Source organism: Arachis stenosperma, chromosome 9, assembly GCF_014773155.1.
Source record: "Arachis stenosperma cultivar V10309 chromosome 9, arast.V10309.gnm1.PFL2, whole genome shotgun sequence".
NCBI lineage: Eukaryota > Viridiplantae > Streptophyta > Magnoliopsida > Fabales > Fabaceae > Arachis > Arachis stenosperma.
Window position 1 is genome coordinate 2,048,753 of NC_080385.1, and position 60,480 is coordinate 2,109,232.

General features: G+C 29.6%; 7 protein-coding genes and 1 non-coding gene across 8 annotated transcripts; 2 read left to right on the forward strand and 6 right to left on the reverse strand.

Annotated features, from left to right (window-relative positions):
• Window positions 1-1,817: 1,817 nt before the first annotated feature.
• On the forward strand, window positions 1,818-1,921 carry LOC130952343 (small nucleolar RNA R71). Its single transcript, XR_009074524.1, has one exon. It is a non-coding gene; the product is annotated as a small nucleolar RNA R71 (small nucleolar RNA).
• Window positions 1,922-15,740: 13,819 nt separating this feature from the next.
• LOC130951038 (F-box/kelch-repeat protein At1g80440) lies at window positions 15,741-17,223 on the forward strand. Its single transcript, XM_057879651.1, has one exon. It carries the CDS (start codon window positions 16,021-16,023, stop codon window positions 17,098-17,100), a length of 1,080 nt encoding a protein of 359 aa, XP_057735634.1. The 5' UTR covers window positions 15,741-16,020; the 3' UTR covers window positions 17,101-17,223.
• Window positions 17,224-27,762: 10,539 nt separating this feature from the next.
• On the reverse strand, window positions 27,763-32,026 carry LOC130951855 (WAT1-related protein At1g68170-like). The gene is made up of 7 exons (XM_057880597.1): window positions 31,833-32,026; window positions 31,545-31,607; window positions 31,282-31,398; window positions 30,508-30,748; window positions 29,597-29,755; window positions 29,314-29,465; window positions 27,763-28,191 (listed from the first exon to the last, which is right to left on the reverse strand). Exons 1-7 carry the CDS (start codon window positions 32,024-32,026, stop codon window positions 27,891-27,893), a joined length of 1,227 nt encoding a protein of 408 aa, XP_057736580.1. The 3' UTR covers window positions 27,763-27,890.
• Window positions 32,027-33,077: 1,051 nt separating this feature from the next.
• On the reverse strand, window positions 33,078-36,627 carry LOC130951935 (uncharacterized). Its single transcript, XM_057880693.1, has 5 exons — window positions 36,324-36,627; window positions 35,099-36,144; window positions 33,855-34,681; window positions 33,718-33,774; window positions 33,078-33,512 (listed from the first exon to the last, which is right to left on the reverse strand). The coding sequence occupies exons 2-5, from the start codon at window positions 36,060-36,062 to the stop codon at window positions 33,264-33,266; spliced, it is 2,097 nt and encodes a 698-aa protein (XP_057736676.1). The 5' UTR covers window positions 36,063-36,144; window positions 36,324-36,627; the 3' UTR covers window positions 33,078-33,263.
• A 3,675-nt stretch (window positions 36,628-40,302) lies between these two features.
• LOC130948338 (putative FBD-associated F-box protein At5g56700) lies at window positions 40,303-41,707 on the reverse strand. The gene is made up of 2 exons (XM_057877061.1): window positions 40,655-41,707; window positions 40,303-40,563 (listed from the first exon to the last, which is right to left on the reverse strand). The coding sequence occupies exons 1-2, from the start codon at window positions 41,705-41,707 to the stop codon at window positions 40,303-40,305; spliced, it is 1,314 nt and encodes a 437-aa protein (XP_057733044.1).
• A 4,038-nt stretch (window positions 41,708-45,745) lies between these two features.
• LOC130948339 (FBD-associated F-box protein At4g10400-like) lies at window positions 45,746-47,148 on the reverse strand. The gene is made up of 2 exons (XM_057877062.1): window positions 46,096-47,148; window positions 45,746-46,003 (listed from the first exon to the last, which is right to left on the reverse strand). Exons 1-2 carry the CDS (start codon window positions 47,146-47,148, stop codon window positions 45,746-45,748), a joined length of 1,311 nt encoding a protein of 436 aa, XP_057733045.1.
• A 4,276-nt stretch (window positions 47,149-51,424) lies between these two features.
• On the reverse strand, window positions 51,425-52,829 carry LOC130948340 (FBD-associated F-box protein At4g10400-like). The gene is made up of 2 exons (XM_057877063.1): window positions 51,780-52,829; window positions 51,425-51,688 (listed from the first exon to the last, which is right to left on the reverse strand). The coding sequence occupies exons 1-2, from the start codon at window positions 52,827-52,829 to the stop codon at window positions 51,425-51,427; spliced, it is 1,314 nt and encodes a 437-aa protein (XP_057733046.1).
• Window positions 52,830-56,359: 3,530 nt separating this feature from the next.
• Window positions 56,360-57,773, reverse strand: LOC130948343 (FBD-associated F-box protein At2g26860-like). Its single transcript, XM_057877065.1, has 2 exons — window positions 56,718-57,773; window positions 56,360-56,626 (listed from the first exon to the last, which is right to left on the reverse strand). The coding sequence occupies exons 1-2, from the start codon at window positions 57,771-57,773 to the stop codon at window positions 56,360-56,362; spliced, it is 1,323 nt and encodes a 440-aa protein (XP_057733048.1).
• Window positions 57,774-60,480: the final 2,707 nt, after the last annotated feature.

Consider the following 60,480-nt stretch of genomic DNA (forward strand, 5'->3'; position numbering starts at 1 on the left):
GGTGTGCTGTTTTTCTTCCTGTTTTTCATTCTGTTTTTGCTTTTTCAATGGATTTTGTGACTTCTTATGATCATCAACCTACAAAAGACATAAAATAACAAAGAGAAATATATAAAATATAATCATTGGGTTGCCTCCCAACAAGCGCTTCTTTAATGTCAGTAGCTTGACAGAGGGCTCTCATGGAGCCTCACAGATACTCAGAGCAATGTTGGAACCTCCCAACACCAAACTTAGAGTTTGACTGTGGGGGCTCTGTTTGTCTCTGATTTGAGAAAAGCTCTTCATGCTTCTTCTCCATGGTGACAGAGGGATATCCTTGAGCCTTAAACACATAGGATTCTTCATTCACTTGAATGATCAGTTCACCTCCATCAACATCAATCACAGCCTTTGCTGTGGCTAGGAAGGGTCTGCCAAGGATGATGGTTTCATCCATGCACTTCCCAGTCTCTAGGACTATGAAATCAGTAGGGATGTAATGGTCTTCAACTTTTACCAAAACATTCTCTACAAGTCCATGAGCTTGTTTTCTTGAGTTGTCTGCCATCTCTAGTGAGATTCTTGCAGCTTGTACCTCAAAGATCCCTAGCTTCTCCATTACAGAGAGAGGCATGAGGTTCACACTTGACCCTAAGTCACACAAAGCCTTTTTGAAGGTCATGGTGCCTATGGTGCAAGGTATTGAAAACTTCCCAGGATCTTGTCTCTTTTGAGGTAATTTCTGCCTAGACAAGTCATCCAGTTTTTTGGTGAGCAAAGGGGAGTCATCCTCCCAAGTCTCATTTCCAAATAACTTGTCATTTAGCTTCATGATTGCTCCAAGATATTTAGCAACTTGCTCTTCAGTGACATACTCATCCTCTTCAGAGGAAGAATACTCATCAGAGCTCATGAATGGCAGAAGTAAGTCCAATGGAATCTCTATGGTCTCATTTTGAGCCTCAGATTCCCATGGTTCCTCATTGGGGAACTCAGAGGAGGTTGATGCACGCCCATTGAGGCCTTCCTCAGTGGCGTCCACCTCCTCTCTTTCCTCTCCAAATTCGGCCATGGTTATGGCTTTGCACTCTCCTTTTGGATTTTCTTCTGTATTGCTTAGAAGAGTACTTGGAGGGAGTTCAGTAATTTTCTTGCTCAGCTGTCCCACTTGTGCCTCCAAATTCCTGATGGAGGACCTTGTTTCAGTCATGAAACTTTGAGTGGTTTTGATTAGATCAGAGACCATGGTTGCTAAGTCAGAGGGGTTCTGCTTAGAATTCTCTGTCTGTTGCTGAGAAGATGATGGAAAAGGCTTGCCATTGCTAAACCTGTTTCTTCCACCATTATTGTTATTGAAACCTTGTTGAGGTTTCTCTTGATTCTTCCATGAGAAATTTGGGTGATTTCTCCATGAAGAATTATAGGTGTTTCCATAGGGTTCTCCTAGGTAATTCACCTCTTCCATTGAAGGGTTCTCAGGATCATAGGCTTCTTCCTCAGATGAAGCATCCTTAGTACTGCCTGGTGCATTTTGCATTCCAGACAGACTTTGAGAAATCAAATTGACTTGTTGAGTCAATATCTTGTTCTGAGCCAGTATGGCATTCAGAGCATCAATCTCAAGAACTCCTTTCTTCTGACTTGTCCCATTGTTCACAGGATTCCTTTCAGAAGTGTACATGAATTGGTTATTTGCAACCATTTCAATTAGCTCTTGAGCTTCTGTAGGCGTCTTCTTCAGATGAAGAGATCCTCCAGCAGAGCTATCCAAAGACATCTTGGATAGTTCAGAGAGACCATCATAGAAAATACCTATGATGCTCCATTCAGAAAGCATGTCAGATGGACATTTTCTGATCAATTGTTTGTATCTTTCCCAAGCTTCATAGAGGGATTCTCCATCCTTCTGTCTGAAGGTTTGGACTTCCACTCTAAGCTTACTCCATTTTTGAGGTGGAAAGAACTTTGCCAAGAAGGCATTGACTAGCTTTTCCCAAGAGTCCAGGCTATCTTTAGGTTGAGAGTCCAACCATATTCTAGCTCTGTCTCTTACAGCAAAAGGGAATAGCATCAGTCTGTAGACCTCAGGGTCAACCCCATTAGTCTTGACTGTGTCACAGATTTGCAAGAACTCAGCTAAAAACTGATGAGGATCTTCCATTGGAAGTCCATGAAACTTGCAATTCTGTTGCATTAGAGAAACTAATTGAGGCTTAAGCTCAAAGTTGTTTGCTCCAATGGCAGGGATAGAGATGCTTCTCCCATAGAAATTGGGAGTAGGTGCAGTAAAGTCACCCAGCACCTTCCTTGCATTGTTTGCATTGTTGTTGTTTTCTGCTGCCATAGGTTCTTCTTCTTTGAAGAATTCGGTCAGGTCCTCTAAAGAGAGTTGTGCTTTGGCTTCTCTTAGCTTTCTCTTCAAGGTCCTCTCAGGTTCAGGATCAGCTTCAACAAGAATGCCTTTGTCTTTGTTCCTGCTCATATGAAAGAGAAGAGAACAAGAAAATATGGAATCCTCTATGTCACAGTATAGAGATTCCTTGAGGTGTCAGAGGAAAAGAAAAATAGAAGAAAGAAGAAGGAGAATTCGAACTTGATTAGATAAAGTTTGACTTGTGCATTAAGAAGGAGTAGTACTCCATAAATAGAAGGATGTGGGAGGAAGGAAGAGAATTTTCGAAAATTAATTAAAAAGATGTCAAAAACATTTTGAAAAATTGATTGATAATTTTCGAAAATTCAAAGTGAAAAGAAATCAAGTGATTTTTGAAAAAGATTTTGAAATTAGAAGTTAGAAAGATTTGATTGAAAACTTATTTTAAAAAAGATGTGATTAAAAGGACATGATTGAAAAGATTTTATTAGAAAACAATTTTAAAAGATATGTTTTGAAAACAATTTTTAAAAGATTTGATTTTGAAAATTAATGACTTGCCTAACAAGAAAAGATATGATTCAAACATTAAACCTTTCTCAACAGAAAAGGCAACAAATTTGAGATGTTCAATCAAATCATTAATTGTTAGTAAGTATCTTTGAAAAAGGAAAGAAATTGATTTTGAAAACATTTGATTGAAAAGATATGATTTGAAAAAGATTTGATTTTGAAAAACTTTGAAAAAATTTGATTTGAAAAACAAAATCTTCCCCCTTGCACCATCCTGGCGTTAAACGCCCAGAATGGTATACATTCTGGCGTTTAACGCCCAAAATGCTACCTCTTTGGGCGTTAAACGCCCAACCAGGTACCCTGGCTGGCGTTTAAACGCCAGTCTGTCTTCTTCACTGGGCATTTTTGAATGCTCAGCTTTTTCTGTGTAATTCCTCTGCAGTATGTTCTGAATCTTCAATTCTTTGTATTATTGACTTGAAAGGACACAAATTAAAAATATTTTTGGATTTTTAATAATCAAAATGCAACAAGAATCAAATAACAATGCATGCAAGACACTAAACTTAGCAGTTTGTATACTACTGACACTAATAAGAATGCAAATGAGACACATAAACACTCAAGTCAAGAGAATTCAAAGATCAGAGTAAGAAATCATCAAGAATTACTTGAAGATCCTTAAGACACATGAATGAATGCATGCAATTGACACCAAACTTAAGATGAGACACTAGACTTAAGCAAGAAACATCAAATATTTTTGGTTTTTATGATTTTGTGAAATTTTTTTGTGCTTTTCGAAAATTAAGTGGAAAAAGATATCAAAATTCTTAATGAGAATTCCAGGAATCAGTGCAATGCTAGTCTAAGACTCCGGTCCAGGAATTAGACATGGCTTCACAGCCAGCCAAGCTTTCAAAGAAAGCTTCGGTCCAAAACACTAGACATGGCCAAAAGCCAGCCAAGCCTTAGCAGATCACTGCTCCAAAAGCAAGATTGATAAAAATCAACAAGCTTCTGTGATGATAAGTTGAAACCTCGGTCCAATGAGATTAGACATGGCTTCTCAGCCAGCCAGATTTCAACAAATCACCATGAAACTCTAGAATTCATCTTCAAGAATTTCGAAAAAAAGATAAAATAAAATAAATACCTAATCTAAGCAACAAGATGAACCGTCAGTTGTCCATACACAAACAATCCCCGGCAACGGCGCCAAAAACTTGGTGCACGAAATTGTGAACACTACTTTGTCCATATTCGAATAATCCCCGGTAATGGCTCCAAAGACTTGGTGCTCAATACCATGGCATAAACACAACTTCGCACAACTAACCAGCAAGTGCACTGGGTCATCCAAGTAATACCTTACGTGAGTAAGGGTCGATCCCACGGAGATTGTTGCTATGAAGCAAGCTATGGTCACCTTGTAAATCTCAGTCAGGCAGACTCAATTGGGTATAGATGATGAATAAAGCATAAAGATAAAGATAGAGGTACTTATGTATATCATTGGTGAGAGCTTCAGATAAGCGTATGAAGATGCCTTCCCTTCCGTCTCTCTGCTTTCTTACTGTCTTCATCCAATCCTTCTTACTCCTTTCCATGGCAAGCTCGTGTAGGGTTTCACCGTTGTCAATGGCTACCTCCCATCCTCTTAGTGAAAGCGATTGCATATGCTCTGTCACAGCATAGCGGAATTCAGCTGTCGGTTCTCGGTCAGGCCGGAATAAAATCCATTGATTCTTTTGCGTCTGTCACTAACGCCCCGCCTGCTAGGAGTTTGAAGCACGTCACAGTCATTCAATCATTGAATCCTACTCAGAATACCACAGACAAGGTTAGACCTTCCGGATTCTCTTGAATGCCGCCATCAGTTCTCACCTATACCACGAAGATTCCGGTTAAAGAATCCAAGAGATATTCACTAAGCCTCAGATGCTTGTAGAACAAGAGTGGTTGTCAGTCACTTTGTTCATGAGTGAGAATGATGATGAGTGTCACGGATCATCACCTTCATCAAGTTGAAGAACAAGTGATATCTTGGACAAAGAACAAGCGGAATTGAATAGAAGAACAATAGTAATTGCATTAATACTCGAGGTACAGCAGAGCTCCACACCTTAATCTATGGTGTGTAGAAACTCCACCGTTGAAAATACATAAGAACAAGGTCTAGGCATGGTCGAATGGCCAGCCTCCCAAATGATCTAAGATAGCATAAAACTCAAAGATATCTACCAAGATGTCTCTCAAATACAAAAAGGTCCTACTTATAGAAAACTAGTAGCCTAAGGTGTACAAAGGTGAGTAAATGACATAAAAATCCACTTCCGGGCCCACTTGGTGTGTGCTTGGGCTGAGCAGTGAAGCATTTTCGTGTAGAGACTCTTCTTGGAGTTAAACGCCAGCTTTTATGCCAGTTTGGGCGTTTAACTCCCAATTAGGTGCCAGTTCCGGCGTTTAACGCTGGAATTTCTTGAGGTGACTTTGGGCGCCGGTTTGGGCCATCAAATCTTGGGCAAAGTATGGACTATCATATATTGCTGGAAAGCCCAGGATGTCTACTTTCCAACGCCGTTGAGAGCGCGCCAATTGGGCTTCTGTAGCTCCAGAAAATCCACTTCGAGTGCAGGGAGGTCAGAATCCAACAGCATCTGCAGTCCTTTTGAGTCTCTGGATCAGATTTTTGCTCAGATCCCTCAATTTCAGCCAGAAAATACCTGAAATCACAGAAAAACACACAAACTCATAGTAAAGTCCAGAAAAGTGAATTTTAATTAAAAACTAATAAAAATATACTAAAAACTAACTAGATCATACTAAAAACATACTAAAAACAATACCAAAAAGTGTATAAATTATCCGCTCATCACCGACCTGGGCTAATCCATATCTATCTCTCCTGAACAGCCTAGTCATCACTAGGGATCCCGACAAAGTAATCACCGAACGGCCCTCTGCCATCTCCACCGCCACCCTCACTGGTATCATCACCGTTACCAAAACCATACCAGTAGCCACTGAGTTATCCTCTACCACCACCTGCATGCTCACCTCCCCTAGTCCACCTCCCATTCCACCCACATCTCTTCCATCATCCCCACCATTAGCCCCATCATGAACCCCTCCGCCACTGTCCTCGTCACCACCATCATCATTGTCATGTCCACCCATCCCTGCTCATCCAGCACGACCCCTACCTACTCTATGGCCCTGCCTCATGCGATCAACTCCAACAATCGAATCGTCGAGCCACCTTCAGTCCTGCTGACTCGTCCGTGTCCCCACAAGACATCTCTGCTCAACTCGACGCCTATCTGGATCATTATTCACCAGGTCCATGTCAGGAACTCGTCCTGGACCTTTCTGGGTCGCCTCGATCGGAATAGGAACTATCCTGGGGTCACCGAGGAATAGCTCGGGAGACAAGAATCTCCGGCCATGCTGGTTCTACTAATCCAAAAACTCATGTGACAATCCTAGGTTTGGAACAACATCAAACCGAAGGACATGATCCACCCGACTGGTCCAAATGGAGGTGCCAAAACTGTAAGATGTATGGGAACCACCTATCGCCACCTCTGTCATCATTCGCCATTAGAAAGTCAATGTTGATTGCGGGCCGTGATAGAGGCTGTACTCCACCAAATTGGGGGTAGAACTCGATATACCTGGTGCCACTCTATGACAGCAAAATATATCAACGTTGTCATGCTCCTCCACAATGCCATATGTCGAGGCTCAAGTATCTCTGGGTGTACCACCTGAACTACGTCGTGAGAGCTATATGGCATCCAAGTGAACTGTGCACAGAGATAGTATTTCATGTCATCATTAGATAAGTAGTATTGTAAACATGACATTAGATACTAACTATCTAGGTTTGATAAAATACTCACATTCGCAGTCTGTAGGAGATCTATCATGAGCCTCCAATGAGCAACTCGAGGTCCCTTCTTGGTCGTTCTTGGGTTGTGTCCTGACCATCTTCAACCCAAACACACGGTATCAATAAATGAAAATAACTCCAAAAAATAAAATAGCAAGACAGCACATAAATAGAACATCAGCTTGAAGCTAAAGGTATCATATCCGGCGGGCCTGAAACTAGAAAACTGCAGAAGATCCATAACTGAAGCAGTTGCAATGAACCGGCTAACCTGACAACGTTTCTGTTCGCTACGCGGCACATGCACCAGTATAACCATGACAGAGTAGCTGATTCCCAACTGTACCCACCCATGTCCTCAAGCCTGGCTACGTTTGGCAGCCATCGAATGTGCAGGTGAGTACCGGACTTGTCGCCAAATAACTGAGTCTCTAAAGGCATCATGATATAGGCTCGTGCATACTTCCTAACAGTAGTGTCATCGACGTTATCAGGAATCACTCCGAATATGTCCTGCATCCAACTGCATCACACTGTAAACTTGTTGATGCAGTTCGCAGGAGGCATTACACCCAGTAGCTCCTGGAACCACACTCAAGCTGGGCGACTACCCTGGATGTATCGCTCAAACTCCGTCAGGCATCCACTGACGTATTGTTCATCAATCAGGAGCCCTAACTGGTATGCCACGTCCTGCAGTGTAATCATACACTCTCCGAATGGCATATGAAACGTGTGCGTCTCCGGACGTCATCTGTCCACGAATGCACTCACCAACGGCTCGTCCAACCTAAACCAGGCCTCGTTCAACCTTACAAGATGGTATAAACCGACCATTTGCAAGTATGGAACAATCCTCTCATTTAGTCGCACGCCCTGCTGTCATCTCATGCTACCGATACATCGGTGAGGCTGCATAAATAACATAACAAATGGTCTCTTACGACCACATCAAAACATATCTACATAACAATATCAACTAATGCATATCTTAATCCAAATAATGCCATAAAGACAACCAAATAATTTAACGGGTACGAACACAAAATAAATTTATGTATTCATCAAACTGGGCCTAAATAAAAAAAAGTTTAATAATAATAAAACATTCTTTTTTACCGCCTAATTCACAACATCGATTCTCATGACTAGACTTACTCAAACTAAGTTTCACTACACATTATCTTCACTACTCATATATTTTCTACTTGTTTGTAACGACTATCCAAATTAGAACTTTCTCGGTTAAACCTCTATAGATTATTAAGCCACTAATATAACCACTCTATCTAGTTTAACAATTCTAATAACGACCATCATTAAAGCAAACAAAAAAACATTAACATAAATTATTTAATATTATTTTTGAAAAAAAGATGTATATATTAACCTCTTCATTGATGATACCAACATGTCGACAACTTCGTCTAAACAATAAAGACGGTCCAGATTATGCCCCATTACGTTATTTTTTTCAAATATTTGAGTATTTAGGTTGAGAATTTGGTGGAAAAGGCTTATGGAATGTGGTTCGAATGACTCCAATTCGAACTATATTTATAGAGATTCTCATAGTAAATCTAATTAGGCTCATTCGAATTACAATGGGCACGAAATCATGTATAAATCGAAAAGGCTGCTTCGAATTACCATAGACTTTCCAACTGCATAAATCGAAACGGTGGGCATAAATTTACTAGGATACCATGTCTTGTATAAATCCAAACGGTATTATTAGATTTACTAGCATATATAAATCGAAATAGCTCCGTTAGATTTACTAGGAACCCATATAAATAGAACAACCCTGTTTCAATTTATGTATAAACCTAAATCTATCCTGTCCGTTTTAATTTATATAAAATTGTTATTGGACGATTCATATTACATTTTTTATTTTGGGTTATATGCGTAATATTAAATGAGTGTTGGTTTAATTATGTGAATTATCCTAAATAATTAATTATCTATTTTAATTTTTTATATTGAAGAGTGATATGATAGTCTTGAACTTTTACTATTTTTTTAAAGAATTTTGCAATTTAGTATAATTTTGGATAACATTATTTAAATAATATTTTTTTAAAATCATATTTGAAAAAAAAAATCCAAACCCCAACCACATTGAATTGATCTAATTTTAATTAAAATTAATATATATGTCTATTGGTGGAGTTCATTCTTTCTTCAACATGTTCCTCTTCATTTAAAATTTTCAAACTACACATACTAGTGTATTCCCCTCCAAAACATTTAATTAAAAAAAAATAAAAAAAGAGTGTTTATCATATGCTACGAACTTGTTCTTTATAAATTTAGAAACGAAATTTATTTTTCATCCAATTTTATTCTTTACAAACAAATTTTTTTAATAAAAATTACTAGAATATATTAAAAAAGAGTAAAATACTAATTTAGTTTCTAATAAAATTTAAATAGAACAATTTAATTCTCAATAAATTTTAATACCTAAACAGTTCTTAATATTTTATTTTATTAGACAAATTAATTTTTATGCCGGATTTTACTAAAAAAATTAGACAAATTAATCAATGTTGTTAATTAATAGAAACATAAATAATTTTTAAAAATTTTAAAATTCTCAAATTAATTTCTTCATATGGATGAATAATTTAATATGAAATATAATTTTATTAACAAAATAAAAATTTAAAGAATAATTTTATAATTAAAATTTGTTGAGCATTAAATTGTTTGGCTCAAAATTATATATTAGTTTATAGAAAGATTTCGGTGAGTTGTTTTGTAGTTTTCATAATGTTTTCGTAATGAGCCGCGTCCGGATGTGAAACTACTTTTCTTAACTTTTTCTTTTTTTGAAGTATATGATTGAAGTTATAGTCTTGGATTAGATATACATGAATTAAACTATAATTAAAAAAGTTGTTAAATAAAATAAAAATAAGTATATTTTAACACCAATAATTTAGGAATTTAGTAACCATTGATTATTATTAGTAGTAGTTTTTTTTTTTTATATGAGAACGCGTCACCACCTTTGACTTTTTTCCTTTACTCAAATTATATGGACTTTGGCCAAATTGTATCAATAATACTATGATATACAGATACCGATATAAATATAAGACATAAATACGACACAAAACACGAAATACGTCGACATAAAATTTTTAAAATTTTATAAGATATGATGAGAATATATATATATATATATATATATATATATATAAAATATAAAATATTTTTTAGATAAATTATAATAATATTTTATTATTAAAATATAAATTAATTTTTGAATTATTTTTAATATTTTATTTTAATTATATAAAATATTTAAAATATTTTATATTTTAATAAATAATAATATATATTATTTTTAATTTATTTTAAAAATACATATTAAAAATAAGAATGAACACTCTTATTTTATATGTAATAGTATTTAAGTGTATCCAAACGTATTTCGAAATTTTTTTTTTTATTTTTTTATTAAAATATAGTTGAACACATACATCAGACATGTATGTTGAACAAGTGTCAATGAATAAATGTGTCTAATACACATACACGACAACTTAACGAAGTGTCCATATTTCATAGGATAATAATAAATAAGTAATTGCTATGATATTTAAAAGGTGATGTTTAAATTATAAAAAAATAAAAAATTAATATTTAATTTAAAAATATAAAAATAAATAAATTTAAATATTTAAAATTTATTATAAAAAATAAATTAAGAAAATTAGACACTAAGGTCCAGTTTGGGTAAATAACTTAAATAAGTTCTTTTGAAAAAGGAGCTTAAAACATAAGGACTTTTATTAAAAGCAGTTTATAAATAAGTTATTTTGTGTTTGGTTTTTTAGTTATAAAAGTACTTATTTTAAAGTTGTATCGTTTGGATAAATAACGCAAAAGATAAATTTTTTTATAAAAGAGAATGAATATTAAAATAACCATGATAACAAATATTTTTTAATATTGAATGTTGATTTTACATAACCTAATCACTAATATTGTGTATGATATGGTAGGTAAAAATAAAAAATAAATATAAAATGTGTGTTAATGTATATTTTATTGTTGTTTTTTCTTGTTATAATTAACTATGAAAATAACAATAAGTTATAAAATTACATATGAAAAAAATAAAATTAAAACTGAAATTTCATACCACACTTGAATACAAATTTAATAATAAAAAATAGTGATAAAATGATAAAAAAATAATTAGAAAGAATATATGCAGTAAGTTGTTCAGATGTAATATTGCCTGAAAATGTGGTGAAGGATCAATACTTCCATCAGATGTTTCATTACGTAAAAATAGTGAGACTTGGAACATTGCGTGAGAATAATGGTGGAAGGCCAGTGCTTCTAGCAGACCTTGTGTGAAGATGGTGATGAAGGGTCAGTATTTTTCAGAATTAAGAAGGAAAGTAAATTTTTTTTGTTTTAAAATTAATTTTTTTAAGTAAGTGGTAGAATGACTTCTCGAAAAACAAGAAGTCATATATTTCTACTTCTTTTTTTTTTTTGGTGACTATATTTCTACTTCTTTAAAAAGTTGTAAATTAACTTTTTGAAAAATTAAATTTTTTTTTAAAATAGTGCCAAACACATAAATTGTGACTTTTTATAATCCAAAAGTTAAAAAGTAGCTTTTATTACTTCCCAAACTAACTCTAAATGATAATGTTCTTATTCTTCGTAACTATGAATCTGCAACTTGGCATGTGATGCAAAATTTAAAGTCTATATATTTATTTATTTATTATTTTGTTTAATTTTGTGGGAAGTCAATTGTAATTTTTTATTATTACACGCATGTTTTGATGCGTAAAGTATTAGAAGTTGTGTATAATCATTGGAAGATAAGCTACGTAAGTCAAAATCATTATGTAGAGGATTTATAATATTATTATGATTCATAATATTAATAAAATTTAATTAGCTAAGCATTAATTAAAGAGGTAAATTCGTAGTTATTTAGTTCTTCTACAATTAGGCAATATTTCGAACAATGTATCTTTACATATAGAATATTATATTCTTCTAATTTCAAATTGATGATTGATGAATGTAACTTATATTGAATTTTTTTCCTTCAAGATAAAAATTTTATTAGAAGAACAAGAATAAGAATAATTGGTTTCTATTGGAGCATTTTCACTTTTTCAGTATACCACTGTCCCTCTCTAACCAAACTATACTATCTTTATTAATTTCTTTTTCCCTCATTTTTCCATTTTATTTATTATACACTTAGGAAAAAAATATATTTTGTTTATAAAATTTATTAAAAATTTTAAAAATATCTTTAAATTTTATTTTATTTTAATTTTATCTCTACAATTTTTTATTTGTATCTAAATTTTTAAAGAGTTTAAAACTGATTTAATAATAATACATGACAATTATGTCTGATTTACTTGTTTTAAAAGTTGTTATTTTTGCTGAATTAGTTTTAAATTTTTTAAAAATTTAATCTTAAAAAATATATTTAATACAATTCAAAATTTTTTAAAATAAAATTAAACCAAAATAACAAATATTTTAAAATTTTTTAATAAATTTTAAAAACAAAAAATATATTTTACTTTTTATATAGTAGAATCTTTACATTATTTTTTAGATGGCAAAACATATATCAACTATTTATTTCTTTCTTTACGTCAATTTTATTTTCACTTAATTAAGGGCCATCATAGTTCAAAATGATAATTTTCTCCAAAATTTTAAATATAATAATAATAATAATAATAATAAAATAATAATAATAATAATAAATATTTCTTATCCATAAAAATATCGTCGTCAAGGTAAAAGAGATGCATATATAGATCATTAATGGTAATGTGTACGTGTATGGATGACATTTTGTGGTGGGGAATAAATGAATAATCATAAAACCCTAATACACAAAAAACTTCCTGGTATTTATAAAAAAAATATTGATATTTTTAGATAGCGTTTGCTTTTTAAGTATTGAGACAAAAATTAGAAAATTGAAACTCAATATTATATTTGTTGGTGTAAAGATTGATACTAAAATTTTAATATTTAAATACTTCTAAAAACTGAGGATATATAAAACTGATATTTTTAGGAGTGGAGACTAAAATTTTAACATATAATTTTTTTCTAAAATATCCTTATCCTAAATTATTAGTTTCAAGTTTACCTTCGTTTAGTTTTTCAACAACCACTTCTACCTATCGCCGCCGATGCGAGGACCATCATCTCTCACCTCCCAACTCCATCCTATCTCTCATTCCTACTACCTCACTCTTCTTTGCATCCATCGTTACCAATAACAATAATATCAACACAATATCAAAACCAAAATAATAATACCAACAACAATAATATCAAATATATCTCAAAATTAAAATAGAGAGAGAAGAGAAGAAAATAGAAGAAAGAAGGAGGAGACAACAACACAGAAAGAAGAATCGTCGATAAGTGCTGGGTGACGATGACGAAATACAAGAGACAGAGGCGTGGGTGTTGGGCGACGACGACAGAATGCAAAAAAGAGTGTGCCGCCGCGATGGAGAATGACAGTGTGTGTGGGGGGGGAGGGGGAGTAAAATCGATGATGAATAATGGAATAAGGGGTATAATTATTGTTAACGGAGGCAAAAGTCATTGAAATCGGCGATAAATAGTAGAATCTATAGTGAAGCGAAGAAAAAGGAGAAATAAGCGGTGTGATTATTGAGATTTGGTGAAAAGGAGAACGACTGAAAACTAGGTAAGGTTCTTTTTAATTTTTTTAATTAGTGAGAGTATTTTAGTAATTTTATTTATTTAAGTCTTTTTATTTATTTTAAACTAAATAAAATATTAAGACATAACTCAATTTTATATACTTTTATATTAAATATAATATTAAGACTTATTTCAGTCTCTATCTTTTAATTTCAGTATCTCAACTTCAGTCTTTTAGGTAGCGTTTGTTTTAAGGTACTGGGACAGAGATTGAAAGACTGAAACTTAGTATCATATTTGTTGGTTCTGAGACCGATACTAAAATTTCTATCTTTGTCTTTTAAATTTTTCAAAATTTCAGTACCTCCAAAAAGTGGAGACACAGGGAACTGAAAATTTTAGAGACTGAGACTAAAACATTAATAACATTTTATACCTAAAATATACTCATTTCAATTAATTAATTTCAATTTTACTCTTTGTACAAATTAAATTAGAGTTTTATTCTTGTTTCAATTTCTATCTCCCACTTTGCACCAAACAAAATACTAAAAATTTATTTTAATCTCCATCTCTAAATCTTTGTCTCTTAGTCTCAATCTTTCAATCTCTATCTCTATACCAAACGCTACTTTAGTCTTGGTCTCTTTTTTAAATACTACTTTAATTTGAAAACTGAAAAGGTTCTAGAAGGTTTAGCAAAAAGAGGTGGTGCTTAGAACTTAGAAGAAGAGGGTGATGATCTTTGAAGAGTGTGGGAGCCACACGATTATGAAAATCACCGTTGAAATTGGGACCCATTGCCATCACATCAGAGCCAATTAGGTGTTGGCAAAACGACACATGGAATCTTGAATTTCTAACGCTCCTTCACGTCCCAATCCCATTCAAGGATAGATCATACATCTATGATCATCGATCCATGCCCATATGTGGTCGATAAAATATGTCAATACAATATTTTATATAAAATATATTCACTCAACATAACTTGGAAATTAATTTGATTTTAATAATAATAAAAAAAAGACAATAATTTTTCCTTTGCGTGTAGAATAAGATGATCTTCGAAAAAAAAATAAAAAAATAAAAAACGGAACAAATGATCTTTTGGATAAGTCCAACGTAAATAATTAAGCGCAACAATGAAACTCATACGATCATATCCCATGGCTATCCAATCACTGTGTGAGATTCCACAATTTAAATTTTGCCATATTAATTAGTTGATAATGTCTTGTATGGAGTATCTTCAGTTTCAATTATCATCATTTTCATATATAACTATTTTATTGAGGTGGTAAAACAGAATTACCTTTTATATTCAAAAAAAAAAGAAAAAGTAAAACTCAGCTCATTGATTAAATTTAATTTTGTACCGCACTTTTAATACTACATATAAGAAACTTACAATTTTAGCTTAGATTTTATCGCACACTCTTAATAGTTAATTAATTGCACAGATGTACATGTACAGCTTCTAGATCATATATAACTGAATTAGGCAAATGATAAATAGTCCCAAACAACAATCTGGACTGTCCAAATCGGAAACAATCTAGATGCAAAAGAAATTAAGAAAACAGTAAAGGGTCAAGCTCATAAATTATGTTTTTATAATTATATTTTATATTTACAAAAATCTATTTATTTTAGTCTGCAAATTTATTTATAATTATTCTATTAAAAAATACAAATTAAATTTTCTCAAACGGTCAATATAATTTTTTTTATATAAACAATTAATAGTATATTATCATATCAATAAAATTAACATTTTTAAATATACTACTAAATTATCTAAATACATATCTAATTGAATAATCGTATAATTTTTTTATATTTTCTGTATATAAAATTAAACTCAATAAAAAGATATAAAATATTATATATACAAAGATATTGTACATAATTAATTGATCATATTTATTAATAATTATATTAGGTGTGTATTAAAATATAAAATATATTAAAAATAAATTATATTTATATACAAAATATATAATAATTAATTTTAATATATAAATATTATTTTTGATTTATTACGCATTTAAACCAGATATCTAAACTTTTCTTATAAAACAGCTAGCATGGGATAGACAATTCATAGTTCTCAATAATAATTCCTTTCTCCTTCATACTTACTTGTCTCTTTCAAACTGTTTTGGCTTGGTCCTCAAATCCTTCTAGAACACTTCTTAGCTTTTTCCACTCAAAGCTTATCAATAACCACGTCCATGCCATGTGCGACCCTCTATAAATCCCAAAGGCTCATCCCTCTCTTTAATCACTCAACGTCACAACCAAAGAAAAAAAATCTCAACTTTAAAAAACTATTTCAATCCCATTCACTTCACAGAACACAACCCTCTTCTTCTTCTTCTCTCTCTTATCATTTCGTCCTTCACAAGTGAATCACAAACTTTTCTTCCTTCAACCAAGTTCCAATCTTGAACTTAAATATCCTCTCTTTCCACGGTTTCAGTTAATGGGTATTCGCTAATTCATCCAAAAACTTCATCAACTCGTTTTCTTCCCACCTTTTGATTCAATCATGGAACTTATTTCCGGTTTGCCCGAAGACTTGGCCCGAGACTGTTTGATTCGGGTCTCATACCAACAATTCCCAACGGTGGCATCGGTTTGCAAAAACTGGAAAGAGGAGGTTGAGTCGCCGGAGTTTCACCGCCAACGCCGGCGCACCGGCATCTCACAGAAGCTCATCGTGATGGTTCAAGCACGATGTGACCCGGATAATGAACCCGGATCCGGTTCATCAAAGCGATTATATAACCCAGTTTACCGTCTCAGCGTGTTCGAACCGGTAACCGGTAACTGGAGCGAGTTGCCTCCTCCACCGGAGTTTGAATCCGGGCTACCCATGTTTTGTCGGGTCGCTAGCGTTGGGTCGGAGCTTATCCTATTGGGCGGGTTAGACCCAAATACATGGAAGGCTTCTGATTCCGTTTTGATTTATAACTTCATTACCGCGAAGTGGCGCTGGGGAACTCACATGCCTGGTGGGTCCCGCATGCTCTTTGCATGCGTATCAGACTCGCGGCGAATGGTATTCGTCGCCGGTGGACACGACGACGAGAAAAATGCACTGCGATCCGCGCTGGCGTATGACGTGGCAGAGGATAAGTGGATATCCCTGCCCGACATGGCAGCAGAGCGCGACGAGTGCACGGCCTTGTTCCGCCACGGGCGACTGGCTGTCGTCGGTGGTTATCGGACGGAAACGCAGGGTCTGTTTGAAAGGAGCGCGGAGGTTTTTGACGTTGCCACGTGGCAGTGGGGTCCAGTAATGGAGGAGTTTTTGGATTGCGCCACGTGTCCGAGAAACTCGACGGACGGTGGTGATGTGGACGGGAGAGTGATCATGTGTTGCGGCGAGGAGATAAAATCGAGGCAGGGTGGCACGTGGCAGAAGATGGGGAAGGTGCCGGTGGAGATACGGAACGTGGCGTATGTTGGAGCGTTGGATGGATGTGCCGTGTTGATTGGATCCAACGGTCACGGAGAGGCGCATGAAAGTTTCGTGTTTGATTTGAAGAGTTGTAATTGGAGAAAGGTTGAAACCCCAGAAAAATTCAGGGGCCATGTCCAAACAGGTTGTGTTTTGGAGATTTAAGAGATTTTACTTTTTGCTTTTTGTCTTCTTTTTCTTTTCTATATTTACAGAAAATATATATAGTGTATAGATGCTTTCCTATGTGAATATGAGAGAGAATTTTGTTTTTTTTTTTCTTTTTAATTTGCCCTTTTTTATTGGATGAATCGGTTTATAGATTAGTGTTACGAATTTGGCATAATTTTGAGTGTTCTTTTTATCTCTGATTGGATTTCACTTTCAGTGGAGACAAGTCACTTTTTCAGTTTTTCTTGTCTCGTTAAATCTCCTTTTTCTTTATTTGGGTTTCTGCCAAAGCCACTAGGATCATTTTTCTACTAAGTGGGAGCCAGTTCTAGCCCAATTTCAATTTTATTGTTTTCAACTCAACCTGAATCAATCAACATTTTGTTATGTTAATAATTAATTACTACTAAGTTCTAACTTCTAAGTTCCTCCCTGTAAGTTACTAAATATTGATATTAAACTGTTATCATTATTGATATTATTTTTATTAACACTGATCGCTGTGCAACAAAAACGAATGTCCTAGCTTTAGTCTCTGTCGAATTGAGCAATCAAATTAAAGTAGTTTTCGAATTTGTTAATGGATACCTTTCATTCAAGTAACTTAGAGCATATGTTAACCAATGAATGATCCACATTAACGTGCAAATCAAGTTATTCCCTACAAAGGGTGTGAACTTTTTAAAAATTAAGAGTATATATCCATTTTAGTTCTCAAAGAATTTTAAATCAGACATTTTAGTCTCCAACTAAAATTAATTACTCGATTGGTTCATAATAATTAATTCCGTCAGTTACTTAGGTCCTTGGTTCCGTCAACTCTAACGGAAGACAAAATGGTCTCTGAAAATTCTAACATGGGACAAAATGATCACTGACAACTCTAACAAGGGACAAAATGATCTTTGATCCCCTTATTCGAAAACGACACTATTTTTTTCCAACTTTTATCATATATCGCATAACCCTAAAATTCATACTCTCTTTCTTCACCTTCACAGTCTTTTTTTCCATCTTTTCCTTCCTCCTCTTTAGCTCCAAGATTAAGTCATGGTGTAATTGTCACACGTGTCGCACCTACCTCAATATGTCATGGACCACACACTTCCTAAATCTTTGTGACTGTTATATCCACCTCCTCTGCACTTCACCCACCAAAAACATCCACTTCTACGTCTTTGATAACATCACCTCCAACCCTGACAATGTCCACGACATTTTCAAGACCAAGTTCCACAATTACTCCAAGGGCACGCCTTTGTCCACTCTCCGGTAAGCAATATAGATTGTTGGACATTAGGACATCATGAGAAGATTCTCCTTCGACATCATATGCAAATTCTCATTTAAAATAGACACCGGGTGCTTCATTCTTTCTTTCTCAGAGTCCAAGTTGGCAAACAGCTTCGACCTCGCATTCAAACTATTACAACAGGCAATGTCGCCGTTGCCACTCATATGAAAACTGAAGCGATTAATGAATATTGGTTCGGAGAAGAAGCTGAAGGAAGCGATCGGAGTGGTGGACAATGTAGTCATGGAGATGTTAGGGCAGAGGAGGAGGGAGATGGCAACGACGACGACGAGTCTTAACAAATCAAGCTTGCTGTCTAGATTCATAGGATACATCGAAGACGACAACTAGTTGAGAGACATAGACATTAGTTTCCTGAGTATGAATTAGTTGATAACAAGTTGAGGATTTTTTTCTTGTGAACATTAAATTTATAGAGTGTGCATTGTGTAGTTTGAAGTTACAGTGTTAGACTGTTAGTGTTATGTGAGATATGATGAAAATTGGGAGAGAATAGTGTCGTTTGCGAACAGAAGAGATCAAAAACTATTTTGTCCCCTGTTAGAGTTGTCAGGGACTATTTTATCTTCCGTTAGAATTAACGGAGTAAAAAACCTAAGTGATTCACAGAATTAATTATTAGAGACCAATTGAATAATTAATTTTAGTTAAAGATTAAAGTGTCTAATATAAAATTTTTTGAAGACCAAAATAAATATATACTCAAAAATTAATGTCACTTGCGCTTTGTTATCGTATTGAACAAGTTTTACTTAAATAGGAATTAAATACATGATCATAATTAATAATAATGCAACGTTTTTTCCGCAACTTGGATTTCATAGTCATGGCATGTGCAAAGACAAATATGAGAGTCATGTATGTCTAGAATTTACAATGACACATTTGTCAAGATGAAGCCGCTTCTACGTTCTAGACAAAATTCTTTTATTTGGAAGCATCCATGAGAATCGTATTGTAATATTATATTTTGCTGAAATTAATGAATGGTCATAGATTTTCGGTATAATATCATTATTTTTTGTTGGATGGTTCAGCATCTATCTCAAATTAATATAGTGACTAATCTTTTATTGACTTTTAAGCATCTCTATGGATAGAATAATTGGTTTAGAGTTTATAATTTATTTATGGCTCAAGGTGAGAATCAATCTCTCGATATTTCATTAAGGGAAAATGTGTTTTTTTTTTTGGGTGGTTGTGCTATTTTTGTTTAATCACACTCCTGGGTTATTAGAGAATCTTTTTTTTTCGGTATGGTGGAATTTTCTAACTCAGAATAGAAAGTGGAGCCCAATTACTATAAAATTGGACATACACGATAGAAGAAATTGGACATGAACATTTGAATTTTGAGTTAAGAGATAAAGAAACCAAAATTGTAGACTTCATCTATCTATTCTATTATATAAAAATCGGACGTCTGCACTTAATGATAAAACTGACGTGGCATGCTCCGGAGAGTGTTTCCCGATTTAATTATTTAAACTCATTCAATACAATTTATTACCATGACTTAATTATATCAGCTAATTGATTTGATTAGATATTTAAATATTAATATAATTTATTATAATATATATTACTTAATTAATTTTACTACATTAATTATAATTTGTTATATTAGTTAATTAATTTATTCATTTATAAAGTCTGAAATAAAATAAATAATTTATTGTTTATTCTAATTGAATTCATTAAATTTAATTATACATTATATACGAATTAATAATAATTTGTAAATCACTTTATATTATATATGTATTAACAAAATATTATATATGTCTTAATGTGTTAATTAAATATTATATACGCACAGAAAAATAAATACAAAGATGATTTATATAATATTGATAATATTATATTAGCACGATAATTTTTTTGTTTTGATCGGTAATTCTTTTGTTTTGATATCATATAGTATTGATAATGATAATATTATTATATAGTATTATATAAACTTTCTAATATTAGTATAGAAAATTAGAAAATTATTTCTTATTGCAATCATTCTTAGTAGAATAGTGTGTCCCTTATATAGTATTGATAATTGTTGCTTAATTTAAAGTAATTGTATGTTGGTATATTAAATTTATTTTTTAATAATGACCTAAATAGATAAATCTAATTGAATTGAATGATTATATAAAATATTTTATATTATTAATATACTAAAATTAAATTCATTTTTTGGTACAGAATTTTATAGGTAAATTTTATATAAGATTAAGTTATTTTTTATTTTTTAATTTGTTTTATCTGTGTTACTTTATTTAATTTTAAGTAGCGTCATATTTACAATTACCGTCAGTATGATATTTTATAAAATATGAAAATTAATTTTTTTATAATTTAAATATCATTGTTTGAGTTAATTTTAATTTAACTTTTTTAAATTAATGTTATCTTTCATTTAGATCTTAATTAATTTAAAATACAAAATTACTAATATATTTACTGTCTCTTTAAATAATAATAACTTTAATTTATTTACTGTCTTTTTTTCATTTTATATTTTGTTTAGCAGAGATAATATATGGATTAGGATGGAGTTAAAAAATACTTTATGTGATGCATGTTTGGCACTGATAAATTCATATGAAATAGATGAGAAGAAAACAGAAAGCTAAAAAATACTAAGTTGAATAGTGTAAACAGATTCATTGAATCCAAGTTTTTGTGGGTTCTCATGTCTCATCTCATTTTTCGAAGTTCAAACACATTTTAAATGTATAAATTTTAATTATATTTGTTTTGTCTCTCTTCAATAAATACTACAATCTCTTTCTATTTTTGCTATAGGCTTGTCTTTTATTTAAAAAACACACAAAAAAATGTAAAAAGAAAAATCAAAGAAATTAAAACTGTTATTATATTTTAAAAAATTAAATGCTCTTTTAATTAAATATCTATGTAATTCTTATCTAGATATATAAATTGTATTTTAATATATTGAGTGGTAAATATAAAAAATATATAATAGATAAGTTAAAATAACGAATAATGAGATATCTATCTATTCTATTCATTCTATTATATAAAAATCGAATTTTTGCACTTAATGATAAAGTTGACGTGGCATGTTTCTTAAAATGTTTTCTGATTTATTTCTTTTAACTCATTATTTTATAGTCTTCTATAAATAATCTTTTTATCACTTTGGATATTTTAACTCTTTTTTATTTTTTTTCTCTTTACATGTAATTTTGTTGTGCATTAACTTTGTTTATTTAATGATGAAATATACTCAAATTAATTATATCATATAATAGTTTGTTTTCTCCTATGTATTTTGATTTATATAGTTACTATTGATCTTACTGTTTTCGATCTTGCTGTTTTTGTTTCTTGAATTGTTCTTTATTTTTTTTATAACTTGATAATTTAAAAAAAAAAGCAAAGAACAGAAAAAAATGGACAAAGACAAAGGTTAGAAGTCTAAAGCAAGAACATCATTCCTCAGCATTATTATTATTAATATGAACTTTATTATTTCTTTTCTAACATTCTTTAATACGAGCTTCATTTCTTTTTATTAATTATTATTAATACTTTTATTCTTTTCTTCTCTAATTATAAATCTCCTTATAATAATTTTTTGATCGGATATTTTTTTGTACTAATAAATTTTTTTCTCTATTTTTTGTCAAAAATAATTTATATTAGAAAAAAAGATAAAAATAAATTTTAAGATTCAAATTTAAATAAGATGTGCAAAGAATAACTATTGAATTCATTTGGTCGATTTAAACACTTTGTATTATTGTCATTGAAAATTTCAAATACTATTATAAAATTCTAGATTTTTTTATTTTATTGTTCTTAAATTATATATTATCCATGTATTTGAAGAGTTTCATCTTTTTGAAAATAAAGTGTGACATTATATACTTTTTAGATACAATAAATGAATAATAAGGTTAAAGTGAGTAACAAAATTGATTATAAATAAGATACAAATTTTTAGAATTTCTAGCACAATTAACAAATTTTTAGTTTCAAAATAATTATTTACTCTATTTTTTATCTTTTATTTGATTTTTTATAATTTTTCTTGATTTTTTTAATTAATTATGATTGTAATAACTCATCATAAATTTGTATTTTGTAAAAAAAAATTATCAATCATAAAACACAGAAGATTTAACCAAAAAATTTAAAAAATCTTGATTAATCACAAAATAAAAAATTATGAATGGTGCTTTAATTATGTTATAAAATACAAATTGGGACAATTTAAAATTAGTTTTTTACCGTTAATGTTAACTTCAATCATAATAAGGTAAAAAGTAAAAATTGTATATAATAATTTAATTTTATTATTTATACTACCAAAATTATTCTTTAATGTATTATATCCTATTTATTTTTATTCATTGATAATCTTTAGTTTTCTATTTTTAATAAAAATTTGAATTGATTAAATAGATTATTTTTATTAGTAATATAATTATTGTGATATTTACTTTGTTCAGTAATATTTTTTAATTTATTTAATCTGATTAATCATCTCTTTCTTATTTTATGCTAATTTAATTAATTAAAGTTAATAAATTTCAGTTATTTTAATTCTTGCAACTTTTTATTATAATAATGTATTTCTATTAATGTATTAATATAATTTTAATATTTATATGCCACTAATAATAATAATATATAATATGTCTAATTGTAAAAAATTTACTATTTTTTATACTATTAGATTAGATATATTTATATTCAATTTATTTGATTATTTAATTAAAATTAATTATATTAAAACATTATATTAATATTGTGGTAGACTAATTATATTATTATTCATTAATTATATTAAAAGATTAAGATTATGATAGATTATCATTATTTTATTATTTTTATTTTTTTATATTAATTCAGATGTTTAGCTTCTTTTTATTATTATTTTTTATTCTCTTATTCTATGTGTTTATTCTCATAAATCTTGCTAAAATAAAGTACTGTATATCTTATTTTTATTCTTCTTTTATATACATATAAAATTTATTATATTATTTCTCTTCCATCTAATAATTTTGTTTCTCTTCTATTTATATTTCTTTCCTTCAATACTTTATTGGTTCTTATTTTTCTAAATTTTATTTTAATTTATGTATTTGTTCTTACTATATCCAATTTTTTTTTATTTATGTGTAATATACATTCTTATATATGTTATAGAAATATGATTTGATTCCATTAACTTACCAATTTTTTTTGAAAAATCTAAAGCTAAAGCACAAAATTATATTTATAGATATTTTACTTTAATTTTTTAACTAAAAAAATATAATATTTTTTGTCATATTAGTTGGAATTCAAAGTTAAATATGAATATTAATTTTTAAAATAGAATAAATATATTTTAAATTTTTTGCATCTAAAAATAATATTCTATCAATGTTAGAATTATTTAGATGGATAAGTAATAGTGAATATAGAATTATTTAGGATGAATAGAACTAAGTACATCTTTTTATTGAAAATACGAATTTAAAAACATTATATTCAATTCTCAATAGTTAACCTCTCATTGAACCATTTTATTTTCAAAAGATTTTTGAAAAAATGAAATAGTTTTAGATGTATAAATTTTATAAAAATTTAATTAATTTAAGATATTTATTATCGTTGATTAAAAAAGTAAATTGAAATGACAATTTAATATTTCTATACTCTTAAAATATTATTTATTTATTTTTCATGCATTCTTTATCATCCAATGATCACATTAATATAATTTAATTCAATAAAATTATTTATTATCATTTGATTGAATAAAATTTTTATTTTAGTTGAAAATTTTAGGATTTATCAATCTCAAGATCATCCATGTTAAATCATTAAAAAATATAACTAAGAGCACGGAAACGTCTCTTCATTCGAGAGTATGATTGAGATCAGAGAGCTTGGCTCTTGTGGTTCTTTGATCTTCGTCAACCAAAATTTTCTGTATTTTTTATAGGGTTGAATCACAATTTTACTGTGAGAAAAGAACTATGAAGGCGAGTTTGATGTGTTGGAGACCAAAATTCTAAAGTCATTATTTATATTTGAGTGTGACACTCATTAAACCCTAAAACTCAAATAAAATAGTATCTATGATTTTAATCTCATTTATCCAAATCAAAAGTAATAATAACTTATTTAATTTAACATTTATGACAATAAATGAGATCACTATTATATAAGTCATTTAATGTGAAATTACTTAATTTACGATTATAATTAATATATGTATTATTCATAAATATATTAAGAAATAATAATTTTCTAACGATCTTCTAGCTACTTGGGTTATAAATATATTTTTTCCTGAGATAACCTCTTATAAATTTTACGTGTAAATCTGAATGTTATTTCTCTTATTACTTTAATAATCTGGTCTATCTCATATATTAGTTATGAAATTACCGAAACTTTTATCACATTAGTGTCACAACACAATTACGATGATCCCATACTAAAATACTAAATCACATAGATCAAATTTGGATGAGAAAATTCAGAAATTACATTAAAAAATGATCTCATGCATGTCTATTTTTAACTTGAATAAAAATTCTATTTTATTCAGTGACAGACTCAGATAAAACTGCAACGGCAATATCCGGGCATAGCGAAGGTGACTAAGTGATAAGTTTGTAGAAGAAGAAGAGAAGAACTTAACAGACTTATAATGAGAGAGAGAGACAGAGAGAGAGAGAGAGAGAGATAGAGGGAAATTTACCTAGAAAAAAGAAACTTGGCAGGAGAATGGTGGCGACGGGCTTAACAACGACGGTAACGGGATGAGCAGCGATGATGACATAAGCTGTGAACAATGACGGACCCAGAAAAATTTAGTAATGGGGACAAAAATATAACAAAATTTAGGTATAGATATTTTTTTGCTTCCCACGATATTCAACAAGTTAAGGACTAATCCGTCATGAATTTGAATTCCATTTAAGAATCTACAATTGGCCGGCAACGAGTTGTTATACATACGAGACAAAATTCGAACCCTCAATACTTATTTAAGCAGACGACTAAGTTGATCACTTGATCAATCTAAATTGGTTTAGATATATTCAAAATTTAAAATTAGAACTATCTAATACATATTGATAAGAACTATAAATATACACACAATCATTATTATAATATTTAAAATAATAAAAATATAATTTCATACACATAGTATAATATTTAAAATAACAAAAAAATATTTATAAAGACTTTTTTATTTTTAACATGATTAAATATTATTTTTTATATATTTTTTTTAAACAATTATTTACTTATTTGTCAAATCTACTTATTATAATTTTTATAGTATAAATAAATTTTTTAACCAAAATAATTATAGTATATTAATATATAGATAATATATTTTTTTATCTTAAACAATTTTTAAAAAATCACTAATAATTTAAGTTGTATTTAATTAGAAAACTAAGTTTTAATTTAATTATTAATTAATTAACTAATATAATATAATTAATTATCACTAATTTTTTAGTGTATTTATTTATTTTTCATACTAAATCAAATTTAACAATATAATTATTATTATGTGTTAAGTTTAACAAAATATTTTTTAACATAAAATACAAAAGAACTATTTATATTTTATTTTGAGACAAATATAATATAATAAGTGGTATATATGTATATAAGTATTACTTTTTTTTTTAATTTGTGGGGGCAAATGCCCCCTCTATATTAAACGTGGGTCCATCTCTGGCTGTGAAGAAAGATGGGAGTTGTGAATAGGTAAGCAACGATGGACTCAGCAACAACATGACAGGAGTTATGTGGTTTTTTTTGTGAAGAAGTCGAGAAGAAGAAGATTTTAGGTGAGGATGATTGAGTTTATCTTGCATGGCTATAAAGTATAGACCGAAGCTATGAATCATGTGTAATGTGAGGCAAATTCTAATTCCTAAAAAGTGTTTATATGTATATATTCGGGGCGAGTACACTCTAAACCCGTCCATACCCTGTCTTGAGCAAAATCTGCCTCGACTCGGGTCAAGTTATTACCCTTTTCATCCGGGTATGGACGGGTCGGGTACCTGCGTATTCAAAAACTCCAGCTAAGTCTAACCATGTATTGATACTCTATTTATTAAGGGTTTATCGCTAGCCAATGGATTGCTATATACACAAGGCGAGATTCTAACTCCTAATAGTTGTTTAAGCGGACGAGACAGATGATCACTTAACAAACTCAAATTGATTAAGACAAATACTAATTATTTTTAATATTTTAATATTAAAAATTTTGAGAGTTTTATTTTAATTATAACTTTATAAAATATTTATAATAATAATTACTATATATATTATTTAATTTTTTTAATAAAATTTTTAATATAATTTTATGTATTATCCCGTACAAGGTACGGGAACATACACTAGTTGTTTATAAAAAAAAAAAACCGAGTTTATGTTACTGTTAGAATAATATAATTACGATAAATTAGTATTATTTAGTATATCTGAATATTTATTATAGGAGATTACGTTTTTATTATTTCGATTCTCTTAGTACCTATAAATATCTTTTTATATTGTATCATTCTATACAATTTGAATAGACAACTTGAACACACTCAATAATATACAAATCTTTTTTGCAGTTTAGTCTCTTATTTTTAACCGTTACAAAGGTAATAGATTATAACCACAATTTCTTCTGGTTTTTTAGTCCCATTTCAATATTAAAAAAAATTTATAACCACAAATTCTTAAATACAGATGTGTTTTGTGACGGATTAATTATTTATCTGTCAAATTAAAAAGTGTCGTAAAAAGATATTAAAAAATACTGATGGAATGAGAACATATTAAAAATTTTTTCACAAATACTACACGAACAATTCTTTCATGTACAATTTGATACCATAATAATAATAATAATAATAATAATAATAATAATAATAATAATAATAATAATAATAATAATTTTTTATGTATAATAATATAGTTTAAGATGGTTTTGAAATACACTAAATTACACAAATAACACAACTCTAAAATAATTATATAGGTAGTTATACACATTAGTTGTTCATGTAGTATTTACGAAACATTTTACTTTTTCCTTTTGATAAATGAAAATCAAATAAAAACAAACTAAATAATAATAATAAAAAGCCAAAAAGTATAATTTGCCAATACATTTATCATTATTCCTTATGTATGTTGAGAGTTTTCTACACCTTTGATATGAAAAAAGTTTTTATACTTCGAACCAGCTATCCCATTTAGTTAGGGAAAATTTTTAGAAGTATTAGAAAAATGGAATAAGAAAAAAGTTGGAAACAAAATTAAAATAACCTCTAAAAACTCCCTCACATTATGTGGCAAATTACAATTAAAATCTCAATCAACAGAGATGTTAATCAACATTTTACACTGCCATTCTTTGAAACGAAAAATAAATAAAAAAATGAAAGAAGAAGAAGAAAGAGATGAATGAGAACTAGGTACTAGGTTTTGAGTCCTCATTGTTCAATGGGGTTACCTTTCCTTCATTTCCTTTGTTACTTGAACAATCTTTAACTCCATTTTGTTGTTGTCCTTCTCTTGATAACTTCATGTCAATTCCATTATTATTAATATTATTATCACTATGATTATTTGTTGTGATAATAATCTTCAATGTTTGGCCATTGCTTGAGACTACTTTTGTAAGCTTCTCCTTTGCCATGTTCTCATATTCTTTGCCTTTACCCCACAAGACAGTGTATAGCCCCAACACTACTAATATTGAGCCTATTATGCTATACGTTATTAAGGAGGGAAAAAAAAAAAAAAAACAAGACAAGAAAAGAAAAAAAGGGAATCATTTAGTACATTATTGTGCTAATGATTGGACATGACAAATAAAAAATAGATGGAAATAAAATTTATCTTTAGTTGGAAATTTATAGTGTTTATAACTTTATATATTGATGGGGCAAATCATTTAATACCGTCCATTCAATTATATTATATTTTAAATTTAATTTTATACAATAACATCATCTAATTATATATATATATATATATAATTTTTTTAAGAAAAATAAATTTAAAAATTATTTATTTTGTTTACTAGATAAAATACGATTGGATTGTAAAATTTTTTTACTCATTCCAATGCATGAAAATTAAATCTTCACATATTAATATGGTCATCTAATTAAATTTATATACTTGTAAAAACTTTTATGTTCCGATAAAGTACTAAATTTGTCTCTTATACGTTTGGGTGTAATTCTATTTTGGTTATTAAAGTTTAAAATGTCTTATTTGAATCCAAAAAAATTTTGTTTAGTTTCAATGTAATCCCACCGTGAGATCAAAATTAAATAATTAATAAAATATCTTACATGACCGTGGATACATCAATACATTTATTTATCATTTTTCTTAGTTTTATAAAAATTATTTCATTTAAATTGTAAGAAAAATGATAAATAAATATATTGATGCATTTACGGTTGATTTTATACCACTTGAGCTTGTACTTATTTTTCAAATTATCGACCTTATTCTTGTACTGTTGTTATGTAGGATATTTCGTTAATTATTTAACTTTGATTTTACGGTGGAACTGTATTGAAGCTAAATAAAACTTTTTTGGATTCAAATAAAACACTTTAAATTTTAAAGACCAATTTAGTACTTTATCCTTTATGTTGTGAGTGACTAATGTATAGTAATATATTTATGTATATTTGTAAAAACAAAATTTTCTATATCGATAATGCATATAATTAAATATTTTGAATTAAATAAACTTCTTAAATTGATAAAACAAAATATTTAACTAGAAGAGAAGATGAGGGTAGTATATATATCATATCATGATAAATATTTTTGTATTTAATAATTAAGAGCAAATTAAATAAGATGTGTACCTTCCCACATAGAGTCTTTCATCCAAAATTAAAGAGGCTGCAATGGTAACTATGACAAGAGAAAGAGGGTTGAAAGTAGAAGCATAAAGTGGACCTCTTAATCTCACACACCATGAAATCAGAACCAAAGCTATTCCAGATGCCACTATTCCCTGATACACAAATTCATATATATTAAATAAACAATTTAATATTATTAACCCTTAATTATCTAAAAAAATAAATTAAACATGTTAATTAGTAACAACCCATGAATAAAGTTTTGTTATTTCAACAACTATACCGTATAAGCTACACTGAGGAGTTTGATATTCCAACCAAGCTTCCATTGATTCCAATTTCTTTCCATGCAAAGTGCAAATATGATTACTTGAATACATGCCATTGCTGACACCAATGCTGCACTTGAATATTGCCAGGGGAATTTTTCACTCATCTTAGCCTATAATAAAAATAAAAATAATATCACAGTGTATGCACAAATATCTTATCCTTGATTGAAAATTAAACTGGAATAAACAAAAAAGTTTGAAAATCAGACCAATAACTTTAAAGATTTAGTTGAGATTATATCAAATTTAATTTTATAATAGGATAAAGTATTAAATTAGCCCCTTACCCTTGGGCGTAATCCTGTTTTAGTCCTTAAAGTTTAAAGTGTCTTAATTGAATGCAAAAAAGTTTCATTTAACTTCAGTTTAGTCTCACCATGAGGTCAAAGATAAATAATTAACCAAATGTCCTACATTACAGCAGTATAAGAACAAGGTCGATAATTTGGAGAATAAGTACAAGCTCTAGAGGCACAAAATCAACCGTGGATGCATCAATACATGTATTTAACATTTTTTTTAGTTTTATAGAAAATATTTCATTTTAGTTATAAGAAAAATGATAAATAAATGTATTGGTGCATCCACGGTTGATTTTGTGTCTCTGGAGCTTGTATTTATTTTCCAGATTATCGACCTTGTTCTTATATTGTTGTTATGTAGACCTAACGGTGAGACTAAATTGAAGCTAAATAAAACTTTTTTAGATTCAAATAGGACACTTTAAACTTTAAGGATCAAAATAAAATTACGCCCAAACGCAGAGACTAATTTAATACTTTACCATTTTATAATACATATGATGAACAACGTTTATATTATGAAAATTAGAGTATACATGAGTGAAGAAATTAAAGAAAACCTGAAGGATCAACCACATAGAATAGCATAAACAATTTCCAAAACCAAAAGCAGAGCCCAAAACTTGATTAGTAGGAGAAATGTGTGATTGGTTGTGCTTGATCATATTGACATGATGTGTAGGCCAAATGTGAATCTCTTTGGTCTTATAGAATGTGATGATCATGACTCCACCAATCCCCATTAGAGTGCCAATAACCTTAGCCTTCCCTGTTAATGTTCTAATCTTCAACCTTTCTAATCTGACAAAATTAATTAAAGCAGTAGTTGCATGAAAAACTTAGTTATAGAATAGACCTACATTGGGAATCAATTCTAGAAAGATTTTTATAATTAAAATATATATATATATATATATATATATATATATATATATATATATATAAAGATGATTTATTCTCACATAGTAAATTGAATCATTATTAGGTATAAGCATGGTTTCACTATTTAAGATTTCACTAAAAAAAAAATGAAAAACTAAATTTTTAATGCACAAAAATTTAATTAATTTATTCATTTTCATAAATCATGTACTTATTTAATAAAAAAATATAAATTTCATGCACTCGTACTCTCAGTGTAAATCAATTTTACACGTATATTCAATTATGTAATGTCATATTAATAAAAATAACTATTTTTTACATTTACGTTGTGAATGAACATGAATGGATGCAAAATTGCAAATGGACAACCGAGTAAACGTTTATACTTTTAGTGCATCAAAATTAAATTCGAACTCGAAAAAAGTGATTATTGAAAATTATGGACTTACCCAAAACAGAGGGCTAGGATGAAGGTCACACCAGGAATAAGGTTGGTCATGGTTGAAGCATATGTTGCTGATGCAAATGCCACTGCCCTCACATATAGATTTTGTTGTAAAGTTACCCTAGATTTTGTTTTATGGAGTCATCAAAATAAATTCTTCTTTTAATAATATTTTTCTAATTTTTTCCTGGCATTTTTGAAATTCTCCTTTTTTTTAAAGTTAAATACTATATAAAAACAAAATTAAGATCACTAGTACCAACTTACCCAAATAATCCACAAAGGAATGATTGAAAGAGAACATCTGGTGTAATTTTTGGCTTGCTCTTCCTGTTTCATTGCATTTTTTTCATGGCATCAATATAAATATAATAAAAAAGAATTTTATGTTTGTGTAGTCATTTTATTATATGTCACTATATATACATAGTGAGAATGTGAGAGTTTGTAACGTGAATTACACACTTTCATTCATGTGATAGATAATACTACAAAGTTTTAATTATTTATTCATAATTAAAAATAAAAAAAGAAGAAGAAAAGATATATAATCACCTTTCCATGAAGAATGCAAGAGGAACAACAAAAGATGTTGCAAATAGGGTTCTATAGGCAATGAGGACACTCATGTTCATACCATCTTCTACAACCAATTTGTATAAAACACTAAGACCAGCATAAGCAACTTGAACAATTATCATCCCAATTGCAGGCTTAAGCCCATTTATAACATTACTAATATTTCCCATTATTATTGCTAATAATGTTAGATGTGAATTATGTACTTTATAAAGTCATTATTATGAGCATGATGATGTGCATAAGAATATATATTATTATTATTTTGATCAGTGTTAATAGTTTCAATTTGTTCTTTGAATTGCTTGTTGATCTTCTGCAGTGACAATAAGACAACCTCTCTTGAAACTATATAGGAGTCACAGAATATTCTGAATTTGCAACAATAATATGTATTAGAAAATTTGGATTGAGATTCCTTTGGCAATGACTATGGACAAGTATCTATATATTATATAGGAAAATTATTCTCCTCTTTTTTTTTTTATTAACAGTTAAATATCTATTACAGATTAACATCTTTTAAGATTCATACTATAGTATATTCAATATTCTAATATTTTATAAAATATGACATAAACTTATCATGTACTGCTGTAAATATTTTACTGTATGAAAGGTTGATTATTTTATTATGAAAAATTTGATTATTTTAGACAACTAATGATTATTTTATTAAAAATTATATAAAATATAAATAAATATACACAAATATACAGTGACTAATTTCTCGTGTTCATATAACATTTTTGTTTTGCAATATCGACTATGATATCTCATTTTTTTGGACTTTGTTAGATAGACAATGACTTTTGTGAACAATATGAACAATAGGCTTTAAAATTGGCCCAATAAAGTAAAAATACATTGCACCCCAAATTACCCACCTAAATCGTAATATTAGGATAACCATATGCACATCTAGTGAATTGAATATCCGATATATTCATTGTTCATATCGTTTAGTATTTTCATTGTCTACCTGTACTTTTCCCATTTTTTTTTTCCTTACAATAAGAGACAATTGAATGTTGGGGAATGTCAATGTGATTTTTCATTTTAGTTGAATGCATGATATAGTATTTTAAACGGTCAAATAAAATAAATTCCCTCTTTTTGTCACATACATTTTTCTATTTGTAAATCTTACACTATCTATCTTCTTTTAAAACATTAATAAGCTACAATTCAATCCTCTTGTTTCATATAAAGTAGTCTAAGTTGGAACATAAATGAACTTTTCTTTGTATAAAGGCATAACAAATGTAACATACAATGAATTTCCTGAAAAAAAATTGTACAGAATATTAACAGTTTTGGTAGAAAATATTCACATCACTATGTAAAATTGTAAATATTTGAATGAAAGAATATATGATGATGATAGAACAAAAAGAAGCTAAGGAATTATTTGGTCCTCCTCATGCACCTCACAAGAACCTCTACAAATTTTGTATACATGTGGTGTTTAAGGTACATCCTCTGCACTTTCCTTCTTCCATTTCTTCCCATTCGTTCCCTCGCCGGCCGGTTTTCGAGTAAAAACCGGAGATTCTGTGCGAGGAAACGAATCCCGGGTCGTCCAATGGGGTGAAGAAGACCTGTCACATTATGCTCAACAATCTCTTGAGTCCCCCCTGCATTTGTTCCAAGCACCTACTCCACAAAGATTAAATGGAAATGAACCATTAACATTCATTTGAACCATATATATATAGACATCAAATTTTGAAGATTAGTAGCATAGTTAGTGCCAATTAGTATTCTTTTATATTCATTGAAATTTCTCTACTTTTATCTCAAATTGAGAGTAATATATACCATGTTTATTCTTGAGTTATTATCATGAATTCAAACATACCGGAAGTCCAAATGCCATTGCTTCTATGGTTACCCTTCCAAATGTTTCTCCTAATCCCTGTTCATAATTTTAGAGACTAGTTAATTTTCAAAGACATTAGTAATTTATTCAAATTCAATTAGTTGAACAACATTTACCTGAGAATTTATGACATAAACATCTGCAGCAGAGTAAAGCGAGGCGACACGTGTCGTGGCCGGAGTCCACAATACAGACTTTGACAAGTTTGAATGCTGTGATAAGAAATGCAGAATACCCTTAACATAGTCCACCTTGTTACTCTTAGATCCAACAGAACCAATGAGAATCTTGAGAGATTGTTCCCTTGATGCATTTTTGTTGGACAAAATAGTATGTTCATGCAACCTGTTCATAGAAGTGTTTGAGATATCATTGAATGCTACACTGCTATTCTTCCTCAACAGCAGCAATAATCTTCCAATATGATGTGTTCTAGCAAGAGAAGATAGGTAGTCTCCAATATCAGAAGAACTTCTCATTTCTTTATTATCATCTTGCAATGATGGTTCATGTTCCACTATTGAGCTTGCTGATTTAAGAAGCAAAAACTGTCCCTTCCCAGTGTTGATGCTACTCAGAGTTATCACAAGCATGTCATTATCATTCAGCCCCATTTCTCTTCGGACCGAATCTCTCAACAATTTTCGTCTTTCGGCCATTTTCTCGGCGCTGAAGGATGGAGTGTTTGGCACGGAAGCAATGCCAGCTACAAAGGCCAGTTCATCATTAACTGACAGTGGAATAATTGCAGGCTGTGATCTTAGTTTCACTCTCTCTTCTTCACACCATTTTTGCCATTGCTTAGATTGTGATTTGGATAAGAAGGCCAACATGTTAACTCTGTGCAAGACTTGCTTCGAACGATCGAAATACTCTCGCCGATTTTCCATAATCCACCAAGCAACTTGGCTTGCAGCAGCAGGAAAATGATCAATATATTGTTCTGTTTAGACATGAATAGAAAAAAGAAAACACATTGTTACCTCATTCTGGCAAAATTTCTAGTTCTAGTATTTTCCATAATTAAAAGGCTAGAAGTTTATGTTAATATAGTAAGATATTAAGAGTAAATACACTGCAAATTTGAAATGTCTTCTTTGCTATCTTAACTCTCACACTATTCAATAAGTATGCAAAAAACTGAAGCTGCTATAAATTGAAAGTATAACCCTCCTACTTTAGAACAAAAAACTAATTCGTGCCCCACTAAATAGGGTCGGCTACAGATAGAAGTACCAAATGATGCATACTAAACATACCCTCTTACCCAAAAAAGTATAAATAATGTTAGTTCTTCACTTATTTACAAACAATAACATCAAGTTTTCAACACAAGGAAACTTTACCAATCTGTTCATACCAATCCATGATGCACAGACAGCTGATCCAGCAATGACAAGATCAGCATTCCTTGCTGCCCTGAAGCTTAATTGGGCTTTGTCTTCGAGCACCTTGATTCGCCTCCGAGTGAGCTCTTGCATCAAACCACCCTTCTTGCTAAGCACAACAGCTGAAACAGCAGCACCACCACAATTCAAAAGTTCTGTTCCCAACTCCATCATTGAGAGTGGTGCTCCAGTCATAGATAGTTCATGGAATATCAAAACAAACCTCTTCGAACGAACGAGGCGCGCGAATTCCCCCTTCCTGTTGCAGCTTCCAAGATAATGCTTCTCAGGATTCCATTGCAGAATTCTATCCTCAATTGAACCAAATGGACCAACAAGAAATCCATAGGTACTATTAGTCTTGGGAATTTCTGGATCTTGCTCCTCTATACCAATTCCCTCGCCTCTCGATTTTCGCTTCCTCTTACTCCGGTGTCTGATCTTCCTCTTTGAGCTAGTTTTGGGAACAGATTGAACAAGATTTTCTTTCTTGGACAAAGAAGCTACATGCATTGTTTCACCAACCCCCAATTTGTTTCCAACAATTTCATCATCAAAAGACATTATAATTCTCTCATCAACAATCAAATCTTGATGCTGATTCTGTTGAGAATCAGGGTTTGTATCAAGTGACCTGCTTCCAAACCCTAAGAACTCATCTTCTTTATCTCCATTTTCCCACCTAGACTGAACAAAAAATGCAACATAAGCCCAAAGGGTAATCATTAACAGCCACAACAGAATCCGGTTGCTCTGAAACCATTGTGCACTGCGGCTGCCGCCACCGCCACCGCCACCACCAACCTTGCCTTCTCTTCTTGTTGTTAATCTCCTGAATGAAGGAGAATTTGGTGGCATGGATTTCAAATTTGATGAACACTGACAATTCAATTTTGCTTGAATTTCTCCCATGTTCTTGCACTGCTCCATTAACATCAGAACAGCCTCAAAGAAGCTTGAAATATGAAACCCCACATGAAAATTTATGATGATTCTTCTCAATATTGCTTCTTTTCACCTAAACATATGTAACAAACAAGTTTGACCAACGAAAAAATTCACTGAAAGAGAGAAAAAGAGACTAGGGTCTATTACAGTTCAGGTCTTGATGATGCATATGCAAAGAAACGTTGAAAAAGAGTGTGTTCATATTAATTCTTGAAGCGCAAGGAAAAGACTAAAAGAGCATTGAATTACATGGATTGTGGCTTGTTCTGAAGGATTAGCATCCAGTGATTTTGACTTTTTGAGGGGTCAACCATTGTTCTTGAATTTGGGTCCTTGATGATCACTGCAAAAACATTCTTTCAACAAGAACTAGAAGTAGTTGAATGAAAGTTGGTCAACGAATATCGTTCTGTTTTATTTTGTTTGAAGCAAACATTATTGAGATTAAGAGCTTTCAACAACCTTCATGTGCAAGCTGGGATGCCACATCAGAGTCTTGTGTTGAAAGCCTTCTATTAATTATCATCATTTTTATTCAATCATTTTAATATAAAAAAGAAAGAAATAAATATAAATTAGCATGAAAAGATAGAGGTGAATAGATTTGATGTCCAAGATATTTATGTGATTTAATTTAGTAAATTTTATAACTGAAAAAGAAGATAATGTCATCTCCATCCATTTCTTGCAATCCACAAAATGAGTAACTTCGTTTAGATATTCTTTTTGATATATGGTTTTAATTTTTAAATGGCTATTCGTAAAATATGTCCACACATCTTTCTACGTTTTGAAAAATCAGTAAAATAGATAATAGTTAAAGAGGAGTGCTACACATACAAGTCATTTGATTTATAAGTCATACAAATTAGGAGAAACTTAAAAAAAGCACGCTGGCCTATATACAATTTTTATGGCGTGCTTCTCGTTCCTCCTTCTTCTCCTCCTCTTCCTTCTTTTTCTTTTTCTTCTTCTCCTGCTCTTCTTCTTTCTCCTCCATGAAAACGAGTTTCTTATCAAATTTGTTCGATCTATGCGTTCTCTCTTTACCTTTTCATTCATTATTTTATCTGCGTTTATCATTGGTATTCTTGCTTTGTTTTTTTTTTATTTTCATGGTTTCTGAAATCAAACTTTAAAATCGTTTTGAAAATAATAGAACTTCAGAAATACACCCAAACGATTACAGAAATACAACCAACCGATTATAGAAAATACAAACAAATATCCTTACACATAGCAATTATATAAGAAAATTAACTTTAGTAATTGTTTTATGGCTCCTAATCCTATATATAATATAATACATTTTTAATTAACATAGAAGAAAATAAAAAAGAGAAAAGTTCCATTCACCACTCAATGGAGAAAGAAACATAAACTAACTATAACTATATTTGTCACCCCCATTAGGAGTATTTCTTAAGTACATTTCAACAATGTTATAAAAATAGTCATGCTCTGATTATTAAGTGTCATATCATAGTTTAAGGAATTTGTTTTAAAAAAGAAAGTCAAATTCTGTTCAACTAACTAACCCATAATTTGCAAATTATAAATCAAACACGCCCAATCACAATCTACATATAATATTAGATGACAACAAAATCAAACTAAGCATTCTCATGGAGCAGGTTTCCATAATATTCTTTATTCTGGTAATAATACACAATAATAAGATACTCAGAAGTTATAGTTTTATACACACAACCATTCCGTAAATATATATATTTTTTCGTTTCTTACTTAATATAAAAAAAAGTAAAGTGACAACTAAATTACTGCTTATTATTATAAAAGACCTAATTTATATTTGTTTTTTCAAAGACTAATTATAATTAGTCTGAAGTCGAAATTCTCGAAAAGCTAATTGTACTTTAATCTATTTTGTTATATTAAAAGTGAATTTTGATTAGGAACATCATATTTTTGTCCCCCAAATTAAACAAATGCACCCTAACTATGTTCATAATAATTCTCACCACACAATTTATGAATATATTTTGTAGAGAGAACTGAGAAGTAACTGAAATAGTCAGAATTCTGTTTAGTTAGTTAAATCAGTTACATCCACCTCAGAATCTGTTACTTCTGAGTTTGTAACAGAATATTTTCTTAGTGTTTTGTTTCAATTATCATTGGTGACTATATATAAAGTAGTAATCTTTACTGCAATATCACTTCAGTACATGAACGAAATCATAGAGGTCATTCAGAAATTCATAGAACACCCTGTATTTTCTTGATTCCCCTTGAATTATCACATAGTGTTTGATTGTTTGTTCATTTTCTACTTAAAAATTTCCCTTAAAATGAACGTATAATGTTGAACAATTTGACCCCCCAGATCAGCATTCTTGAATTTCAAGGTACAAGTTGAAACACCACCATCCTTTAGCTTCAGTTGCTCTATTGATGCAACTGGAAAAGGTAACATCTTTCTTGTCCATGTTTGTGAGCTTGGAACCAAGATAAGGATGCGAATTCTGGATTAACCGTAGTCTCAGCAAAAGGCATTTTGATTAGCAGAAAAATCTGTGAAGACATTTTAGGAATAAAAATAACAGTAATTGTGGCTTCCATTTTGTGTAAAAAGATACTTTTCCTTTTTCGAGTGCCATTATTATAACTAATCTTTAACAAATCAAATTGGATACTTACTATCAAAGCATGTGTGGGGTTCATTCAAGATGTCCCGTTTGATACTGTGATCAAGTATACTGAGAAAAGGAAAAGAAGGAACTTAAAAAACATTGGAGTACCCTGTCTTGTTCTTATTAAGAAAAACAACAAAGTTTAATAAAATTTGTGATTTCTTTTCCGATGAAGTAGAGAATAGACTCGTTGGCCGTTATTGGAGGGAGATGAGATAGAATGATGGTGGTAGTGGTAAATAGGAGGTGACAATAGCGGTGGTGATCACGGTGATAAATGGTAGTTGAGGTTAAGATTGAGGTGGTGAATTTAGGATTGAGTCTCGCTAGAGAGCAAATAAGTATCTATACAATATGTTAATGAGCTGTTTAATTGGCCCAATATGAAATAAAAATAAAATTTACCTACATTTATTCTAATTTTAAAAGTAACCACCACCACATAATTCTTTTCATTATACACATTGTACATTATATATATTAATTCTTCATGCTTTCTCTTTAGGATTAGGTTAAATTAAAGAGTAATTTAAAATTTTAAATAATTATTTAGAATTTGGACAGTCATATTTGTAAAAATTCAACTTTTTTTAGGAACATAAAGTTAATTTTATTTTTTCGTGAATAAATTTGTTAATATTCTAAAATTTTATAAATAAAAATGGTAGTTTATTCATTTATTTCATCAGGATCTTTTTTTTTTTATCACAAATAAACATAAAAAAGATTCAATACATATATATAGAATTATAGATTATAAAAATGTTAGGCAGACAATCACTTTGCACAATCAAATATAATTAAGTACTTAAAAAAAAAATTCACCCACGCGCATCTCTTTTTGATTATCTTTTTCGTTTACTTTTTTGCTTCTCCATTCCCCTACAAAATTTTTTGAATTGTACAGTAAATTTAGCTATGTAAAATTTTTTTATAATATATCAATAAATTTATATGTTATGTAAAAATTTTTATATTATGTACAAAATTTTTTAAATTATATCAATAAATTTATATATTATGTATAAAAAAATTTGTGCTACGTCAATATGAAGTGTACAAAAGAAGAAACGCGTGATGCATATATACTGCTGGTTTTTATTAAATTTATATTAATTTAGTTAGATTTAATTATAAAATATTTGTCTCTGTAAGATGTTGGTATAGATTATATAATTTGGAGGAGAGAACTAGAGGTATTTTATGTTTGTTACATAAATAAAATAGATAAAGATACATAAGATAAAATCAACGAAGTAAAAGATTTGTCGGGATCTATCAACACTTCCACATTTGGGAGCTTCATTCACCTGAATGGTGTAAATTTAAAATGGTATCCTCGTTGCTAAAATTATCATGTTCTATAATGAATCATAATAGTATCAAGTATATATATGATAAATATCTGAAGAGACATCTGTGTTGAAATACAAAAAGAAAAAAATCATCAAAATTTAAGTTTCCTTTATCACTCGGGGGAATCTCCTCAAACTAGTACAACTTGTTTCAGATATGAAAAATTCACCCATAATTAGTAGGATACTGTATCTGACTCGTATCATCCACCATTATACCTACACATAGCAAAAGTTAATTTGGCACGCCTTGGAGCTCCTTGGCAAAAGGGATAATTCTTCTGGAAATCCTTTAGATCTCGTATGATCCACCTGAATATCAAGTGACTCCAAAACAAGTCCATGTTGAAGAACATAGGCGAAAAAATCTCTATCATCTCTGGATTCAAAATATCTCTTGATTTTAATCACTTTCAGATGTGATGCAAGACAAGTAGGAACCTTCACTGAGTGGTCCCATTTTCGTGACGGATGTGGATCCTAGCAACAAACAACAAATACAATTAAAAGAATTGCCAGCAAAACAACAAACTTACATAAATCATAGCTTGAACATGAGAACATGAAATACCGTTATTAGATATTGTCTAGCGGTAAAAACAATAGCAAGAAGTTTAAGCATGCGACATTTCTGAAGCATATTCATTATGTATCTGGTGTCCAAACACCTAACAGTAAGCTCTAGCGTATGTAAACAGGTAAACTCTGGAATACGATGCGGAGGAACCTCAGGCAAACAATCAAACACTGATAAACCCAGCTCCAAAATCCTTATCCTGCAAAGCTCCACAAGAAACTCAAGCACAAAGGATTGCTTAGAAATGTTGATACGGGCGTCCTCCACATTGTGCAAGTTGCGAACACGGATCTCGTGAAACCACAACTCAACTTGGATATCAAGACGTTTAAGAGATGGTGTGTCTATAACAAGCAATCTAAGAGTCTCACCGAAATAAGATTTGAAGTGCAAACTCTTCAAAGAAGGAAAACAAATACTCAATTGGACCTTCACGAAGGATTGACGGACATAGCCAAGAATAAGAGTCTCAAGAGCAGTGCAGTGAGAGAGAATCTCCTCCAAGTTACCATCAGAGATTTTGACATCATACAATTGCAGTGTCTTGAGCGATGGCAAGTGATAACGGCACGACGGTGCAGAAGGCGAAGGGATTCTTACGTGGCCGCCGTTTAAACGGAGAGTCACGAGGGAAGTGCAGCTGAAAACGCCGTTGGGAATAGCGACTCTGGGAACGGAGCAAAGGATGGAGGAGAGTTGGAGGTTCAATTCCTCGAGGTTTGGCCCTAAAACCTTTCTAATGAACCACTCCAGAGTGGATTCATCGGATTGATTTAGGTCACAGGTGAGACGAAAGGTTCGAATTGGCGGCGCTTTGTGGCGGGAGAGAATCCAATTAATAATGTCGAGAAATCGCTTTTTTGCACTGAAATCTGACCAAGCATTGCGGTTTCGAAATTGGTTTTGGTCGAAGTGGAGGTGTTGGAGGTCGTGGCAGAGGTGGGTCCAGCGGCGAGAGAGGACGGTGGTGAGGAAGGCGGTTTTGGTAGGGAGGAAGGAGAGGATGTGTAAGAGTATGCAATCCGGCAAGTCGCTGATCCTGTCCATGGCGATTAGGGTTTCTCTGTTTCTGCGTTCTCTTCTAACTTCCTACTTCCCAGTTCCCGCTTTTTCGGGTTTTCCCTCATTCCTATCTATTACCTGCTATATATTATTCACATCAAAATGTTTCAATTAATAACATAATTAATCTATTATATCTATTATATATATATCTCTAATTTTAATGTCAAAATGTGCCAAATATCACTCTCTCATTACAATTGAAATCAAATCTTTCCCTCCAAAATCAAAGAACTCTCCTCTCTTCTCTCTTCCTTTCTCTATTTCTCTCATTTCTTCACTCATTCTATCTCTCTTATATATCATTATCAATGACTAATTACAAAATTGATAATTAAAATATACAACATAACATTCTCTAACTGTATTTAAATTAAATTAAAATTGAAATCTATTATATCTATTTCTATTCCAAATGTACCACATGTCACTTTCTCATTACAATTGAAATCAAATCTTTCCCTCCAAAATCAAAGAACTCTCCTCTCTTCTCTCTTCCTTTCTCTATCTCTCTCGTTTCTTCACTCACTCTATCTCTCTTATATATCATTATCATTATCAATGACTAATTACGATTTTGACAGTCAAAATATACAATAAAATATTCTCTAATTATATTTAAATTAAATTAAAATATTAAAATTGAAATATAGCTATATTATATATTATATTTATATATTACTAACTAATTTAATAACTAAAGTGTGCTACATGTCACTCTCTTATTAAAATTTAGAACAAATATTGTTCTCTAAAATTAGTAAACATCCTTCTTATATTTTCTTATCTACCTCTCTTTTTTTTTATTTCTCTCTATCCTTCCTACTCTATATATAATTTATAATTCATATTTTATATTAGTAAAATTTGTCACTAGATATTTTCATTATAATTAAAATAAAAAATTTTCTCAACTTTCAAAATTAACAAACTCTCTCTCTCATTCTTTTTCTTTATCTTTTTCTCTCTTTTCTCTCATTCTCTATTTTTCTCTACCTTTATGTTCTACAAAAAATAAAATTAACAACATAATATAATTTAAATAAAAAATATTATTATATACATATATTTTATTTAAATTTAAATTTTTACTGTTTATCTTTTTAATATATATTTGTACTTCTTTTTTTTAATATTTATTATATATAATTTAAAAAATACTAATGTTGTGATTAAAAGTTAGAATCAAGATTCAATTGTTTTTAAAAAAATGAGTTAATTTTATAACTATCAATATAAATTTTTTTATATTAATATCTAATTATATTTTTATATATATAAAAAATATTATTTTTAAATAGCAAGTATAAAAATTAATTATTTTTATTTGTGCAACAAACTTAATACCTAATCGAATATAAAAATATACACGTTAAATTATTTTAAATTTTAGATAACGAATGTTAAGATTAAGGAAAAAAATTAAACTCTTTCATTTGAAAATAATAACTAAAAAGTTTATTATTTAATTTTGTTTAAGATTTTGGTCTTCTTAGTCGAGAGAGACTTTTTTCCCTTAAAATCATTTTATAAAAGTCATTTAATGCTATAAATTTTTCGTGTCATAATCTACAATACCAGGACCTACGTAATTTTAAAAAACTTATATTTCCGTAATAGTATTACGGATAAAAATACTAGTGCGATATGTTTTTAAAATATTTTTCCAATTTATTTAAATATGTTAATTTATTAATTATTAATTTTATTGAATTAAAATAAATATCAAATTATATATTTTTAATCATATTAATTATAATTAATTAATTACATAATTATTTAATATAATTAGAATAAATAAAATAGTTTTGCTTTCGTTTTTTTTTAATTTGTACTAATTTTTTTGTGTTATATATTTTGAATAATATCTTTTAAGAATGCTATAATTAATCGGGGTCGGATTTAGGTAATACTTGACCATATATATATAAAATAATTAATGAAGTGATTAATAATATTGTATCATATTTAATTTTTTATTTTAATTTATGTTATGTAAGTGATAATGGTTAGATAAATTTTTTAGTTTAATTTTATTTGTTAAATTTTAATAATTATAGGGACACGGCGGATACTCAAAGAAGTGTGTTAGGATTTAACTCTTTACTATTTCACATGTAAAAATGGGACGAATTTTATACATGTTATTATAGAACAGGTCAAAATAGAGTTGAATAGAGCAAAAATCTATTTCTACCTTTTTCATTGCCACTCCTAATTTAATTAAAATAAATATTAAATTATTTAATATTTTTATTTAACCGTATTAATTATAACTAATCAATTAATTATTTGATTTAACTGAAATAAAAAAATTTATTTTGTTTTGGTTTATATCAATTTCTTGTATTATATATTTTGATCAACAATTTTTAAGAGTATCATAATTAATTATTTATTTGATTGAGATAAATATTAAATTATTTAATATTTTATTTGGTTACGTTAATTATAATTAATTAATTATAGTAATTATTTGATTTGATTAGAATAAATAGATTAATTTTATTTTAATTTTATTATTTTTTATTTTATATATTTTGATTAATAATTTTTAAAAATATTATAATTAATCATTTATTTAATTTGATTGAGATAAATATTAAATATTTATTTGATCACATTAAATATTTATTTGATCACATTAAAGCATTGGAGGGAGCTGAGATAGTAATAGTATGATGGTGGTAGTGGTAAATAGGAGGTGACAATAGTGGTGGTGATAGCGGTGTTGATGACGGTAATAATGATGGTAGTTATGTTGAGGTTGAGATTGAGGTGGTGAATTTAGGATTGAGTCCCACTAGAAAGTCAATAGGTATTTATACAATAATATGTATAATGGGCTGTTTAATTATCTTAATATGATGTAAAAATAAAATTTACTTACATTTATTATAATTTTAAAAATAACTACCACCACATAATTCTTTTCATTGTACACATTATACACTATATATATTAGTTCTCCATACTTTCTCTTTAGAATTAGGTTAAGCAGTTTTGTTTGTAAATGTTCAATTTTTTTATGGATATAAAGTTAATTTTATTTTTTTGTGAATAAATTTGTTAATATTCTAAAGTTTCATAAATAAAAATAATACTTTATTCGTTTATTTCACCAGGAATTTTTTTTTTTATCACACAAATAAAGATCAGAAAGATTGAATACATATATATAGAATTATAGATTACTTTGCACAATTAAATTTAACTAAGTACTTAAAAAAAAATCCACCTACGCTTATCTCTTTTTGATTATCTTCTTTGTTTACTTTTTGGCCTTCTCCATTCTCCTACAAAATTTTTTGAATTGTACAGTAAAATTAGCTATGTAAATATTTTTTTTATGATATATTAAATTTATGTTATGTAAAAATTTTTAAATTATATCAATAAATTTATATATTATGTATAAAAAATTTTGTGCTACGTCAACATGAAGTGTGAAAAAGAAGAAACGCGTAATGCATATATACTGCTGGTTTTTATTGAATTTATATTAATTTAGTTAGATTTAATTATAAAAAATATTTGTCTCTGGAAGATGTTGGTATAGATTATAATTTGGAGGAGAGAACTAGAGGTATTTTATGTTTGTTAATTGTTACATAAATAAAATAGATAAAGATACATAAGATAAAATCAACGAAGTAAAAGATTTGTCGGGATCTATCAACACTTCCACATTTGGGAGCTTCATTCCCCTGAATGGTGTAAATTTAAAATGGTATCCTCGTTGCTAAAATTATCATGTTCCAATTCTGAAGTACCAATCACTGAATTTCTATATACAACAAAAGGCTATGTGAAATGAATGAATGAATGATAATAGTATCAAGTATATATGATAAATATCTGAAGAGACATCTGTGTTGAAATATAAAAAGAAAAAATCATCAAAATTTAAGTTTCCTTTATCACTCGGGGGAATCTACTGATCAAACTAGTACAACTTGCGTCAGATATGAAAAATTCAGTCATAATTAGTAAGATACTGTATCTGACTCGTATCATCCACCATTATACGTACAGATAGCAAAAGTTAATTTGGCAGGCCTTGGAGCTCCTTGGCAAAAGGGATAATTCTTCTGGAAATCCTTTAGATATCGTATCATCCACCTGAATATCAAGTGACTCCAAAACAAGTCCATGTTGAAGAACATAGGCGAAAAAATCTCTATCATCTCTGGATTCAAAATATCTCTTGATTTCAATCACTTGCAGATGTGATGCAAGACAAGTAGGAACCTGCACTGGGTGTTCCCACGGATCTGGATCCTAGCAACAAACAACAAACACAGTTAAAAAGAATTGCCAGCAAAACAACAAACTTACATAAATCATAGCTTGAAGATGAGAACATGAAATACCATTCTAGGAACACTCAAGATAAAAACAATAGCAAGAAGTTTAAGCATGGGACATTTCCGAAGCATATTCATTATGTATCTGGTGTCGAGACACCTAACAGTAAGCTCTAGCCTCTGTAAACAGGTCAACTCCGGAATTCGATGCGGAGGAACCTCAGGCAAACAATAGATCGTTGATAAACCCAGTTCCAAAATCCTTATCCTGCAAAGCTCCACAAGAAACCCGAGTACAGAGGATTGCTTAGAAATGTTGATACGGGCTTCCTCCACATTGTGCAAGTTGCGAACACGGATCTCGTGAAACCTAGACGCAACTTGTATATCAAGACGTTTAAGAGATGGTGTGTCTATAACAAGCAATCTAAGAGTCTCACCGAGATGAGATTTGAAGTGCAAACTCTTCAAAGAAGGAAAGCAAATACTCAATTGGACCTCCAAGGAGTATAGACAGACTGAGTCAAGGATAAGAGTCTCAAGAGCAGTGCAGTGAGAGAGAATCTCCACCAACTTATTACCATCAGAGGCTATGACATTATACAATTGCAGCGTCTTGAGTGATGGCAAGTGATAACCGCACGACGGTGCAGAAGGCGAAGGGATTCTTATGTGGCCGCCGTTTAAACGGAGAGTCACGAGGGAAGTGCAGCTGAAAACGCCGTTGGGAATAACGACTTTGGGACCGGAGCAACAGATGGAGGAGAGTTGGAGGTTCAATTCCTCGAGGTTTGGCCCTAAAACCTTTCTAATGAACCCCTCCAGAGTGTATTCATCGGATTGATTTAGGTCCCAGGTGAGACGAAAGGTTCGAATTGGCGGCGCTTTGTGGCGGGAGAGAATCCTATTAACAATGTCGAGAAATCGCTTTTTTGCAATGAAACCTGACCAAGGATTGCGGTTTCGAAATTGGTTTTCTTCGAAGTGGAGGTGTTGGAGGTCGTGGCAGAGGTGGGTCCAGCGGCGAGAGAGGACGGTGGTGAGGAAGGCGGTTTTGGTAGGGAGGAAGGAGAGGATGTGTAAGAGTATGCAATCCGGCAAGTCGCTGATGGTGTCCATGGCGATTAGGGTTTCTCTGTTTCTGCGTTCTGTCCTAACATCCTACTTCCCAGTTCCCCAATTTTTTTTTTTAATTAATAACATAATATTTAAATCCTTTAAATTTCGAATTTTATTTTGGAGAATAAAGTGTAATTTCTTATGGTTTATTTTACAGGTACAATAAAAAAAATATATGAGAGAAAAATTATTTAAAGACAAAAAATTATATTTTACCCTCTAAAATAAATTCAAAATTTAGAGGATTTAAATTTATTTTTAAAATATTTTTAAATTTGTTTAAATATGTTAATTTATTAATTATTAATTTCATTGAATTAAAATAAATATCAAATTATTTAATATTTTTAATCATATTAGCTATAATTAATTAATTACATAATTATTTAATATAATTAGAATAAATAAAATAATTTTGTTTTCGTTTTTGTAATTTGTACTAATTTTTTTATGTTATATATTTTGAATAATAATTTTTAAGAATGTTATAAATAATTAAGGTCGGATTTAGGTAATACTTGGCTATATATATATATAAAATAATTAATTAATGAAGTGATTAATAATATTGTATCATATTTAATCTTTTACTTTAATTTATGTTATATATGTGATGATGGTTACATCAATTTTTTTATTTAATTTAATTTGTTAAATTTTAATAATTATAGGGACAGGGCGGATACTTGCATGAGTGTGTTAGAGTTTAACTTTTTACTATTTCGTAGATAAAAAATAGGACGAATTATATACAGGTTATTATAGGACGGGTCAGAATAGAGTTGGAGAGGGTAAAATTCTGGTTTTACCTGTCTTATTGCCACCCCTAATTTAATTGAGATCAATATTAAATTATTTAATATTATTATTTAACCATATTAATTATAACTAATCAATTAGTTACCAAAAAAAAATATAACTAATCAATTAATTATTTGATTTGACTGAAATAAAGGAATTTATTTTGTTTTGGTTTATATCAATTTCTTCTATTATATATTTTGATCAACAATTTTTTTTAAGAGTATCATAATTAATTATTTATTTGATTGAGATAAATATTAAATTATTGGGTAAAATATTAAATTGGTCCCTACGTTTGGGCATAATCCTGTTTTGATCCTTAAAGTTTAAAGTGTCCTATTTGAATAAAAAATGTTTCATTTAGGTTCAATATAGTCCCACCATGAGATCAAAGTTAAATAATTAATCGAATATCCTACGTAACAGTAGTACAAGAACAAGATCGATAATTTGAAAAACAAGTACAAGCTCTAGAGGCACAAAATCAACCGTAAATATATCAATACATTAATTTATCATTTTTCTTACAATTTAAATGAAATATTTCTATATAACTAAAGAAAATGATAAATAAATGTATTGAGGCTTCTACTTGTTCTCCATATTATCAATTTTGTTCTTGTATGCTGTTATGTAAGACATTCTGGTAATTATTTAATTTTAGTTCACATTTTTTATTCGAATCTCCGGATACAAGATATCTGGTCAGTTGGTAGGTGGCATTTGAATACTCTTTATTCTCTTTTATCTCAAAATTTGAAAGGTATTTTTTTTTTACAATTCAGATGTGCAAGCAAGCCCAGAAGTGGGTTGGTATTGGTCTGGGTCTACTACCAAAGTCTATGAATCACGCAATGGTTACTTGTGATTGTATAAATAGCTGTTTGGTTGGGATGAGCAGGAGAATTGGCTTCGCCTTTGGCGCCAACTTGTTGTGAAAAAACACAAGTTTTTGGCTTGACTGTGTCTTAAGGAGGCTCTTTCTACTGCAAGTTTTCGCTTCAGAAGAGGTATGTCGTCATCGGATAGGTGCCCAAGATGTCTTTCTAGCCAATAATCGGTTTTATATTGTATTCGAAAATGTCCAAAAGCTCAACTTGTATGACATATGTTGGATATTTATTGTCATCCTCTGGATTTGAAGAATTGGTTCTTGTATCATAGCAGAGAACATTCGTTCAAGTTCTTTTCGAAACTTGGTGGATATGGCGAGTAAGGAATAATGACATCTTTAATCCTCATAAGACTTGGCCTCCGGAAAAAGTGATTTGTCTGGCATTAGCTTCAGAAACGGAGTTTAGGAATATTTTTAAATTACAACGTATGTCCATTTTCTTTATTCTAAATGGTTTTTGGAATCTTCTATCCATTGGTACTTTCAAGATTAATTGTGATGTTAGTTATCCTGATTCGGGTGCTTGCGTTATTAGAGATTGTATTGGGAGTAATAGTATTTTTCAAGAGGAATTGTTTGCTATTTGGAGAGGATATCTCTTAGCTTGGGATGTAGGTCAACGAGATATTATTTGTGAGACGGATTGTGTAGAAGCGTTTAATCTTATTACTAATCACCAAGATGGTTTTGGGTTTATTGATCCGTTAGTGCTCAAAATAAGGGATATCATGTATTGGAATTGGTGTGTTGACTTTCGTTTGATTATGAGATATTCAAACACGGTGGCAGACACCATGACAAAGATGGCGATGAGATTACTTTATCATGTGGAACTTCCTTCTCCTTGGGAGGAGTTTAAGAGTAGTCTTAAACGAAAATGCTCCTCTATTTAAATAGTTTCTTTGTTTTTTTTGTTTAGTTTATTTAAGACACCAACAAAAAAAATATAAAAGTTAAAACATCACTCTATCTATACAAAAAGATATTAATTTTTTATATTTTAAAAATAATATATATTTTAAAAATTTGTTCCCATATAAGACAAAGGAAATTTGTGATTTTATTTTTCCATGAGGTAGACGTTGGCCATTATTGGAAAAAGATGAGATAATATAATGGTGGTGGAGGTAGTGGTGGTCATAGGCAGTGACAATGGTGGTAGGTAGTTGAAGTCGAGAATAATGATAAAGAAGAATTTGAGTGGTTGAGAAGTTAAATATTAAAGTGGTAAATTTAGGATTAAGTTAAATTAGAGAGTAGTTTAAAATTTTAAATAATTATTTAGGATTTGAATAGTTTTATTTGTAAAAATTTATTTTCATTTTTTATAAATATAAAATAAATTTTATTTTTTTGTAAATAAATTTATTAATATTCTAAAATTGCTTGAATAGAAATAATAGTTTACTCATTTATTTGATCAGGAACTACTTTTTCTTTCTTTACAATATCACAAATAAGGATCAGATTGAATAAATATGTATAGATTATAAGAATGTTAGGCGGAAAAGCACTTTGTACAATCAAATCTAACCACCTATGTACTTAGAAATAAAAATTCATCTCTCTTTGATTACCTTCTTCGTCTACTTCTTTGCCTTCTCCATTCTCCTACTTCTCCTTATTTCTTCTCTTCATTCCTTCATTCTCTTCTTCTTAAGTGTTGCCGTGGTCATCATTGTCATTATTGTGACAATGCCTCTTCTTCCTCCTCTCTCTATATATATGATCAATAAAATTATTAAGCACAAAAATTTTGGTATATAACATACAATTTTTAGAATAATAGCAGTAAAAATATTTGAAATGTGCAGCAAAATTATTAAAGTATAGAAATTTTGAACATAATATAAAATTTTTGAAACACAGCATGAAAATTTCAGTGCACAATATAAAAGCAACAATAGTAAAAGTGATTTTTGAACAGTACAACAAAATCTTTTAAGCTATGTACAAATTTTGTTTGTAATTATCATTAAATTTATGTATCATACAAAATTTTTTATGCTATGCACGAATTTTTTGTATTATATCAATAAATTTATATATTATATATAAAAAATTTTGTGCTACGTTAATACAAAGAGTGAAAAATAAGAAATACGTGATGTATGCACATGTTGATTTTTATTAGATTTGTGTCAACTTAGTTACTAAAAATATTTATACTTATAACATCATCGGATAGATTTGGTGGAGAGAACCAGAGGAATTCTATCTTCGTTATATAAATAAAATAGACAAAGATACATAAGACAAAACCAATGAAGTAAAAGGTTTGTTGGGATCTATCAACACTTTCACATTTGGGAGCTTCATTCACCTGAATAGTGTAAAGTCAAAATGGTATATATCCATCCTTGTTGCTAAAATTATCTTGTTCCAATTCAGAAGTATTAATTACTGACTTTCTATATAAAGCAAAAGGCTATATGAAATGAATGAATCTTATTAGTATAAAAAAGAAAAAGTGTTGAATGAATGAATGAATGAAGAGACATCTGTGTTGAAATATAAAAAGAAAAAATTATCAAAATTACGTTTCCTTTATCCCTTGGGGGAATCTCATATGGTACCTTAAATCCAGCAAAAGTTAATTTGGCACGCCTTAGAGCTCCTTGGCAAAAGTGATATTTCTACAGGAAATAATCCTTTAGCTCTCCAACGATCCACCTGAATATCAAGTGACTCCAAAACAAGTCCATGTTGAAGAACATAGGCGAAAAATTCTCTATCAACTCTGGATTCGAAATATCCTTTGATTTTAATCACTTGCAGATGCGATGCAAGACAAGTAGGAACCTTCACTGGGTGTTCCCATTTTGGTGACGGATGTGGATCCTAGCAACAAACAACAAACACACTTAAAAGAATTGCCCGCAAAACAACAAACTTACATAAATCATAGCTTGAAGATGAGAACATGAAATACCATCATAGGAACAACAATGATAAAAACAAGAGCAAGAAGTTTAAGCATGGGACATTTCTGAAGCATATTCATTATGTATCTGGTGTCGAGACACCAAACAGTAAGCTCTAGCCTCTGTAAACAGGTAAACTCCGGAATACGATGCGGAGGAACCTCAGGCAAACAATCAATCGTTAATAAACCCAGTTCCAAAATCCTTATCCTGCAAAGCTCCACAAGAAACCCGAGCACAAAGGATTGCTTAGCAATGTTGATATTGGCTTCCTCCACATTGTGCAAGTTGCGAACACGGATCTCGTGAAACCCAGACACAACTTGGATATCAAGACGTTTAAGAGATGGTGTGTCTATAACAAGCAATCTAAGAGTCTCACCGAAATAAGATTTGAAGTGCAAACTCTTCAAAGAAGGAAAACAAATACTCAATTGGCCCTCCTCGCCGGATCGACAGACTAAGTCAAGAACAAGAGTCTCAAGAGCAGTGCAGTGAGAGAGAATCTCCTCCAAGTTACCATCAGAGATTTTGACATTATACAATTGCAGTGTCTTGAGCGATGGCAAGTGATAACGGCACGACGGGGCAGAAGGCGAAGGGATTCTTACGTGGCCGCCGTTTAAACGGAGAGTCACGAGGGAAGTGCAGCTGAAAACGCCATTGGGAATAGCGACTTTGGGATCGGACCAACAGATGGAGGAGAGTTGGAGGTTCAATTCCTCGAGGTTTGGCCCTAAAACCTTTCTAATGAACCACTCCAGAGTGAATTCATCGGATTGATTTAGGTCACAGGTGAGACGAAAGGTTCGAATTGGCGGCGCTTTGTGGCGGGAGATAATCCAATTAACAATGTCGAGAAATCGCTTTTTTGCACTGAAATCTGACCAAGTATTGCCGTTTCGAAATTGGTTTTGGTCGAAGTGGAGGTGTTGGAGGTTGTCGCAGAGGTGGGTCCAGCGGCGAGAGAGGAGGGTGGTGAGGAAGGAGGTTTTGGTAGGGAGGAAGGAGAGGATGTGTAACAGTATGCAATCCGGCAAGTCGCTGATGGTGTCCATGGCGATTAGGGTTTCTCTGTTTCTGCGTTCTCTTCCTACTTCCCAGTTCCCGCTTTTTCGGGTTTTCCCTCATTCCTATATATTACCTGCTATATATTATTCACATCAAAATTTTTCAATTAATAACATAATTAATGCGATATGTTTTTAAAATATTTTTCCAATTTATTTAAATATGTTAATTTATTAATTATTAATTTCATTGAATTAAAATAAATATCAAATTATTTGATATTTTTAATCATATTAATTATAATTAATTAATTACATAATTATTTAGGGTGTGTTTGGGAAACCCGTTGGAAGGGAAGAAGCACGTTTAAATTTCTTGAAAGTTTCAACTTTTGGTTTGGCAACTTTTTTTCTCATGAACGCAGAAGTGATTCTGCTGCCAAAACCAGCGTTTACAAGAAGCAACTATTTTTAGCTTCTGCGTTTTCTTAACGGGCTTTTAGCCATAGATACTAACCTTTTATTTACTTTTTACCAACTTTATCCTTTGTATATGTTATTGTATTATTTATAAAATTCTTGTTATTTCTATTTATATGAGCTCTAATTTTCTATTATTTATTATTTTTATTTTTTTAACTATTTGTTTGACATTATACACTTTTATAATTATGTATTATGTTTGTTATTATCTTTTTATAATATGATTTATTAATTCTATTAGATAAAGTAAATTAAATAAAAAAATTAACTGTAAATAATAATAATAGTAAAAAATTATAATATACTAAAAAAAGAGTACTAAAAATACTAAAAATATATTATATAAAAAGATCATTAAGAACTTTTAGATTTGTTTCAATCACTTAATTTTTTTTTATTATTTTCAGTACTATCTTTTATAATTGTAATTCTCCTATACTATATTTTAGTGTAATTTTTTATAATATAGATTATGATTCCATTAAAAAAGATAAATTAAATAAAAAATTAATCATATATAATAATAAAATCATAAACCTTGGATTTCAAATTAATATTAAGAATAAGATTATTGAGAGTACTAGAATAAGAGTACGATGTAAAAAAATACTAAAGTAACATTTAATACTTAAAAAATATAACATATTTGATTAAATATTCTTATATATATATATATATCTAAAATATATAATTTTTATTTTTATTTAAAAAAATATTTTGTCTATTTTTATATGTTATTTTTATTTTAGTAAATAAATATTAATTTTATTATAAAATTAACTAATAAAATCTATTTAAATATCTAAATTAAAACAATAGGATAATATAAAAAAAAAATCTAAGTTGATGTCCATTTTAGTAATTTTTTATCTAAAAGTGATTTTGAATGGTATAAGCCAAACAACATTTATTTTACTATAATCCATTTTGATACAAAAATTACCAAACATAAATCACTTTAACACAAACATACTTTTGACCAAAATCAAGTTTGCAAAATCAATTTTATGCAAACTCCCGTTTGCAAACTGTAATCCAAACACACACTTAATATAATTAGAATAAATAAAATAATTTTGTTTTCGTTTTTTTTAATTTGTACTAACTTTTTGTGTTATATATTTTGAATAATATTTTTTAAGAATGTTATAATTAATCGGGGTTGGATTTTGGTAATACCTAGCCATATATATAAAATAATTAATGAAGTGATTAATAATATTGTATCATATTTAATCTTTTATTTTAATTTATGTTATGTATGTGATAATGGTTAGATAAATTTTTTAATTTAATTTTATTTGTTAAATTTTAATAATGATAGGGACATGGCGGATACTCACAGGAGTGTGTTAGAATTTAACTCTTTACTATTTCACATGTAAAAATGGGACGAATTCTATACAGATTATTATAGAACGGATCAGAATAGACTGATAGAGTTGAATAGGACAAAAACATATTTCTACCTTTTTCATTGCTACTCCTAATTTAATTGAAATAAATATTAAATTATTTAATATTTTTATTTAACCGTATTAATTATAACTAATCAATTAATTATTTGATTTAACTGAAATAAAAAAATTTATTTTGTTTTGATTTATATCAATTTCTTGTATTATATATTTTGATCAACAATTTTTAAGAGTATCATAATTAATTATTTATTTGATTGAGATAAATATTAAATTATTTAATATTTTATTTGGTTACGTTAATTATAACTAATTAATTACAGTAATTATTTGATTTGATTAGAATAAATAGATTAATTTTATTTTAATTTTTATTATTTTTTATTTTATGTATTTTGATTAATAATTTTTAAAAGTATTATAATTAATTATTTATTTAATTTGATTGAGATAAATATTAAATATTTATTTGATCACATATTCATTTTTTTTGTGGATATAAAGTTAATTTTATTTTTTTGTGAATAAATTTGTTAATATTCTAAAGTTTCATAAGTAAAAATAATACTTTACTCGTTTATTTCACCAAGAATTATTTTTTTTATCACACAAATAAAGATCAGAAAGATTGAATACATATATATAGAATTATAGATTATAAAAATGCTAGACAGACAATCACTTTGTACAATCAAATCTAACTAAGTACTTTAAAAAAAATCCACCTAAGCGCATCTCTTTTTGATTATCTTCTTCGTTTACTTTTTGGCCTTCTCCATTCTCCTACAAAATTTTTTGAATTGTACAGTAAAATTAGCTATGTAAATATGTTTTTTATGATATATCAATAAATTTATGTTATCTAAATTTTTTTAAATTATATTAATAAATTTATATATTATGTATAAAAAATTGAGAAAGTCTAGGAGGCTAATAACTTTTGTATTTTATAGCCAACACTTAACTATAAAAAGAAAAGTGAGTGATTTCTCACTATTGAATGGCCAATTGATATAATCTCATACCATTAAAAACATGATTGATTGCCAATTAATAGTTACAAAATACAAAAATTACTGTCTCCTAACACTCTTCTAAAAAATTTTGTGCTACGTCAACATAAAGTGTGAAAAAGAAGAAACGCGTAATGCATATATACTGCTGGTTTTTATTGAATTTGTATTAATTTAGTTAGATTTAGTTATAAAAAATATTTGTCTCGGTAAGATGTTGGTATAGATTATAATTTGGAGGAGAGAACTAGAGGTATTTTATGTTTGTTACATAAATAAAATAGATAAAGATACATAAGATAAAATCAACGAAGTAAAAGATTTGTCCGGATCTATCAACACTTCTACATTTGGGAGCTTCATTCCCCTGAATGGTGTAAATTTAAAATGGTATCCTCGTTGCTAAAATTATCTTGTTCCAATTCTGAAGTATCAATCACAGAATTTCTATATACAACAAAAGGCTATGTGAAATGAATGAATCATAATAGTATCAAGTATATATATGATAAGGAAAAGTATAGGTAACCAACAATATTTTTGAACAATGTCTTGAAATATAAAAAGAAAAAATCATCAAAATTTAAGTTTCCTTTATCACTCAGGGGAATCTACTCAAACTAGTACAACTAACTTGTTTCAGATATGAAAAATTCAGCCATAATTAGTAGGATATCCAGCAAAAGTTAATTTGGCACGCCTTGGAGCTCCTTGGCAAAAGGGATAATTCTTCTGGAAATCTTTTAGATCTCGTATGATCCACCTGAAGATCAAGTGACTCCAAAACAAGTCCATGTTGAAGAACATAGGCAAAAAAATCTCTATCATCTCTGGATTCAAAATATCTCTTGATTTTAATCACTTGCAGATGCGATGCAAGACAAGTAGGAACCTTCACTGGGTGTTCCCATTTTGGTGACGGATCTGGATCCTAGCAACAAATAACAAACACACTTAAAAGAATTGCCAGCAAAACAACAAACTTACATAAATCATAGCTTGAAGATGAGAACATGAAATACCATTATAGGAAGACTAATGCTAAAAACAATAGCAAGAAGTTTAAGCATGGGACATTTCTGAAGCATATTCATTATGTATCTGGTGTCCAAACACCACATAACAGTAAGCTCTAGCGTATGTAAACAGGTAAACTCTGGAATACGATGCGGAGGAACCTCAGGCAAACAATCAAACACTGATGAACCCAGCTCCAAAATCCTTATCCTGCAAAGCTCCACAAGAAACTCGAGCACAAAGGATTGCTTAGTAATGTTGATACGGGCTTCCTCCACATTGTGCAAGTTGCGAACACGGATCTCGTGAAGCCACAACTCAACTGGGATATCAAGACGTTTAAGAGATGGTGTGTCTATAACAAGCAATCTAAGATCGTCACCATAAAAAGATTGGAAGTGCAAACTCTTCAAAGAAGGACAACAAATACTCAATTGGACCTTCACGAGGGTTTGACGGACATAGCCAAGAATAAGAGTCTCAAGAGCAGTGCAGTGAGAGAGAATCTCCTCCAAGATACCAACAGAGATTTCGACATTAGACAATTCCAGTGTCTTGAGTGATGGCAAGTGATAACGGCACGACGGTGCAGAAGGCGAAGGGATTCTTATGTGGCCTCCGATTAAACGGAGAGTCACGAGGGAAGTGCAGCTGAAAACGCTGTTGGGAATAGCGACTTTGGGATCGGAGCAACAGATGGAGGAGAGTTGGAGGTTCAATTCCCCGAGGTTTGGCCCTAAAACCTTTCTAATGAACCACTCCGCAGTGTATTCATCGGATTGACGATTTAGGTCACAGGTGAGACGAAAGGTTCGAATTGGCGGCGGATTGTGGCGGGAGAGAATCCAATTAACAATGGCGAGAAATCGTTTTTTTGCACTGAAATCTGACCAAGTATTGTGGTTTCGAAATTGGTTTTGGTCGAAGTGGAGGTGTTGGAGGTGGTGGCAGAGGTGAGTCCAGCGGCGAGAGAGGACGGTGGTGAGAAAGGCGGTTTTGGTAGGGAGGAAGGAGAGGATGTGTAAGAGTATGCAATCCGGCATGTCGCTGATCATGTCCATGGCGATTAGGGTTTCTCTGTTTCTGCGTTCTCTTCTAACTTCCTACTTCCCAGTTTCCCACTTTTTCGGGTTTTCCCTCGTTCCTATCTATTACCTGTTATATATTATTCACATCAGATTTTTTCAATTAATAACATAATTGATGCGATATGTTTTTAAAATATTTTTTAATTTATTTAAATATGTTAATTTATTATTATTAATTTCATTGAATTAAAATAAATATCAAATTATTTAATATTTTTAATCATATTACCATAATTAATTAATATAATTAGAATAAATAAAATAATTTTGTTTTAATTTTTTTTAATTTCTACTAATTTTTTGTGTTATATATTTTGAATAATAATTTTTTAGAATGTTATAATTAATTATTTATTTGATTTGATTTAAGGATGGCAATACTACTAACTTACTGTCACTGTTATCCATCTCCTTATTCGCTCGGGACCCGTCTTACACCCAGACGAATTTTTAGTGGGGTGAGATCTTGAGAATGATGGAGTCGGATTTAGGTAGTACCTAGCCACACACACACACACACACACATATATATATATATATATATATATATTTAATTTTTTATTTTAATTTATGTTATATATGTGATGATGGTTATATAAATTTTTTAATTTAATTTTATTTATTAAATTTTAATAATTATAAGGATAAAGCAAATACTCGCAGTAGTGTGTTAGGGTTTAACTCTTTACTACTCTGCAGCTAGAAACGGGGTGAATTCTATGCACTATGCAGGTTATTATGGAACAAGTCGAATTGAAGTTGGAGAGGACAAAAACCTATCTATATCGGTCCCATTACCACTCCTAATTTAATTCAAATAAATATTAAATTGTTTAATATTTTTATTTAACCATATTAATTATAACTAATCAATTAATTATTTCATTTGACCGAAATAAAGGAATTTATTTTGTTTTGGTTTATATCAATTTCTTGTATTATATATTTTGATCAACAATTTTTAAGAGTATCATAATTAATTATTTATTTGATTGCTATAAATATTAAATTATTTAATATTTTATTTGGCCACATTAATTATAACTAACTAATTACAGTAATTATTTGATTTGATTAGAATAAATAGATTTATTTTATTTTAATTTTTATTATTTTTTATTTTATGTATTTTGATTAATAATTTTTAAAAGTATTATAATTAATTATTTATTTGATTTGATTGAGATAAATCATAAATATTAAATATTAAATATTTATTTGATCACATTAATTATAACTAACTAATTATATTAATTATTTGATTTAATTAGAATAAATAAATTGATTTTATTTTAATGTTAGATTATACTTGCTCAAATCGATTTTAACAACCTAATAAGAGAGTTTGAAATTTTTACTCATGAATAATAAAAAATATATATATATAAATTCAACCATTAATGTTATTTAAAAAAAAATCTTTGAAAACACGAGACTCTATTATAAATATTTTAAATTAATCACAAACTTTATATTACTATTAATAAGTAATTGTTATATTTTGAAAAAAAATAAAATTATTATTCATCGATTTCATTATTTTTAATATTAAAAATAGTTAAATTTAAATTTAATTAATTTTATAAAATTTTTATAACAAAAATTATTATGCATATTTTCATTTAAAACTTTCAAAAAAAAAAAATTCCGTGCAAGACACATATAGATATACTAGTTTGAATTGAAAAATGACTTCAGACTCGAGGTGTTCATATTTGAATTTGTCTAAAATTTCGGTTCTAACTCAAAACATATTTTGCTAAGTCTATTATTTTATTCAGTATTATTTTTAGATCAAGTTCGAGTCATATTTTAAATAACCAGACTCGGTGTCAAATTATATTTTATAATTTAAATATATATTTTAGAGTGAAAATAATAACAAAATATTATATTTTATATTTTAATTAATATTTTTATATTATGTGATATTATTTTTGTTTTAGAAAAATTTATTTTGGTGTATATATATACGATATAATATTTATTAAATTTAGTTTTGGTACACAACACATAAATCAGAAATTAGAATAATGACAATGATAGTTGTACAACAAAATTTTTTGAATTATGTACAAAAAATTTATGTGATATATCGATAAATTTACGGGCGGCTAAAAATTAAAAATTTCTATACTATTGTACTACATGCAATATTTTTAATGTTATATCAATAAATTTATTATTATGCACAAAAAATTTGTATTATTTTTCTGTACTTTTTAATAAAAATTTTATGTATTACTAACAGAAAAAAGAAGAAACGTGTGATGGAGACGTATGGTAAATTTTTTTAAATTTATTTGAAATTGGACTTAGTTATTAAAATAGTTGAATGTGTAACATTACCCAAATTATCATTTGGAGGCGACAACCAGCGGTATTCTATATTTTTACGTAAATAAAATAGATAAAGATACAAAATCAATGAAGTAAAAGATTTGTTGGGATCTATCAAGCACCTCAAAATTTGGGAGCTTCATTCACCTGAATGGTGTAAAGTTAAAATGGTATCCTTGTTGCTAAAATTATCTTGTTCCAATACTGAAGTACCAATTACTGACTTTCTATATAAAGCAAAAGGCTATATGAAATGAATGAATCTTAGTATCAAACATATAATAAATATCTGAAGAGACATCTGTGTTGAAATATAAAAAAAAAAAAATCAAAATTTATC

Coding starts and splice junctions, on each gene's coding strand:
- LOC130951038 (XM_057879651.1), top strand. CDS start 16,021: ATGGAACTTATTTCCGGTTTGCCCGAAGACTTGGCCCGAGACTGTTTG.
- LOC130951855 (XM_057880597.1), bottom strand. CDS start 32,026: ATGGGAAATATTAGTAATGTTATAAATGGGCTTAAGCCTGCAATTGGG. Junction 31,608..31,832: donor CTTGCATTCTTCATGGAAAG/GTGATTATATAT, acceptor GCAATGAAACAG/GAAGAGCAAGCCAAAAATTA. Junction 30,749..31,281: donor ATCCTAGCCCTCTGTTTTGG/GTAAGTCCATAA, acceptor TAATTTTGTCAG/ATTAGAAAGGTTGAAGATTA.
- LOC130951935 (XM_057880693.1), bottom strand. CDS start 36,062: ATGTTAATGGAGCAGTGCAAGAACATGGGAGAAATTCAAGCAAAATTG. Junction 34,682..35,098: donor TGTCTGTGCATCATGGATTG/GTATGAACAGAT, acceptor ATGTCTAAACAG/AACAATATATTGATCATTTT. Junction 33,513..33,717: donor CAATGGCATTTGGACTTCCG/GTATGTTTGAAT, acceptor TTTGTGGAGTAG/GTGCTTGGAACAAATGCAGG.
- LOC130948338 (XM_057877061.1), bottom strand. CDS start 41,707: ATGGACAGGATCAGCGACTTGCCGGATTGCATACTCTTACACATCCTC. Junction 40,564..40,654: donor CTAGACAATATCTAATAACG/GTATTTCATGTT, acceptor GTTTGTTGCTAG/GATCCACATCCGTCACGAAA.
- LOC130948339 (XM_057877062.1), bottom strand. CDS start 47,148: ATGGACACCATCAGCGACTTGCCGGATTGCATACTCTTACACATCCTC. Junction 46,004..46,095: donor TCTTGAGTGTTCCTAGAATG/GTATTTCATGTT, acceptor GTTTGTTGCTAG/GATCCAGATCCGTGGGAACA.
- LOC130948340 (XM_057877063.1), bottom strand. CDS start 52,829: ATGGACACCATCAGCGACTTGCCGGATTGCATACTGTTACACATCCTC. Junction 51,689..51,779: donor TCATTGTTGTTCCTATGATG/GTATTTCATGTT, acceptor GTTTGTTGCTAG/GATCCACATCCGTCACCAAA.
- LOC130948343 (XM_057877065.1), bottom strand. CDS start 57,773: ATGGACATGATCAGCGACATGCCGGATTGCATACTCTTACACATCCTC. Junction 56,627..56,717: donor GCATTAGTCTTCCTATAATG/GTATTTCATGTT, acceptor ATTTGTTGCTAG/GATCCAGATCCGTCACCAAA.